This window comes from Solanum stenotomum, chromosome 4 (assembly GCF_019186545.1).
Source record: "Solanum stenotomum isolate F172 chromosome 4, ASM1918654v1, whole genome shotgun sequence".
Classification (NCBI taxonomy): domain Eukaryota; kingdom Viridiplantae; phylum Streptophyta; class Magnoliopsida; order Solanales; family Solanaceae; genus Solanum; species Solanum stenotomum.
This window is the reverse complement of record NC_064285.1, coordinates 14,124,441-14,196,529: the sequence shown is the minus strand read 5'-3', so window position 1 is coordinate 14,196,529 and position 72,089 is coordinate 14,124,441. Positions and strand designations below refer to the sequence as shown.

Here is a 72,089-nt window from a genome sequence, read left to right as displayed (position 1 = left end):
TATGTGGATCCACTAACATGAGCCTCAATGGGCTAAAAGTCAACCATCAAATCGATTAAACATAACCCTACATTGGCGCGTAGTTATGAAATTGGAAGTTTCTAGATCTGCGTACTCTCAATACTAAATATTCCTTTCAAAATAATTAATATATATATATATTCATATAATGCTCATGGATATATAAACCTCTTATCATTTATATCACATGTGAGATTAAGCTCAAAAGCCATATCTTAAAAATAACTTGTATTTAGGTTGTAAATCATAGAATGACTGGTTTTATCTTTAAACATCATAAATGCATAAGAGACCATAGAAATCATGCCAAACCAATGCAATAAGGTTTTTAAAACCAAAATAACACATTGAAAATAGAAATTTATAGTGTAAGATCATAATTTCATAAAAAAGTCCTAACTTGCTTCTAACAATTTTAAAATTCTGGAAAGGGAAGTGCTTTAGGCATGAGAGTGAAAGGAATAGTACTTCATAGAAACCTTACATACATAGGAGAAGAAAACTTATGAGGAACAATTTACTATGGTGCCTTTAGTGCCCTAACTTTTGCCTTACTTATGATAGTTTAAGAATTTCGGAAGCTGCGAGCATGAAGACTTTTTTTTAACATGAAAACCCCTTGTTTGAAAGCCAAAATGTTGTGTCTTAGTCTTAGGAATTGTAACATCTCGGAAATCATAAATCGAGTTTGGGTTGAAAAGATCAGAAAAAGTTGCAGAAATTCAGTTCTATGAATCGACCGACAAGTTGTAGTTATTTCTACGGAGCGTAGGATGCCTCTCATAGACACTAGATATGAATTTTGGAAAAATGTCAAGTCTCTGATGATAAGCTACGATTTGACAGGATGCGATGTCGAATAGACTATATATGGATCGTAGGTGGTATCCGTAAGATGGTTCCATGCTTAGAGATTTTGGAGGACAAATGGTCTATGATACGATTCATAGTTTTGGTTACGAGTCATACAAGGGTCTCGTTAAATGATGATTGGACTTAGGTGATTTTGACAATTTAAGGTCTACGGGTGAGGCCTACAGACCATAGACCAGACGACATGCCGTAGAAATGTCTCATAGAATTTGTATAGATTTTTGGGTTTCTAAAATTGGTTCTACGGTTGATCAGTACATGCCATAGAAAGTCCTACGGACCGTAGGTCTGTCCGATAATTATTTCTTAAGGGTGTTTGGGTCTTTTCCTATGCAATTAATACCTATACTATGCCATTTTGACCTTAATTCAAGTCATATAACTACCTTTCAATTTCTAAAACTACCCAAACCCTCTCATTCTCTCAAATTCCCAAAATCCATCTAAGTTCATCCCCTTTAGTTCTCTCTCAAACTCAAGGAAGAAAGGTAGAGTTTCAAGATTCAAGTTCTTCAATCTCCATTGCTTTTAAAAGATTTGATTATCAAGGTATGTGAGAATTCACCAATGGATTTCATTCATCCATTGGGTCCCAAAAGATCTTCAATCTCTAATTCAATTAGGGTTTATGTCAATCTTCATGGGTCCTTTTTTATTATGATTCAATTGATTATTTTCAATCTTATTATGCATGATTTTATTCAAATACACATTTTCAACTGATTTCATATGAAAGCACGCATTATACTTGATTATGATGATGAATTTATAAAGAAAACTTATGAACTTATGAATATGATTTATGAAAGCTATGCATGTTTTATGAAACGAATGTTTTATGAATTAAAGATGCTTTCGAGATAGTATCAATGAATTGTGAAAGATTTTCTCACATATTATGAAATCATGCTTGTGAAAGGTATTCTCACATATATATGAATCATGATTTAAAGGAGCTAATCTATGATGACTTATGATTGAATTGGTGGTTTAATTGTGCAATTCCAAGTAGGATGGTATGAATATGTTTTTGACTAATTTCATTAGGATTTTATTTGGCACCGAGAGGATTTTGGGATGGAGGTCTTCCCGTTAGTAGGGACAGAGTCTCTAGTAGAAATCTCCTTGTCCCTAATATGTGCTCTCGTAGGATTGTCTTAAGTGATCAAGCTAGCAGATCCACCTAAGTTAAAAGTTTATGGTCCTTACCTTTGGCAAGTAGGACATCTCTCTTTGGTGTGGGAGTAAAACAATGAATTCCATGTTATGTCTCACATGGTTTATGTCGATTAATGGTAAATATCCCACAAAAAGAATTAAGTTACTTTCAAAGGTTCTTATGAAATCTTTCATTATGTTTTAAATATGCATTGACCTTGTTCATGATTTCTGATTTCTCTTTAAAGGAGTTTTACTATGTTTTGGCTTGGTCACGCATATCATGTTATAGTCCTCATATGATCATGTTTCTGTTTTTATGTATTTCCTTATACTTAATACATTTCATATACTAATGCATACTTGTTCCTATATTATTTTAAAATATAGGGTTCGACGCTTCTTTTCCTCCCGCTTGTGAATAGCTTGGATCGCTCTGTTACTATTGGATTGGTGAGTTCTCATACTTAGAGGGCAAGGCCATGAAGACTTCTATGACTTCTATTGATTTTATTGTTTTCTTTGAGACTTTGTATGTGATGTATGGGTGACGTCGCAACCACTCTTATGTTGGTTTAGATTTGCTTGTCAACACAAAGTTTAGTATTATTTACTTATGTTTAGACTTCTTATATGATATGAGACTTTTATTGTCTACTCTCTCTTATGCTATATTCTATTGTGTTGTATACATGTCAAGTGGTTTGTGTTGTGCCTCTTGGGGTCATATATGCCATGTCATGGGTAGCATATACTTTGGACCATGCCAAACTTGATCTTCACAGCACAAAGTTTTAGAAAAGATCCTAAGATGTCTAAAAAGCCACGTTGAGTAGAATCTTGTTCATAAATGTGAAGCTCATGAACTTATATTGTACACCACATTTAAGAATAGGAGAATACAAAACATTTAGGAAACTTCACTTCTTTCACTACTCTAAATTCGTGTCATATAGTTCATCTCTGTTAAGGTCTCTCTCCTAACTATTATCCTATGTTTTTCAGGATATGGCTCTTCAAAGAGCTTATATGAGAAGGAACAGAGCTCAAGGTTCCTCAAGCCCCAATCGATCCTTTGGTCAAGCAAGTGACTCATGCTAAATTTTGAGCCGATTTTCAAGTCTCGACTCAAGCTCTGACAACCCAAGCTAATAGAGAAGTCGTTGCTCCCGTGAACCCAAATAGGAGTATGACGACGACAAGGGTAAGAGACTTCACTATGATAATCCCCCGGAGTTTCATGGGTCAAAAGTTGATGAGGATCCTCAAGAATAAAGAGTAAGATAGTACAAGCGCGCAGTGTAATGTCACATATAATTTAAGCATGCACAATGATACTTCTTTATTTTGTGAAATTTTTTAGTTTTATCACTAATATTTGACTTGCAGGAAAATTTAAAAAAAATAGATAATTTTTCATACCAATTTCATATAGTATTAGTTGCAGTGAAAATTTTTTCATCATCAACAACAATAATATATCTAACATAGTCCTGGAAGTAAATTTTGATATCAAAATCAATTAACTCATAATATAAAGACTTTATCTCAAAACGATCTGACAATGCAAAGATAGATGCTCATCATCTTCATTTGATTCTCCATACATAAAATATCAACTAACCTAAATGATGTTAAGTCTTTTTCAGACTATTTACGTAATACCTAAATTTACTAAGGTATGTATGCTTGTCCTTCTAGTCGATCTACATATTTGAAAGATATGTTGAAACTATGATTTTATTCATGTTACTTGATTGAAATATTCACGATCTAATGAAAAATTATAAGTATTGCAAATCCTAAGGATCTAATGAAGTAATAAGTATCTTCGTATCTCTTAGATAGAAATAGAAATTGGCTACAACTACGAGTACAAAGTTAGTTATTTTGAAATTATTTTTTTCATTTTAAAATAAATTATATAATAGGGAAGGGAAAATAGAAGACGACAAGACGGGTAATTGAGGCGAAAAAAAAGTAGAACAAAAATTATGCAAAATAAACTTGGTGAATGAAAAAGATATTAAAACAAAAATTATGCAAAATAAACTTGTTTGAATGAAAAACAAACAAATAGCGCCGTCTGTGGGGATCGAACCCACGACCACGTGGTTAAAAGCCACGCGCTCTACCACTGAGCTAAGACGGCTTTTTATTTATGTTTTACACATAAAGGTTTTACTAACATCCAAACTTAATCAAAACACAAGTAAATAGTTTAGTATCACCCGTTACCATTTGAGAGTAGAAGAGAATGATTTCTCCCAACATTTCTTATTTGTTACTATTCATATTTCTTACATGTAAAAAAGTTCTTATAGTAAAGACACAAAATTTAAAATAGATTTATAAATAACTATAACTTCTATTGACATGTAGATGTGATTGTTAAGACAAACACTTGATTAATGATTGAAAGTAATATCAATTAATATATCGAAACAGATTCCAAACTATAGTTGATATAATTATTTCCTCACACGTATTGCCCTCTTTAATCACATTTCATATAACCAAATAACTTTTATCGTTTAAAGTAAATCATAACGTCACTGTAAATTAGCTAGTGTACAATAGTTAGTTACTATCCTAATTCCTACCATATTGTTATTTAGGTTTAGGATCATTAATATAAGCAAATTCACACATATAGTTTTTTAAGCTTTTCATAGATCTCATACGTGTAATAATAAGATTATAGAGAATTTGTAATAGATATAAATTTTTACCATTACATATGCAAACATTATATATTTTATTTATATAAGGAGTGGATTATTAATTGGTATAAAGATGATACCGAAGAAAAATATTGTCAATCATATAACGAGTAAGTATGTTAAATGTTGAAACGTAGTTAAGATTATTCTTACTATTTTTACTAACCTTCTTAACAATTAACACAAGTGTAGTAGCTTGTGTTTTCACATTTTCAAAACAAAGAGAATTTGATGATACTTAAGTATTTATCGAGGCAAATGGCAATGTATCATTAGACTAAATCACCAAAAAAAAAAAAAAGGTTGAATCGCCAAACCTCTTATAAGATGAGTAATACATAGGGGTTTAATGGGAAAGAAAATTTGTTGCTAGCATTAAGTTTTAAAATTTGAAGCTCAAAGGAATATCAATGAAGACTAGAATTCAACAAAAACAATAAAAGTCTTGATATCATTCCTAGATGAAGACATTAAAGTAGAAGCACTCAAGCCCATATTTCAGTAAAAAAAAAAAAAAAAAATCCGCCATCACCAAAATCGACTGAAATCACCTTCAGGACATTAAACCAGGGCGTATCTAGAGGGGGTGCCATGGGTTCACGTGAACCCATGCTCCCCTCTCTAGATCATATATATTAGTGTTATATTTTAAGAAAAATATTTAAATATAGATGTGTGAACCCACATTTAAAGTATCAAATAATAATACGATGATGATTGGGTGCACCTCTCTAAGTGAGGATATAAATTAAAATCTTATATCTATCTTGTCTTTTTGAGTAGCACTTCTCCAAGTGGTTATCGGTTACACTTTTGGCGTTTCAACTAATTTTTCTTTTGTTTTTTTCCTTAAATTTTTCAAAAATTTTGAGTGTGTTACATTGAAAATTCCTAAAAAATTTAGCACTGTAAATTTTTTATATAATTAAATCAAATGTGTGCATTAAAATTTAAAACTAGTAGTATTATATATTTTGCACCTATAATTTTTAAAGTTCAATGGTTCATATTAAGAACTTTAAAGTCAAATTTATATTTAAGATGCATTTTTTCATAATAGTGCACCCATCTTGCCAAAATCCTGAATACACCACTGCATTAAACCTCATAATTTTGAATAAATTTATGTAAAGTACAAAATATTATCACATACAATAGCAACAAATGATGAAAAGTTACTATAGATAAATCAAAATAAGGTCCGAACATGCACTATCCAATAATAACATGATCTCCTCCTTTCACACGAGAGCAGGGGCGGCTCTCCCTGCTCTCCCTTATAAAAATTAAGGCATATGCTTTAGGCCCTCAATTTTGAAAGGCCTTAAATTTTTACCAAGAACAAATTATATGTTATTTTTTTATTTAAAAAAATAATTATTTATAATAAAAAGTATATAGTATATATTTTTTATTACATTTCTTTGCTAACATTCACATTACTTATTTTTTAAAACTCATTTTTGCTTAAAGTTTATCAAGTTATTATTTATAGAATTGTGTTAACAATTCATATAATGATTGCTTCAATAAAATAATATTTTTCAACGTTGTATTGATAAAATCTTACCTAAAACTAATAATTATAAATAAAAAGAAGTACTCGAAAAAATCATCTATAAAAAAAACTAAGTAATAATTTGCATCTAAATAGTTAAAAGAATAAATTTTAAAATAAATATGTATGAAATTTATTAGGCGTTAATTGAAACTTCATTTTAGGCCCCCAATTACGTTAAGCCGCACCTGAGCATGGTGATATGTAAGATAAAATATTGGAGTGTCTCTTCTCGTATCTGAAATAACTTAGATGTTAATACTAAACCAAAAAAAATAAAGCGCATGTAACATAGTATAAGTGACAAGCTCTTTCCTCTAGTACTTCTTGACATAATGTAGGTAATTGTGACATGTACTAGCAAGGATTCGACCTCGGATCAAAACATTGTCAGTGAATGAACATTTCTTGTCAATGTATGTACCTAAATTCAAAGAGACCGAATCATTAGTTAGATCATAGAACAAAAGTGAAACGGAAAATATAATTGGCAAGACAGATTTTTGGCACGAAATGACATGAGCAACAAAAATAAGGTATTTTCGTAATTTTGGTGAAAAGTTAAGGGCGTTTTGGTAAATTCATTTATTTCGTGTACCTAAATTACCCTCAAAAGTAAAACCACTTTTAATACTTTTAAAACCACAACTATTTAAAACTTAAACTACTTCTGAAAAAGTCCAAGTTGTAATTATTATTTTTTCACACTGCCCAAGAATTTTTATTTAATTTCATACTGTATTGAGCTTTTTTTTTTTTTTTGGTAAGGTTTACTTCTATTTCTACCAAGTTTGGGTCTCCATATGTTGTCATTTTAAATAGTGTTTTTTTGTTTCCTTTTCGTTCATAATTTTAATTCGGAATAATAAATCAACGAAAAATCCCAGTTGATTAAACTACCTTTGTTCAAATATATTTGTGTTTTGTCAATTTTTTTCTTCATTCACAAGAACCCTATATTTAAATATATCAATCTTCTATATATTGTAGTTGGCAAGAATGTGCAAATTTGACCATTTGACTTAGTGGTAGTTTATACCGTAAATACAAATGGTTGAACATTGAAATATTCCAATGAAGAGTGAAATTAAGCTACAAAAGTATTGTGGAATCGTATTATTTAAAGAAGGCCAAACACATATACAACCCCTCAAACTTGTCCTCATTTTTCATTTTGGCACTTCCACTTAGCTTTGTTCCATTTTAACCCTTAAACTCTATTTTTTCTGTACCATTTAAACACTTATACTAATTTTTATGATTTGTTTTTATTTATGTTCTTCAATGCAATTTCTTATTTTAAAAAAATAGACGTGTGCCTGTTAATTTTCGTAAAAAAATTAAACATTTGCAAACGAATATAAAAAAATTCAAACAATAATATTATTTTTTGATATTTCTCTGTATTTTTGCATGAATATAAATTGACAAAAGTTCTTTGATTTTCTTTCTTAAACATTCAATTAAATTAAATAACACTACTTATTTATTTTTTCTTATCATCTAGGCTATCTAAATTTAACGCAAGTACTCACTTTTAATTTTTAATATAAATCAATACGAATAAAAAAACCCATCTTCAAAAAGACTCGACTAACTTTGTTAATAACACTACTAAAAAAAGACTCTTGTTCAATGCTAATAACACTATTAAACAATGTTAAAACTCGACTGACTTTGTTAGGTTGTCGGTGATTTTAAAGAAAGAAAATCTACACAATTTCGTCGGTTATTTTTCACACAAAAATACATAACACTCTTAAAAAGAAATTATTACTTTTTTAAAAGAATTATTTTTTGTTAATTTTTAATTTTTTAACTAAAATTAACTGAGACATGTCGATTTAAAATAAGAATTTACAATTGAAGAATATATATAAAAATAAAGAAATCATAAAAATAGTATTTCGTGTTAAATGGTACATAAAAAAATGAGTTTAAGGGTTAAAATGGAACAAGACTAAGATAAAGTATCAAAATGAAAAATGTGGACAAGTTAGAGGGGTTGTATATGTGTTTGGCCTTTAAAGAACTATATATACTTATGTTAGCAATGTTTTTTGTTGGTTTTGTGATGTTATTCTCATTTATCATTCTATGTGTTTTGGGATTGGGCTGTTTTATGCATTTATCTTTTGGCTTGGGCTTTACTTTCGATCTGTTTCGATATTGTGGATTGGGCCTGTAAATTTATTGTGATTATAAACAAATGCTATCGAACCAAGAAAGGTTAAAGCTCAAACGACTAGTCCATATGTCACGATTTTGAGGCTACGTTATAAGATCCCCCATTTTAGTTATCTATTTTAAAACAACTTTTAGGTTATGTGTATTAAATAACTTTAATTTTCTTATGTTTTATCTAAAGAAGATTGTAAAAGTATTTGTTAGATTCCTTTATACAATAATTAGTATAAGGCGAATCCTTATGATGATAATAAACATAAATGATTTAGTATTATATGAGTTAAGCTCCATCACAAATACAAGTCAATTGAATGTGATTATATATGAGTTATGCTCCTTCACAAATACAAGTAAATTGAATGTGATGATATCTGCATAATCAACTTATGGTTGGTACAAGTCAACTGTTGATCTATTTACTCTGTTAATTAAAGGATAGATTAGACCAAATTTATTGATAATAGCTCATTTTAAAATTTCTTGTGATATTAATTAAACAACTGATGTGAAAGAGAGAGTAAATACATTTTCTTTCGTAAATATAAACGAATGTTATTGCAGTGCGAACGGTTAAAGGTTACACGATTAGTCTATAGGTCACGAGTTCGAATCCAGGTTAGCTCCCCACATTTTAGTTTTTTTTTTTTTGAAATTATTTTTTTAGGATTTTAGGATTTAAATAATTTTATATTTTATATTTTATTGTTAAATAACATTGTAGAAGTTTATATTTGTTTTTTTTTCGCAAAAATTGTAGATTTTTCATTAGTATAAGTCGAATCATTAGATTAAATAAAGTTAAAGGTTATAGTATTATATGACTTATGCTCTCTCACAAATACATGTCAAGTGACTGTAATTATAATTGGGTAATACAATTGGTTATGGTACAAGTCAATCATTGATTTTTTATTTTTTTTTGCTAAGTATAGTATTGATTATACCAAATTTATTGATAACATCTCATTTTAAATTTCCTAGTGATATTAATTAAACAACTGATGTGAAACAGAGTAAATATATTTCCTTCCATAAATATGAACGAATGTTATTGCAACGCGAATGGTTAAAGCTTACACGATTAGTCTATAGGTCAAGAGTTCGAATCTAGGTTACGTATCCACGTTTTAGTAATATTTTAAATTTTTTTTTTTTGAGGCTTTTAGGATGTAAATAATTATCTGCGTCTTTTTTATTGGTAAATAAAATTGTAAAAGTTTATGGAACAACTTCCTAAGCACTCTCAATACCATTCTTGTTTATTAATTGTGTAGAGTATAACGTACTAGCTAAATTGATTCAGTTTAAGAAATGAAAAGTCACAACTCTTCAAACTTGAAACTATTCATTACAATATTATTGTCATTTAAAAATCCAAAGACTTCTTTCTTTTGATCAAATACTAATGCAATAGAACACCAAGCGTTTGGTAGTTTATTAATAGCACACATATAAGCCACAATTAATGAACATGATTGAGTTCATTGCCATGGACCTTCCTTCTAATCTAGGTTAGGTCACAATTTTTTTAAAAACTATTTTTTGAAGCTTTTAGGATGTAAATAATTTTTAATTTCATATTTTATTGGTAAATAAGATTGTAGAAGTTTACATTTGGGCAGTTTTCACAAAAAATGTTGATCTATTTATTTTGCTAATTATATTATTGATTACACCAAATTTAATAGTGATATTAATTAAACAACTGATGTGAAAGAGAGTATATACATTTCGTTTCGTGAATATGAACGAACGTTATTGCAGCGCGAATGGTTCAAGCTTACACGTATAGTCAATATGAGTATTATATGAGTAATGCTCCTTCACAAATACATTTCAATTGCATGTGATTATAATTTGGTAATACAATTTGTTATGGTACAAGTCAACCGTTTATCTATTTATTTTGCTAATTATAGTATTGATTATACCTAATTTATTGATAACATCTCATTTTAAAATTCCTAGTGATGTGAAAGAGAGTAAATATATTTGTTTTCGTGAATATGAACAAATGCTATTGCAGCGCGGATGGTTAAAGCTTACATGATTAGTCTATAGGTCACGAGTTCGAATCTAGGTTAGGTCGTCGCCACGTTTTAGTATTTTTTTTAAAAATAAATTCTTTATAGATGAATTTATTATTTCAGATATTAAATGAACAATGATACATTCATGATTTTCCGTTGATAAATGTAGGGTATTTATTACATTCTCTAAGCTATCAACCCCAATTTGGCCTTTGAACTCATTGATGTTCATTAAAACGTGTCAAAATATATTTATTATACATTTATTAATGTCATTCAAAATGCATTTATATATTTTACCCATAGCTTAAATATTGGAACTCAATGATTATCATTATTTGAAAATGGATGTTCATTGCATGTTGATTGTGGAGTTGTTACAAACTATACTTATATGTTGATTTTATATTTTGAAAATTAGATTCAAACAACTCTTTATATGATATATATAAATAACATAAAATCTAAACTATACTAATATAATAAACTAAAACTTCACACATAATATATTGTTCGAACTATATTATTGTTAGTATTTTTTTGTCATTAAATTAGCTTAGAAGATAAATCTTTCATTATAAAATCGGATGAAGTAATGAAAAGAGGAGACAATGAGGCTCTTCTCAAGTAGTAGCTTTTGGAACGAATGCCTAGACAATTACACAATCCGCTTCATTAAATGATCTGATTTTTGGAACAACTTCCAATGCACTGTCAGTACCATTCATTTCCATTCATTGTTACACAGTGTAATCTGCCCGCAAAATAGTACATCACTATACGAAACAAAAAGTCACAATTTGTCACTACTTAAAAGGGTTTCAAACTCTTCATTTCACTATTACTGCCAAACACCGAAAAAATCATTTTGAATTTAAACGTTTTTGAATCCAAAAATCTGCCTTCAATAAAAAAAATGAAGAGAGCGAAGATTTCAATGATGTGTGTTACATTTAATTTTGTTTCCGTTTGTATTCGACTGCTTAATTCGTTTTAATTTATAGATGTGTTTTTAATTTAATTATTTTTTTTAGGAGAACTATTTAAAAAATATAAATTCAGATGCTGCCCTAGAACTAATTCACAAAGCTTCGAAAGGAGGACAAGGCACTGCAAAATATGCTTTTGGCATAATATCTATCTTCATAGGCGGTGTATATGAAGATCAAGGGTAAAGACAATTGGTAAATAAGATTGTAAAAGTTTATATTTAGATCTTTTTGACAAAAAATGAAGATATTTGAGTATTACATGTTGAATCCTTGTGATGAAAATAAACCTAAAGGATATAGTATTAAATGAGTTATATGTAATGATAAAAGTATAAAATAAAAAACGATACATTCATGATTATATGAATTAAAAAATGTAGGGATTTTATTACATTAAGTTATCTAACCGAATTATTCCTCTGAATTCAATGATTTTCATTAAATGTGGCAAACTGTATTTATTTTGCATTTATTAATGTGATAAAAAAAAAATCTCTTTTTTTAATTCTTCCCACAGATCAGACATTGGAACTTAATGATCAATAAGAATTTCGTATCATTAATTGAAAATGGATGTTTATTCCATGTGGATTGTGATTTTGTGATAACACATCCTATAAAATAATTTGTAGGTTTAAAAGAGATATGTTTATTTTGTATTTTAGATACAAACAACTTCACACATAATATTTATCATTGAATTAACTTAGAAGATAAATCTTTCAATAAAAGAGTCGGTCGATAAAAATATGAAGTAATGGAAATAGAAGAGAGTAGCTTTTTGAAACGAATACCTAGACAACTATTTCTCACAATCCCCTTCATTAAATGATCTGATTTATGGAACAACTTTCGAAGCACTCTCAATACCATTCATCTCAAATGTTAAGTCACAACTCTTCAAACTTGAAACTCTTTGAATCCGAAAATCTAACTTGAGTGTTTGTCTTCCCCAACTTAATAGCTTGTACATAAAGTTTCCACACACTTCCCAAAGACAGCTAGCTACTCCTTCTACGAGAGAGTTGATATTCATTAAGAAGCGTAAATACAGTTCCTTTTGTAATTATAAACGAATGCTATTGCAGCGCGAATGGTTAAAGCAAATATTAAACGTTTAGTCAATAGGTCACGAGTTCAAGTCTAGGTTAGGTCCCCACATTTATGTTATTATTTTGCGTCGCTTCCAGTTCATTATATTTTAATTTTCGACTCAAAGTTTTTGATTAAATTTATTATTCATGAAATTAATAATTAAAGGTCTGAAATAACTTATATCATAATAAATTTTGATAATGCATTAATTTAATTATATTTTAAATTCTTATCTTCCAATAAAATTGATCTTAAAAAAGAAGAGCGTAAGAGATTCAACTTATCAAATCAAATCTTGTCAAAATTCTAGGTGTACTCAAGAACTTATCTTAGACTTGAAAAAATAATCAAACTCTTCCGTCGGTTCGCCTTTGTTATATTTATTACTACAAAATTTTGATATAAGAATAAATTTATTTTCAATAATATTAATAACGAAAGGTCTGAAATTTTTTATAGCATAGAATATTTTGATGATTAAATTAGTTAATTAAATTTATATTCTTACCTTCCGATAAAAGATCTTAATTAATGGATTTGACTTACAAAGGAAGAGTGCAAGAAAATTCAACTAATCAATTCAAATCTTGTCAACTTTCTAGTGGTCTCAGGCATTCCAACTGCATGAACTCCAATCTTATCTATGTCACAGGTTTGATGATCGCTAACGCACACAAAACCAATCTCATAACTCTTTTTGTAGGCAGAAGGAAAGAGAAAACGAGCGAAACGAAGTGGAGCGAGGGGGAGGGAGGATCTACTTGGAATAAGACTGCCAGCCTATTCACTTTCCGCCGAAGCAGACTCTGCCCATGGAGAGCCTTTTCCTTTGTGAACATGCCCATAAGACATGACAAAAAAGCCAAAAATTGGGCTTCTAGACGCCTTACAATAAAGAAGCCCCGGCCCCTCGGTGTCTTACACGTCTTCTTCGACCCTGCCGAAACAACTTTCTTTCTTCAGGTAGTGAAGTCACTCCGGTTTGTGTATGACTTGACGCTCTAAAGTCTGTATCTTACCCCTAGTTACTTAATCGTATTCGACTTCTATTGCAGATCTGTTATTTCTTACGCATTTCTTTCCATTAGCTCTCCAAGCTTCCTATCTTTCCATTCCTTCCTAAGCTTCAGTTGGTGTAATAGTCCCACCCCTAGTAAGGGGAAGCCTCTAGGTGTACTCAAGTACTTCTCTTAAGCTTGAACAACTAATTCATTCCGTCATTTCACGTTATTTACATTTTGATATAAGAATAAAATTTATTTTTCATGAAATTAGTATTTTAAAAGCCTCGAATAATTATTACGTAACATTAAAAATATTAATGATTAAATTAATTAACCGAACTATATTTTCTTACCTTATAAAAGTTGGTCATTTATATTGGTATGAAAATGTTATTTTTTACTTTCCTACCTTCTAAAAAACTTTTTCAATAAATGGATTAAAAAAGAAGAGTGAAAGAAAATATAACTCATCAAATCATGTCTTTTCAACAAGTTGTAGGAATACTCAAGTAGTTTTAATTGGAGTGAACAACTACATTAATCTCGTCCATTCACAGATTTTATTTCTTTTTCTTTTATTTTCCTACTAACAATTGTTGGAGACCAATTATCTAGTGACAAATTTACTCGTATCAAATAATCATTTTTGAGCACACGTAACATTTTATATTCTTACCTTCTAAAAAACTTGTTTAATAAATGGATTAAAAAACAAGAGTGAATAATCCCATCCATTCTCACATTTTGGTTCTTTATTATCTAGTGACAAATTTAATATTAATTTTTTTAATTTTGTAGTAAAAAATAGATAAATAATAAAGAAATTTCGTAGTAGTAAAATTGTCATTTTTACTCCTATGAAAAGATATTTTGAACACACATAACATTTTATTTTCTTACATCATAATAAACTTGATTAACAATTCATTTATCATATATAAAAAGGAAGGGTGACATAAAATTCAACTCATCAAATCAACAGTTTTCAAGGAGTGGCAAATATACTCAAATAGTTTTAATTAGATGAAGAGAAAGATCTCAGTCACACATTATCGTTCCTTCTCTTTTATTTTCGATAAACAAATTTTTGGGAGCCAAACACGTCACTTTTGGCTCCAATCTTTTCACTATAAATTGAGACTCCCGGTAAATGTATTCCTCACACCAGAACCATTTCAAAATATAAATTTATACTTACTTGAAAAAGGATGAGTTTTGAGAACTACACAACTCCTTATAACAAAAAAAGGACAATGTCATTCCCAACCTCTCCGGAGGTTGTGGAAAGGTTATATTACATAAAACGGGAGTCATACCAGAAAATGGAGGAGGAAATAACAGAGTTCCTGAAGCGGTTGATCGAATGGAAGGGTAAGAGGTGGGTCGAAATGATGCTTTTAATGGATGAACCACCCCTCATCCAAAATTTTGAGATATACGAGAAGGTGGTTGCTAAATCACCAAATGGTTTTGTTGTTGGCGCCGATGGAGTTTCTGAAATTACTCCACGAGCAGGAGAGGAAACTTCACTTAATGGTTTGTCTGAGGAAAAGAGGGCTTGCCAAAGGAGCCTGGAGTTGTAGGTTTCTTGGCACAACATAAGGACGCTGGATGAGGTCCTTTTTGCTGTATTTTATTTTAGTTTTTTTTTGTTGTTGTTATGTTTACTCCCATTGCATAATGCATGGGGTTAGTATGTAAATTTTTTTTGTTTTCTATCTATGATTATGAAAATAACCATTATCTACTTCTAGTGTTAGGTGTGTTTGCTAAATTTACTAATAAAATTTAACATAGATCCATGTGAAAGTAAACAATGACGAACCAAAATGCATTAAAAAACTAAGCTACAAAACAGATAAAAAAAGACGTAATTAAATCATAAGCACTGCTAGCTACCATAAAACAATGTAATTTCTTCATTAGAACTACAACCGTAATAATGACTAGGTTTTTCCATAAATAAACGATTCAAAACCCATGATACACTTAACATTTGACGAAGACGATCTAGACAATACATTGTTAATCTTTTTTGATGTTCGGCGCGTCAATATCTTAAGGGGAACATCGTGCACAGAAAGTTTCTTGTAAAGCCACAGTTCACTTCCTATTTGGTTAAATAACTTGCAACTGGAAAAAAATACATAGGCTATCAAACATGAATGTAAACAACTAATTTAGATTAAAAATTTACATAACTCAATCTTAAATTTAATAAATCGTTGAATGAGTTGGAAGCAACCCTTTCTACAATTTCACCAAGAAGACCATTATCAAAGGATTCAATAGAAGAATGTAGCCTCTTCATTTCGTTAATTTCAGGATGATTTCCGTGTTATAAGATGTTACAATGCATAGTGCTGATGTTTGACAAAGTTAACTTTTATAAAGGCCACAAAATAATATACTCAAGAAAAATTTAAAAAAAACTTATATTTGAACTTGACTGTTTTGTCCAAGACTTCGAAATATTGAGTATTACCACTATCAAAGTATTAGAGGATAGCCAACCTGTTAGGCCTGTCACGATACCACAAATAGGCCCAACAATTAGACTGCCCAAGAATATTGAATGAATTGATTTGGAACTGGGTTGAGTAGAGTTTAAATGACCAAGTTCCGTAAATGATTTTCGTCTGCTGTTATGGAGGATTATGTGTATTACTTTCTCAATTTGATCTTAATAATAAAAATTTCAAATATACTTATCCCTAATGATTAATTTTTTTTAAAAAATAATGTATGATTACAAATTACATGAATAATCTATGCCTTTATACCACCGCCTCGACCACCTCTACCTGCCCTTCGACCTACACCCCGTCTCCCACCACCCCTCCGACCTTGACTAGTCTCACACACTTGATCTGCATGATAATATATTCTATTCCACCTTCCACCACCTTTCCTACATCTATTAGTCGGAGGCCTTCCACGTGTTCGAACTTCCCTTGGGTTCCTAATGAATGTTACATCTTCTTCTGAGTCTAGATCACCAACGTTAGGGACTGCCATTTCGTCATTCCAATTACAATATGCATTGAAACGTCCTTTAATTTTTTTAAAAAAATTCGCATATTTAGTGTTGTTGTCCAACACAACATCACAATTCCTATCAAACCATTTCTTCAAGGAATTGTACTTCTTGTACTCGTCCGTCATTGATGGATAGCCTCCTTGAAAGAATTTACCTATGTGTGGTCGAATTACATCCCTTCTCCACCAGCGTAAAATATATCTGTCATGGAACATTTTAATTCTACAATGAGACATAGTCTTTAAAATGTGGCAGCAAACAACACCTTCACTTTGGAAATTCTTGCATTGCAATCCAGATATCGATTCTGTGGCCGATATTCCACAATGTAAACAAATCGATTTCCATGAAAATCATTAGATATGGAATAATCTGTTACACTGTACTTCTCAACTCCCTCCACGACATTGAAATCATGGTGTCTTTCAATTTCACAGTGGTACAACCACTTCAAATGCTCTGCTGCAAAGGCATCGTAAATAGGTCGAGTATAATGGGTTTGAAGCTGCAAATCCCAATCAAAACCACTACAAGGTGTTGCATGCTTTTTTCGTGAGTCAGCTTCTGCTTGAAGTTCCTTCTCATATTTAAATCACAAGGCTAACTCATATTGCTCGATGAACTTCTTTAGAGAGCTTCGACCGAATATATAACCATAAAAAAATGCATGCATTGACTCACTTCTTTGGGTGGACATCATGCCAGCCCAAAAATAGTGTTTCAGGAAGACAGAGATCAATTTTTCCTTCTCCAAGTATAGATTATGAAATCATAGTCTATGCTGAAGCTCGTATTTTTGAACAAAATCAGTCTATTTTTTCTCAAATTCATTGATAGTGATGCTGTTATAGATTATTGATTTAAATTCAGACTTGGCAATCTTAAAGTCCCACACACCCTTAAGCTTTGTAGGCAGCTTTGTCATGATGTGCCAAATACAATACCTATGGATGGTGTCTGGAAGTACCTCTGCAATTACTGCCTTGATACTCTCACATTGATCAGTGAGGATAGCCGTTGGAGGTTCATTGCCCATTGCTGTCAGCCAAGTAGAGAAAACAAATTTGCATGTCTTAATATCCTCACTTGTAAGCAAAGCACAGCCCAAAAGAATAGACTGTTTGTGTTTATTCACACCAACAAAAGATGCAAACGGCATGCGCCATTGATTCACCAAGTACGTTGAATCGAAACAAACAACATCACTAAACTCCCGATAGGTATACTTGCAATGTGTGTGAACCCACACTACGTTGCGAAGTCTACCAACATTATATGTGTCAATTACATAAAAAAAATTCATCGTCCTTCATCTGCATTGAAGCGAAGAATTTTTGTATTGCTGCAGATCGCATGACAATGTCCTCATCCTGCGTTGTTGAAGAATGTAGTTTCGACAGTCTTTGGATGTGCATCCCATTATATCTGGACCACCTGCTTGTACTTCCAAAAGTCTAATGCTTTTGGCAGGTCTAATTCCTGCGATGTCATGGGCTTCAAGGTTTCGTTTTAATGCCTTACTTATTTTCCTATGGCAACCAAAAAAAGTGCCAAAGATGGTTGCAACCCATGGTTGTGCTCCGTCGTAAATGTTGTTACACGACATGAACCATCAGGTAGCACAACACAATTAACTTTGCATTTGCAATCAACCCTTTTACTATAATTCTTAGCAGTTGATTTTCTACTCTTATCACAAGCGAATGAGACATACCTAGCGTATTCACAACCTCTCTTTTTTGAAGTATTTTTAAGAACTCCAAATCCATTTAAACGACTATGTTCTTTATAAAAATCAAAAAGAGATTCTACACTACAATAGACCATATCTACAAGAGGGCCTTCCATATATTGTTGGTTTGAAAAATTATCATCATTAGCTGAATTTGTCTGTTCATCACATTCTTCTTTAGCTTCATATTTCTCTCTGTCACTAACACTTATTGATTCCTCTTGCTCCGGTTGATTTATTTCTTCAAAGAGCTTGTTAATAACATCTTCATCATCACTATGCAAATAATGTTCTGGCCCATCGTATGCATCATCGGAATCTTCATGATGTTCATCATTTTGGGACAACAAACTATCATCCTCATCTAACCCCAAAACATTATTCAATACATTGTTTAATTGGCTATTTTGACTAGTCGATTCTATCTTGTTAAAATTATATAAATCCAACAACAAAATAAATTTTTGATCAACAAATTAAAATAAAAACGGATGAGAGTGAATAGTGAAGTTGAAAGAGATAAAAAGAGTAAAGTAAGAGAGAGAGAGTAAAGTTGAAGGAGATAAAAAAAGATAAGTAAGAGAGAGAGTAAATAATAATTAAAATGTCAAAGGTGGTTTTCCTTTTTGGAGGGAAATACAAGTGGTTTTGAAGCTAAAGGGGCATTTTCCTCATTTACCCATGTCTTGACAATTCGTGCCAAAATTCTGTCTTGCCAATTAGCAGTGCTCAAAGTGAAATTAAGCAATCATAGCAATTTTACAATGCAGAAAAAAATTGCTTGCAATGTCATTGTCAATATGTGAGCCAAAACTACTATACTAATTTTATGTAACTTGTTGTTAGAGGTGTACATAACCGGGTTGGTTCGAATTTTTCAAATATCAAACCAAACCATTTGTGTAATAATTTTAAATTTATAAACCAAACCACACTAATAAAATTTGGATTTTTTTGGGTTTTTCAACCTCGGGTTGGTTCGGGTTTTTCAAATACCAAATCAAACCATTGTGTCGAATTTTTAAATTTATAAATCAAACCAAACTAATAAACCTCGATTTTTTTCATATTTTTGGATTTTTTCGGTAAAGTTTGCATACAAACATATAATTAACTTGTGCTCCAAATATTTCTTTAGTCCAACCAAAATACAATTATCTAAGGTGTTTCTTAAAAAAATAACACAAAATATGAGATGAGTACTGATGACACAAAAATATTCAATAAAAAATAATAATGAAATCATCATATAAAATAAATATTGCAAAGTTATAATGAAAATGATCATAATTTAAAAGTACTAAATCATGCTAAAATAAGTTTAATAAGTATTAGTTACATTACTAAATATTTAAGGAAAATTAAAATTAGATTATGTATTTTAATTGTCTAANTCTAAACCAATGTAAAACTAAAGAACAAATATTCAATATTATTGTCATTCTTAGTGTTGAATTGATTTTTTTTTTTTGCATTAGTATTAATTTGATTTTGATCTAAGTTTTATTATAATTATCAACATTTATGAACTATAATATTTATTGGACCATTCCAAATTCCAAGTTTTAAACTTGAAATAATATATTAAAAGATAAAAACTATGAAATAGTATAAGAAATATTTTAAAATTATATCAAAGTAACCATTGTTATGTATAAAATAAAATTTTAAAATCACATATATAATGTCGGGTTGGTTTGGTCTCGGGTTGGTTTTTTTTAGTTAAAACCAAACCAACTCAAATATAGTCGGGTTTTTTTTCCAATACCAAACCAAGTCAAACCAAACCACTAGTCAGGTTTTTTTTTTATTTGACTCTATTTACGATTTGGTTCTGTTTTCGATTTGATTTTGTACACCCCTACTTGTTACAAGGCTCTAAAAAGCACATAAATCTAAAAGTTATTTTGTAAGCTTCTACAATTTCAACCAAATAACAAGTGAAAGAATCAAAAACAATCTTTCTACCTCGCGAGGTATGGAGAGTCTTAAACAAAGAGAAATGCATAACTTCTCCTCGCATGTCATCTTAATAACTCGAGTCTCTGCCTAATAAGAAGATTTACAACAAATGTATTTTAATGTTCTATAACTACAAATTATTAACGGAATCAGCTAAGTGAGATTTAGTACATCAATCCTTAATTTCTTACTAGTTTGCATTTTCAATATGAATCCTCTACACCGAGAGAAAATAGCCTACTTCACAACACTCGAGATTGATAAATAATCTTACAGAATTTCTATTCTGGATATATTTTCTTTTGAAGCTATAGTACAAATGCATTGTATATGTCTGTCTTACTAATAATATTCCTTAGCGCTACACTATAAACCTTTCCTCTGCACGTGCACCCGGTAACTTCCGAAAAAATCATATGTATATATGTATACCTATTCTAAAAAATTGGTAGAAATTAGGATATACTTAACAGTGCACGCATGATAAGCATAGAAGTGTCCTTGTGCTACTGATACAAGCTAGAGATACCACCCTTGAGACCAGGGTTTGAATCCAACTAAAGACCTTTTTTTTTACTGTTTTTATTTTAAGTTTAGATTAGAGCTCATATTTGAGCTATGTGTATATTGGTGCACCCAAAATCTTCAAATCCTAGGTTCACCTGTACTCTGAAAGGTGTTTTCAAGGGAAGACGGACTCCACAACTGCAGACATAGCACTATTACTATATTATGCGATGCTTTTAACTAAAACAAAATGTCTTAGTGTTGTTCCAAGGTTGGGGGTCGCGGGGCAAGCCTTCAAGACACGATTTCAAGTGGTTAGTACACTACCAGTCTCAGTCATGGTTGAAGGTTACGAAGGAGACTGGACTGAATGAGAAGAAATGCCAAAATCCTAATTTGCAGCAAAGAGTGAAGGATGCATGGGCTTAGAGAAACTTATATAAGTACTCGAGACGGATTGGGTTAGATTCTATAACTAGACTTGCGAAATGGGCTCAAAATCCTACCAAGCAAAATTGTAAAAATTCACAAATACTTTATCTGGACACCAAAATACATGCATCTAGACAAATCTGAACGCATTATAATTTAGCAAGATTCGTAATATTGAAAACTAGAATATATTTAAGTAATTAGTTCCTAAACCACTGAAATTTATGTAGGTTTCTCTTTCAATTTTGATATCACTATATAAGTTATATATCCACAACGCGTACAAATCTATAAATTTAGGGACAATTAAAAACATTTGGTGTCTAAAATTTATATGGCTAGAATCTAGTAATATTTGTCTAAACTCCAACAATATATAACTTTAAACACATATTTGTGATTGTATTAATTCCGAAATGTATAACGTGATGACATTGAATACATATTAAATGACGAAATCTATGCACTTCAGACACTTAAATTGACATTAAATTTTGTTGCATAGTATAATTATAGTCAAAACTACCTTTCAATTACCTTTGATTCAAATGATCGACTATTTTTTGTAAAATAACATTTCAGAAAATAGGTACGTTGATTCATTGAATTAGCTTCAACTTGTAGACTAATCAGTTAAACACGACTTCTGTAATTATTTAATATCGTGTTTATTTGTTACTTAGCAATCCTGTTAATAAAACTGCAAAGCAGCTGGCTATTTTAATCACCAAACATCCTTTCTGTATAAGATTCAGTAAAACAACATTTTATAAGCTAGTTCAGAGGCTTAATAAAACAAACTTACTAAGCATTAAGTTTCAAAATTTGAAGATAACAACCCAGTAAAGGCAGAAAAGTTTTGACATAATATTCCTACAAGAAACAAAATTTGAAATGGAGGCACAAATATTACATCCCGGTGAAAGCTTTTTTCCCGCCACCACCAGAACCAGCTGGAATCACCTTTAAGACATTGAACCTCACGGTTTTGGATAAAGGCCTGTGAATCAGAAAATGTAATCAACTACCATAACAGAAAATAATGAAAAAATACTATAGAAAAATCAAAATGAGATGGTCCTAACCTGCACTGTCCAATAGTAACATGATCTCCCTCTTTCACACGGAAGCACGGTGATATGTGAGCTGGAATATTGGAGTGCCTCTTCTCGTATCTGAAATAACTTATGTGTTAAAACTAACAAAAGAAGAAGTGAAGTAGCCAACATAGTACAAGTGACATGCTCTTGCCTCTGATACTTCTTGACATAATGTAGGTAATTACGTCGAACGATGATGGTTCTGTTCATCTTAGCACTGTGGCATGTACCAGCAAGGATACGACCTCGGATAGAAACATTGCCAGTGAATGGGCATTTCTTGTCAATATATGTACCTATATTTATATAGACCAAACATAAGGTTAGACCACAGAACAAGATGAAATTAAGGAAATCCATGACATAATCAAACGATATTTGGTGCAACATATATAAGACATGACTTGAAATCTGAGGAAATCTTTGTTTTTAAAGTCATTCTCAACCATCCAACGTCTAGAAAACATTATAGCTAGCAAGCAACATGTCCACATAAAGGTCACATAAATAGCTATTTAGGAAGTGTCTTTTATTTACAAGTTTTACTTAAATGTAAGTAAATGAAGTCTCTTTGGAATGCCCACATAAGAAATATACCGTGTGCTATTGATCTTAGTCTTGTCAGGTTGAAGTAGGAAACAAAAAGGAATAAATAAGCTAAAATTCAATCCCCTGCTGTTCACCTCCGAAATTATACCACCACTTATTCAGCACTTTTTTGATATATTAAGGTCATCCACATCATAAACATCACACTGCTGAGATCCATACCCACCACTAAATGACAGTAATGTGAAGGTTTTTATTCACAGTATCATACCCTATGTAAGCTCCATAAATGTAAACAAACGCTAGCAACGTGAAGGTCTTTATTATATTTGACAAATGGAACAAAAAATCCAAGTAATTGAGTTAAAAGTTGCAACTTGGCCCGTAATCCCAGAAGCCTAGTTCTGTCAAAGGTTTAATAGTTAGAGAACCGGTATCCAGTTTATGTGAAGCAAAGGCAGAATCAAGAGCTTCAAGAGAAGAAGCTATGGAGAAGAACAGAATTGCTTCAATCCTAAATGCTTTGGTTTTATCGGAAATTCTGTAGAATATTTAAAAGAAAATCAAGAGAAGGCCACATGACTGGTTAAACACATGGATAACTTGCACCCCACATCGTCTTAATAACCTGAGTCCCCAGCTAATAAGAAGTTGTAGAACAAGTATATAGTGTTTCCCCTAATGTACTCAAATTGCATTAAACCATATTTCATGCATTTCAGACGCATGGCAAATAACTTCATAATAGAAAGATTTACCAAATGGCAACAAACTATAACTTAAAAGAAAGATTTACCAAGTGCAAACCACATCGCAAAAACTTATTAACTTCATACTAGAAAGATTTACCAAATGCCAACTAAGTTGCAGTGACATAATACAAGTGACTTTTTGGCCATTTAAAGCAAGTAGGTCCATTACTTAAGGTATGAACAATCCGTACATGAACCTTAATCCTAAACTAGTTGGCACTCAACACATCAAGACAATATAGAAAAAAAATCCAAGTGGAAATCAAAAACTAGTCTTACAGATTTTATGTTTGGCTCCATTCAGACCATAATAACATATTCTCCAGCCAGAACTTCTTAATCACTGATTGAGATCGTAACTCAATCTAATTACACTAAATTCAGGACGTCTAAGTCAGAAGTAGTAGATCAAGTTCTTAAAGCCTTTAGTACGAAGTAGGTTCATCAAGACTATCTTATCCCGGAGCGACTGTCAACTGAGCCTTCAACATAGGCAGGAAAGACTGATAATTTCTCGACTGCATATATCTAATATGGCATTTGGAGTTCCATCAACACGACTGACGCACAACGATATTCACTACATGCTCATATCTAAAATATAAATCAACAATGCAGAGAAATAGAGTAATTGAACAATATAATTAGAGCAAAATGAATACGAACCTTCAGTAGCCTCACGAGGAGTCTTGAATCCTAAGCCGATACTCTTGAAGTATCGATTGCCTCCCTTTCCTGGCCTCTTTCCCTTCCCGGTCTTCTTAGAGCTGCCGAAATAGATCAGAAAAACGCAAAGCTTAGGCTAAAACCCCTCCCAAGTTACGGAATTTAACAGATTGCTCAGGATACTCACCTTAGAAACACACCTGGCTGCTTCAAAAACGCCTTCTCCGTCTGCTCCGCCATGATTGATCGTTACTAAGGAAAATCAACTGACGGCGAGAGATGCCAAACCCTAATTTGCAGTGGAGTGTGAGGGAAACTTGTCTGCTTTACTAGGCAGGTCGGGCTAGATACTATGGACTGGATTTGCAAACAAATGGGCCGACTAATATCTGGGCCCAAAGTTTGACTAACTAACTAAAATTGTAAAAAATTGAGAGTTATCTTCCATGTTGAAAGTACTAGATAAATTGAAATCGTATGATATATCATTTAGTACTACTAGTTTTAATATGCACATTTGATTTAATTTCAATTGCAATGCTATAAATTTTCAATGTGACTTAAATTTTTGAAAGATTAAAGCAATACATATATATATAATATATATATTAAAACGTCAAAAGTGCTACCAATACCATTTTGGAGGTGTTACCCAATTTTAGAAAGAAAAAAAATAAGGCAGATATAAGATTAAAATTTCTAACCTCACTTAGAAAGGTGCATCCAATTATCATCACATTATATGATACTTCGAGCATTAATTCATACATCTATATTTAAGTACTTTTATATATATAACATTACTATATATGAGATCGCTCGGGGGAGAGATAAGTGGGTGATCTACCTACTTATCTTGTCTCTAAGCTTACATTATTGTACATTTTCAAATAGAGAATGGTGATAGTTATGATATTTTAGCCCCAAAAGACAAGTTTTGATCATTTATAGGTGTATGAGGTGAAACAAAGTAAAAAGGTGCAAAAAGGAGCTGGAAATAAACAAACAGATCGTTGTTAGAAATTGATGTTGATGAGCAGAAAGTAATGTGATTGCATTCCCACATGCAGCGCCAAATCGCTACTTCATAGACCGCAACTACAGGTAGAATGGTTGCTGAAAAAGTCAGTTATGCGATGGTCAGGGGCGGCTCAAGCATATTAGTGGCCTAAAGCAAAAATCAAATTGGGCCTTAAACTTAAATTGTTAATAACTTTTATATAATTGATTTGTTCTATTTCAATTGATAATATAACCATTCTTATTTTAAATTATTTATCATGAGATATAGTGCTCCGAATATGTCAAATTTCTTCTAATAATTCCTTCAGTTTTCATGAAAATTTACTTTTTCTACAAATAGTATTCAATATTTGTTAAAAATAATAATAACTTATAACCTATTATTATTAAAAATGAGGCCCCTTAAATTTCGAGGCCTAAGGCACATGTCTTTTTTTTAACACTATCGAGCCGCCCCTGGCGATGGTAGTACTGATGCAGCCGCAACTCCTGATGCGGGGCCGCATTTCACCTACTACTCAGCGTAAGTTTGCCGGAAAAAAATCGTCATGTTATGTGATGTGGCAAAGCTATTGCGACTGCAACAGGAGAATGTGACGCCGCAGCGTATGCACAAAGCCTATTTTTATTCCGAATTTTATTTGATATTTTTAGTAATTATGAATACCTAATTTTAGGAATTTTTTTAGGAGTTTCAGAACATTGAGTTTTCTATTTTTTTTCGTTCAAGTCTTGGAGCATTTTGTGCAAAAACAATACGTTTTGGGATTGAGACAATTGTTGATTATTAAAGTTGATCTTTTAGTTCTTGATTCTTCCTCTCACTCATCGTAAGCATGTCTTCTTTTATTTACAATTCAGTTTCTGCACTTTCTATGAGTAACTAACTCTATTGCTAGAGTTGTGGAGCCCTAAAAGGGAAGTAACAATGAAATAGTTGTGTAGATAGAAATTCTAGACGGTAATTTTTAGTGTATGATTAGTTATTTTGTTTTGTATGAATTCTTGCATTAGAATCAAGCTTTATTCTTTACTTGCTTGAAAAACAAGTTAAGATTAGAAAAAAAAGAACTAAGCACAAGGATTTGAGACTTGTGTTCAATCTAATTGTAGACATTGAAATTTTGTGGGATTCTACTTCAATTCGAATTGAAGAGGTGTGTTCAATTACAATTAGAATTCTTGGAGGCTACTCAACTCACGCCTATATAAAAGGGTATTATATTCCCTTGAAAAGGCATCTCGAATATTCCGTAAAGAGATCAAAATCTCGAATATTTCGCAAATTCATGAAATATTCATAAAGAGGTCAAATCTAAATCATCCTAGTTCGGGAAATATGCCACTAACGACCCTCGAATCATGGATAATCTTATGAGAGAAAAATAAGGGGAGGAGCAGAATTGTACCTGCAATATTTATCAATAAAATTAGTTTCTTCATATTTTATTAGTGATTGCAATTTATTTTTCTGTCACTTTAAAATTTGCTACAAACAAATTGGCACGTCCAGTGGGACCGAATTTGCCCTTCATCTCTTCTCTCATAAATCAAATTTGAAAATCTGAAGCTGCAAAGGTGGAAGAATGAGTACTTCAAGCCTCGTCTTTGAGTTGCATCAAGTCTACACTCCGACAATCCTTGAAGCAGGGGCATTTGTAGACATTAAATTTTTGTGGGACTTTACAAGACGTATTCAATTCGAGTTGAGACTCTACAAGGTGTGTTCAATTCCAATTAGAATTATTGGAGGCTNATTCATCAAAGATTCAAGATCAAGCTTTAAAGCCCTTGAATCATATTTGAAAAGGTGAATCCAGAGGAATCATAGAGATTGTAACACTCGCACTTTGAAATAATAAATACGATTGTTGCTATAATTTTTCGTTCTTGATTATTGTTTTCTCGACCCGAATTTTATTGTCTACAAATTCTGGCAGGCCCAGTGGGACCAAATCTGCCCTTCATCTCTTCTCTCTTAAATCAAATCTGAAAATTTGAAGTTGCAAAGGTGGAAGAATGAGTACTTCAAGCCTCGTCTTTGAGTTTCATCAAGTCTACACTCCGACAAGCCTTGAAGCAGGGGGCATTTGTAGATATTGAAATTTTGTGAGACTCTACAAGATGTGTCCATCTCTTCTCTCATAAATCAAATTTGAAAATCTGAAGCTGCAAAGGTGGAAGAATGAGTACTTCAAGCCTAGTCTTTGAGTTGCATCAAGTCTACACTCCGACAATCCTTGAAGCAGGGGCATTTGTAGACATTAAATTTTTGTGGGACTTTACAAGACGTATTCAATTCGAGTTGAGACTCTACAAGGTGTGTTCAATTCCAATTAGAATTATTGGAGGCTACTCAACCCTAAATCATGTTCACGCCATGCCTATATAAAGGGTACTATATTCCCTTGAAAAGGCATCTCAAATATTCTTGTAAAGAGATCAAAATTCCGAATATTTTGCAAATTCATGGAATATTCATAAAGATGTCAAATTTAAATCATTCTAGTTCGGGAAATACGCCACTAACAACCCTTGAATCATGGATAATCTAATGAGAGAAGAATCAAGGAAAGAACATAATTGTACCTGCAATATTTATTAATAAAATTAGATTTCTTCATATTTTATTAAAATCTAATTTTATTACTGATTGCAATTTATTTTTCTGTTACTTTAAAATTTATTTAAAATTTGTTACAAACACTAATGATTTGAGACTTGACTGTGACAATCTACTTCAAACTTAATAACAATTGTTAAAGTAACACCCAAGTGTCGCGAGTACTTAAAGTGATATCTTCTAGAAGGACTCTAGTTATACTTAAGCAAGCTGACCGTTTTATACATAGGGTTACTTAACTAGAATTTCGTAAAAGCAACTAGATCAACATTATGACCTAAAATGGTGGTCCTCAAATTAATGAATGCCCTTTTCACAAGAGAATTCATTTAAATTCCTCGAGGCTTTATCTTTCAAACAATGTAATCAAAATTAACCTTCATTAAATCTCAAAAGCAACCTTCAAGAGATAGAGAAGAAATAAATTCTTTTAAATTTTACTTTCCACAATTGTTTTACAAAAAATAAAGACCATTTATTCTTACAACTAAGAGTAATATTCACACCATATTGTATGTGAGATTCAACTCTAACCTTACTAGGTTCTATATTTGAACAACGAAAATACAATTTGAGCGTACCAAAAAACATGAATTTATATGAACCCAAATAATTCCCCTTAATACACCCCTGAGTTATTATTCAGCAACTAATTGTTAGTATTTCGTGGGACTGCGACTCCTTCAAATGTTTAATGGCTATAAGACTTTTGCAACTTACAGTGTTATACATGTCACAATACTTTTTTATCTGGGGCTATAAAAAACTATCATTAATAGGTAAAATTAATATGAACGGAATCAAATCAAACTGTTTCTATATTTAGAAAGCTGCCCTTTTTTATCTGTTTTTTTTAATTAAAAAAATGTTGTCACGTAAAATTAAAATTTAGAGAATAGTAGTTTATATTTAGTTATTTACAATTCTTATTGCAATACAAATACTTTTCAATACAAGAAAGCTATATATATTGCCTACTGGTGATAAACATTCTTTCATACTACTCTAAAATGAAACCATAATAAATAGCCTCATTCATCATGTCTCACCAATTTCTTCAGCTTCATCACTGAGCCAATTTCCCACCTAAATATAGTTCTACTTAGCTTATTCTGTTTCACAGTCAATTCAAAATACATGTACAACTGCTCCACTGCCTACTTCAACATCTGCACAACTTGGATGACAAAATAAACCAAAGGGGAAAAAGAATTAATAATGAAAAACACAACAGAAGTAGCATAATGCATCGCACTAGAAATTACTGCATTTCGTAGAAATGACATGCATGAGGCCATGTTGTACTTGATATATAATTCCTAACCTCTGAGATCCGCGGAGAAAAAGCACCACTTCTCTGGATCTTTCATTTCAAAAGCCTTATCAGAATTTCTGCTGGCAGAATGAAGCTAAGGATTGAGCAAGCTTTAGCACTTCCGTATAACTCCAAACTTCATTCTTGAAGATAAAATATTCTTACTGGGATGCAATATTAAGTTGTCTACCTCAGTTTGATCTTTGTTGTGGTGCTATCCTATTGCAACTTTCAGCAGGGCAATGATCTCCACATCATCGAGAGCTGATTCCTGGACAAGGTGGAAAGGAGTCTTGCCTTCCTTATCAACAGCTTGTGGATCGGCCCCCCTATTTGCAAGAAATCATATTTGGTTAAACAACATAGACAGAAGTTATACAACTTATTACAAAAGCATGCTCTCAATTTCAGCAGCATTATGAAAATGATTAAAATTGTCTCTTCTCAATTTCAGTGGCATTACTAATCTTCAACATTACTTCATTGATTAATATAAGAACTAACTATGTTATCATTTCAAAACGTCAATTCTCCTCTAAATCTGAGGCCACAAAAAGTTGAAAGAGTGCAGGAGTACCAATCAGTAGAATGTTTTGATTCAAGAAATACAACTCGAATGTCATTCATCTTTACAAAGAGCATAATCCTCTAGCCAAGTCAAGGGATAGAGCTTGTCTGTTAAGTCGGCTCCTGTTCTGCTATCTGATGAAGTAAAACAGTATTCAACTACCATTTCTTGGGCCTTAATCAGATTCATTGGAGCAGTTTTGAAATTTGAGAGCAGATTTGTCATATTCTAGCTTGGTATGAAAATTTNNATTTGAATGTACCCAAAGTGAAGCTTTGTCTTCAATTTCTTGTTCTGAGAGATTATCATTAATTTGAAGAGGAAGAGGTTCTGCAAATAATGTAATTTGCTCAATAATTCCTGGAGGATAGGTTTAAGTTCCTCATCTTGTACTACACTGAACACAAACCTTTAAGTTTATCCTTTGTAAAACTAAATATAACAAAACATTAACATCAATAAACAGTTCTTTGGTTTTACACAGTGAAAGGCAAATTCTAATAGAATAGTTCTGAGACCATCAGTGTTATACAGATGTTAACATGGATGCATGGTCTACGAGTTTAGACAAGATTAGAAATGGTCACATACAACAGAAGGTGCAAGGTAAGAAATGTAGATGAAAAAATGAAAGAAGGTAGCTTAAGATTGTCAGGTCATATTCTTAGTAGACCTCCAAATGCATTAGTATGTAGGTGGAACACCATAATGATTGAAGGTGTTAAAAGAAACTAAGGTAGATCTAATATCAGGAGGATGAAATTTGTCTCAAAAGACCTATAATTTCTCGAGATCAATGCAGATTTAGCAAGAGAAGAATACAATGGAAGCAAGTATCATATATAGGTGATGTCAACCAACATGGATCAAGGTCAATCCTTATTGACACACTTACATTAACCTGGTATTCCACACGAGTCTTTTAAGTTGGCTTAGAGATATATGACAGTGTAAGGATACACTTAGAGAAGCCTAACTTAATTTGTCTAATCATATACATATATTGAATAGTGGAATTGAACATGTGCAAATGGGGTAGGAAGTGGACTCATATAGCCGACCCCAATTAGTTAGGATTGAGGCACAGTTGCTGTTTGTTTGCTTGTTTATAAAGTCTTTCCCAGGTGGGGCTGGAATCATTACAGTTGAGTGATTGATCTAAGGAACATTCAATAATTCCAAACTCCTTTGAGACATATGAATGTTAAGCATTAAACACCTTTATAGAAAGTCAATAATTTCCCTCTGATTCTGGAAAGCATGAACGTCATTGTTGTCCCTGGAAATTCAGCTGGAGATTGATGATCATGCACTGATACAGCTTTGATCCAACTAGTTCTCTGTCCTAAAACCAATTAAAAGTGCAGAAGCTACCCATACTGCTTTATAGGATTCCCTTTAATATGCTTGTATTTAAATTTCAATTACTACTTGGCTTCAATTTCTGTAGTTATTTTATTATCTTCTGCTATTCTATTATTTAGCATCAATTTGCAAATGTGGCTTTTGTATGTCTCTCTCACACACAACTGCATGTTGCCAATAATTACTAGTTTACTACGACCAATAAGATATGTGGCATTACTCAGTAAAAGCACCTCTTCCTCTGCTAGATCTGAATGGAAGCACAATAACTGTGGACCTCCCAATGGTTTAAACTATATAAATATACATGACATGTTAACCTATATTGTGAAGCTCCTTAGAAACTTTTATCCAAATGCACATGCTGGGCATCAGCCTTACTGAGAGAACTATATTACCGGACTGGATACAATTAAGAAACTAAGGAACTAGCACTGTTCTTACAATCAAACCATTACCTTGAAAGTAATAGTTTGGCAATTTCAGTTCTTCCTCTTAAGAAACTATGATGCAGTGGGATCTGACCACGCAAATCACAAGCATTTATGTTAGCGCCATGCTGCAGAAGCAGCTCCACCATGCCAATATCAGCAGTTTGGCAGGCTAGGTGAAGCAGGGAACAGCCATCAAAAAATCCATCAGAGGAAAGGTCTGCACTTCCACTTTGTGGGTTCAAAGAGTTCGTACAATCACTGCCTAAGAAACCAAAGTGATAATCAGGGTTTGCATGTCAATGCAATCTCAATAATTCACTAGATAAAGACGTACCAAGTGATGCTTGCCCGTGAACTGCATTAACATCTGCTTGATAAACAACAATGAGACGGTATACAGTTTTCTTGTCATTTTTACGCACACCTTCCCACAACTGTTGTGCCACAGAAAGCAGATGCCTACTGTCTTCCACTTTGTGAACAAATTTTTTTTCTGCATACTGCAGCCATAAGAAGACTTAGCAAGCAAAGAAGAACGGTAAGGAGTTAAACCAGGTGAAGTATATTAAAGATGATTCTCATTAAGTATTGACAGAAGATGATGAAATCAAGGAGAGGCGAAGAGAATATTTTGATCAATTGTTCAACTCGAACCAAGAGAATAGCATTTTGGACCCCCACACATCTGTGAACAATAGAAACTTTAGCAGACTCATAAAATTACGCCGACAGTGGTAAAAGATGCCATGAAAGATATGAGGATGAGAAAAGCTTGTGGTCCAGATAGTATCCTATATAGGTTTGGAAGTGTCTTGAAGAGGTCGAGTAGAATGACTCACAAAGCTACTCAATGCTATACTAAGAAGTAGTAGGATGCCCGATGAGTGGAGGAAGAGTAACCCCAATTCCGATTTATAAGAAGATATTCAAGTTGTTTAAATTATCATGACATTAAACTCATGAGTCTATGCTCTATCACTCTTTCCCAGAGTTCCATCGTATGACTCATGAGTTTGCATTTATGCCCGGTAGATCTATAATAAGGCTATATATTCTTGCAAAGATTTATGAAAATCTAAATCGCCAAAGAATGAAATATCTACCCATTATGTTTATTGACATGAAGAAAGCATATGATAGAGTACCACAAAAAGTTCTTGGTGGATGATGGAGGAAAAAGGAATTCATATTAAATATATAAATGTCATAAAGGACAAGTATGAAGGATCCATCACTCACGAGAAAACAATAATAGGTGATACAAAAGTGTTTCCCATAATAGTAGGTTTACACCCAAGAATCACGTTGAGCCTCTACTTGTTTACCCTAGTTATGGAAGAACTAACCAACACAAAACAATTATACTACTGTGAAATTTGACAGTTCAATCTAATAAACTTAAAGGCCATATAGCCTAGATTTTAAGAATTGTCTTACTTACTTGTATCACACTATCATCTTCTTCTTTTTTTTATAATATATTATTGCTTAAATATTTTGGAATTAATAAAATCTTCTTTGAAAAACTAGTCATTGCCAACTTTAAAAAACTTTAAAAAGTTTGAAGTTTTAAAATTTCTGTCCATTTACTATATTTATGTATCACACTATCATCTTTTTTCTAATTGCGTATTGACAGACTCATAGTCAATACGACAACGAAGTATCAACAAATCCAGTTAGACAAAGGATAGAGATTCAACACCCAAGCTAAGCTTGGAAGGGCGAAACACGGATTTCAGACTGTGGAGAAACAACCTATGATTACAACTTAATACGTACCAGACTTTCATCAATCATAACTCAATTCCCATCTTCTCTAATGGGAATTCTAATCCCGAATAACTAAATAGCACCAGTGAGGATGCTCATGCCCTGTCCCTTCTACTTATCTTTCACTACTTCCCTAGGACACATGACTTATCACGATACCTATGGATCAACTCATGATGTCACTGTCGCTGATGTTCGTCAAGCAGGCCACAAACCCATCACAGCACATGGAGTTTAAGACCTATGCACGGTTGCTCACATGGGCAGAATGTGCAGTGCCAGTTCACTGATCAGGTGCGGCAGCCGTACAGCAGAAGGCTCATGAGTTACGGTATGATGTAGAAGTGGGAGAGAATAAGTATTGATAGAATGCCTACATAATTAGTGAGTCAACAGGAGGAGCATAATGTGCAATATCCACCAATCTGGTGACATTAACGGCTAATCAAATGACTGAACTGGAGGGATAAACTAAAATATCAACTAAAGTTTAAACAAATACTTCTTCCATTTTAATATAAGAGGCAAAGTTTGAATAACACAGAGTTCAACAAAGAAATGAACACTTTTGAGACTAGTGGTAAAGAACATTCCGTAACATTTGTGTGGCTATAAGACTTTGGAACTTGTCGTAAGCACTCCACAACATTTGTGGCTATAAAAGCTTGTTGTTAGAGATAAATGAGAAGTTAAGGTTAATGTTTCTAAATCTAGAAAGCTGTCATTCTTTCTGGAACGGACAAGAAAGAAATATTGCCATGGAACAGAAGTATTATATAAGATGTGAAGCTATTCCTTTAAGGCAGAGAAGCGGCTTACAGAACATGTTAGCTATTTTTAGTGGTACCTTTCCATGGATGAACTTCTCCTTCACTGAAATATGATCATCCTCACTCGGTTTGCAAGAAAACTGCTTGTGTTTATGGGACTCCAAAAACCTAGACCAATCAGTTGACACTTTTCAATAAAGAACAATAACGAAAATAATTCACATTGTAATGATTTTTTCAAAGTTACCGCATCGGTATTTCATCTGCCTGAAAATTTCTTCTTGGATGCAACAAACCCTCCCAAATAGAATTCACGAACACATTACCAAGTGCTTGGAATAAGATTATGACAGAAGGCTCCCACACTTTAACATCAAGTGCCAAGGATCTTACCTAAATACAAAGTTGCAGTGGAGCTGTAAGAAACACTTCAACTTTTGTGGAATCATACAAAAAAGCAATGTTCTGAGCAAGTCCAGTGCAAAATGAAGCAGTGTAACTGTGTAAGTATAGTCCATCCAAACTAGAAAAGGGGAATGGATAAAGGACTTTGCAATCCAACTTACTTTAGGTTTTTTCCTTTAGATACTCCAAAATTTACAGAATATGACTAAGCTCTTTCTTTTTTTCCACTTTCAATTACCTGTCTCAATCTTTCCAATAATCACCATTTATATTAAAATTAAAGGCCATGTAGATCTGGACTTTTTATGAAGCTAAGGGTAACTGGTCGGAACATTATTCCTTGGAAACGTATAAAGTTTTGGAGAATAGAGAAAGAAACAATATATAGAAAAAATCACAAATATGTTAGACTAGGAAACAGTAGAACAATGACCATTAACCTAGGAATGATCAAGTGGACAACCCCTTCCATAAGTTGAAACATAATGAGATTGAATATAATTGTATAAACTATAGTATCTTAACAATCATATCCCACTCTCACCTAACCTTTAGCCTGTCTAGGTAGTTCAAAAATTTAAGTAGCAATAGGAGTTCCTAACATGTGGCTGGAGCTAGAACTTCCGGCGGCATGGGAGGCGCATGACAAGGTCTTTAATGGAGCTGCTGACTGGGGTTTAGTCGTCCGAGGTAGAGGAAGCTTGTGGCAGAGTTGTTATTTCAGAAAACTAACTAAAAGGGTCTCTGAGTAATGGAACAACCACGAGGAGGGAGAAAAAAATTGATCTCTTTGATATGAACAGGACCCTAGAGTTGCAAAGGGAGATAAGTCAGCTCAAAAAGGCAGCAACGGCTATGATATATGAAGATTTCAAGAAGAAGAAAAAGCTTCTATATATTTCTTGATGAATTTACATCCCAATAGAATGAGTACTTATACAATGAGTCTTTCAACTAAATAAGAAAATACAATACTTCTTGACAAGGAGGAAAGGCAATATAACACAATCAATACTTATAATTACAATACCAATCTACTCCTATAATTAAGTTAGGAAATTGCTAATCAATCAATCAACAATTATTGAATAGAAACACTACACAAACACATAATCTGATAATGCATATCAGGAAACATGAGGGGTTTAACTTGAAGGCGGGTACTCTCACTAGGGAGAAGTTTAGTAAGGCTTCCTGCCTCAAACATAAGACGAAGTAGAGAAAAATTAAAAGTATGATTAAACTACAAAAGTAAGAAGCTTAGTTGTACAAGGAAGAAAGTTGACTTGCCTTTGATATATGTACACCAAATTTACGGTGAATGCCAGAACATTCAATGCATATAAGAATACCAAGATTCAAAGAAGCCCAGTCTGGATCAGGAGCACCACAATCAGCACATTTATCATTCCCAGGTATCCTCTTCAGTGCATCTGTTGGTTTCTCTACTTTCATGCTCGGGAGGTGTGATGCACTTTTGGATTGGCGTATGGAACTCTTAGCAATGAAATCCCTCCCAGATGAGCACTCTTCAATTGTTCTTTGATCCTGACTCATGGGACTTCCTATGGACCTACTTTTGGTAGAGTGACTCATAGAGAAATGCTGCCAACATGAACCAGTATCATTAGGAAGCAACAAAATCGGAACTGGAGTAACAATATCAATGTTAATATTTTACCCTTTCAGGTATCTGGGAACTCAGTAACGAGGTAATAACTCCTGTTATTTTTTCTATCCACACCAGTTGTTCTGCTGTGCTCTCTGCCTAAATGCCAAAAGATAAAACTTTACTGAGAACTGTTGACGACATATTATGTTGAAAACAAGTTCTCTCAATACAGCTCTTGCTTAGTTCACCTGCAAAGTATAACTCTTTGTTGGTGAAATTATTCTGAAGCAGAATCTCAAATCTGATTGCTCTGCATCCGCTTTTATTGTTGATGTCAGTAGGTTCACTGTGCGACGTGCAACAGGTTTTTCATCATGTACACCTCCATGATAATGTGAAGAGAGTGGATTGGAAGATCCCTGAAACTGCATCATCCACATTTGAGCAAGCATAAATAGTGACCAGAAGAACTTGCCAAATAAACATGGCATAATACAAAAATGTGTCATTTAACTTGGATTCGGCTGATATTTATGTCCTTCTAACTTTGGGTGTGCACAAGTAGGAACTTAAAGTTGAACAAGTAGACACATTCATCCTATGTGGCAATTTGCGTCCTACTTGTTCAACTTTATACAACTTTAAGTGTCTACTTATGCACACGCAAAGTTGGAGGGCATAGATGATAGCCGAGGTCAAGTTAAAGGGCACATTTATGTAGTATACCAATAAACATTTTATTTATAACTTACAGAGGACCTGCTCCTTAGCGTTCGATAATAGTACAACATTCCTCTGCTATCTAGAACAAAGAATCTTCTCTTCCAGTCACCTCTTAAATTGGAGGAACGCTTTGAGAGATACCCTTGTTTTATAGTTTCTACCTACACTATTGAAATCTTAGCTGTAGAAATAGTAATCAGAAGAGCTCTTGGAAGAAATAACAAGAATCTCAAAAACAGCACAGAATGGTACTCCCTCTGTCCCAATTAATATGACTTACTTTCCTTTTTAGTCGGTCCCAAAATGAATGACACATTTCTATATTTAGTAACAATTTAACTTTAAAATGCATGTTTTACCTTTAATGAGATGATTTATAGCCACACGTATATCTATGACTTATTTTAGACCACAAGTTTCAAAAGTTCGTCTTTATTTCTTAAATTTCGTGTCAAGTCAAACTACCTCATATAAATTGGGACGAAGGGAGTATTTGCTAATAGGGGTGAAGCCTCAAAGCATGTACCTTTCCTTCTGCAGCAGACTGCATTACTGCCTCTATCACTTTCTGGGAACTTCTAGAAGAATGTTGTGTGATTTCAGCAGTTGAAGAATTGTGAGGACTGTTTAATGACCGCCTGCTTTCTTGATCAACTTCCTTCTTATACTCTTGCATTTTTTCATTGAGAACTACCTGCTCATGTGTCGAACTTTCTCTAGCCCTTCGTGCAAAGGCCAGGACCTAGTATAACCACAGACCTCAAAACACATTAAAATAGGGACAAGTATTTGAAAGAAGTTATGTGGTTGCAAAATCAATTTAACAAAGATCAATTCATGCGATTTTAGTGTATGTGTTGGACCCTGTTGAGTATTTAAAGAATCAAAGAAGTTATTTTTATATCTTTTTAATTTTTTGGAGAGAAAATAATAACATCCCTAGGTTTACAACAACAACAACATACCCGGTGAAATCCCACAAGTGAGGTCTAGAGAGGGTAGAATGTATGCAGACCTTACCATTACCTCATGGAGGTAGATAGACTATTTCCGAAAGACCCTCGGCTCAAGTGCAACAAATCCCAGTATAAAGAAGAAGATAATGAAAAGAAAAGAATATAGCAAATGACAAGGAAACAGTGCAAAAGTTTACCAAAGAGGAGCCAAAACAATAAAATCATGTGATAATTGAAACACCATAGACAAATAATCAACAATGATAAAAATAAAGAAACAAGAACTACAATAATACAACTAGTACCATCGCAAACCCTAGCCACCCTAAGCAAGACAACACTACACTACCTTCTAACCTTATACCCTAATACGTGTCCTCCACACCCTCCTATCTAGGATCATATCCTCGATAACCTCAGGTTGTGTCATATTATGTCTTATCACCTCTCCCCAATACTTCTTTGGCCTACCTCTGCCTCTCCTCGTACCCTCTAGAATCAACCTCTCGCACCTCCTCACTAGTGCGTCTATGCATCCTTAGGTTTACTTAATTGGAATATATTAACCCTCAAACTTCTACAAGACCACATGAGATTCCCTGCACTACCAAATAGAGGAAATGCAAAAGAGGAAATGGTTTGATCAATTTGACTTTTTCACTTCAATATTTTTTGCAAATCCTCATCCTTGTTGAGGATGGTAAGAGAGTATAGGAAGAGCTTCAACCCTATAAGAAAAAAATATTTATTTCCTAGGACATCCATAACTTATTCTAAACCTTTCATAAACTCTTGTTTACACCAAAAATGAAACAAAACTATGCAATTCATCTTCATCTTCTGAGTAGTGTTGCACCTGTTTTCAAAGCATCTAAGATTTCTTTCTTTCCACATGGACCACCAAATGCATGTTGGTATAGTTTTCCATCTTTCATTTTGACTATTTAGGTTATGATAGCTACTCCAGACTTTAAGAGTCTATATAATCATCCTTGGCAAGTTGGCATCACCCAATTCAATCCTTTCATATTGATGATGGTTCTCCATAATTGGCTAGTAATCCTACAGTGAAAAAAGAGGCGACTAACTCTGCCTCCTCTCCACATAGAAAACATCTTGAACACAAATGGAAGCCCCTTTTCATGAGATTTTCCAGAGTCAACACCCCTTGTTTAGCAAGTAGCCAAGTAAAACATGAAACTTTATAAGGGATTTTTTGTTTCCACATTAGCTTCCATGGCTGACAATCAATTCGATTGTTGAAAATATCGAATTTCTTATAAGCCTCCTTTACATTGAATCTGCCTTGCTTGTGATATGCCATACAAGACACTCTTCTAACACAGATGACCCTTTGAGTTGTCCAGAAATTTTGAAGAAATCTACTAATCTCTAGATCTCCCAGACATTCAGGAGCTCTCCATAGGTGTTTGTGCCATTCTGGTTGTCCAATTACCATTCATTTCATACTTTAACTTGATCATCTCTTTCCATAAAGTCTGCTCATCGGATGCAAGTCTCCAAAGTCATTTCATCATGAGGCATTGATTATGGTTTTTTAGGTTCCTTATTCCCAGATCCCGTGCCTGTTCTATTAGTGCATCCCATATGACTAGGTGGATTTTTTTAGAGTCACTCTTGCCTTGCCAGAGAAAATTCCTTCTCAAAACATCAAGCCTCTCAATAACACTATCAAGTAGAGGAAAGAGGGACATCATGAAAGTATACATGACATCCAAAACACTATTAATGAGAGCTAATCTTCCCCCTAATGAAAGGTAATGGATCTTCCAATTCACTAGTCTTCTTTCACATTTTCTCTCCCAGCCCATTCCATATACCTATGGATCAGCTTTATGCTCCCAGGGGGGCAGGGGCATGCCCAAGTATACAACTGGTGTTCACCAACCCTCCCCACAAGAATCCTGGCCAATGAAGTTATATCAGTAGCCTCATTAACCGGATTCAGTGAAATCCCACAAAGTGGGGTCTGAGTAGCGTAGAGTGTATGCAGACCTTACCACTGTCTCTCCTAGGTAGAGAGGTTGTTTCTGAAAGACCTTCGGCTCAAGCAAATCAAAGCAAATTGAGCCAATGTAGGAAGCTTTTATTCCAGTTAATGTGTAACCCAGAGATTGCTTCAAAGAGAACAAAGAGAACCCTGAGTATCTTAAGTTGTTCTCTATTGTCATCACAAAAGACCAGCGTATTATCGGCATACTGAAAGTGTGTAATCTCTATATCAGCCCCAACTCTATTTGATACGTTGAAGCCCTTAATCCAGAGTTTTTCTTGAGCAGTTTTCAGCATATCATCTAAGCCTTCTATTGCAATGATAAACAAGAAAGGAGACAAGATCTCTATGTGATGATAAGAACCCAATAGGGAATCCATTGATGAGAATAGAGAATTCCACAGTGCTTATGCAAAACTCATCCACCTTATCCATCTGCCACCAAAACATTTTTTTAGATGGGATCTCTAATAGGAAATTCCAATTAGGGTGATTGTATGCGCTTTGTATGCCCAATTTGCATAGAATACTTGGTACACTGCTCCTGATTCTGGAGTCAACACACTCATTTTCCATGGGAATGACATCCATTATCTGTCTTCCTTTGCTGAAAGCCAGTCTCGGGGTGTCCTCCAATTTGTACATTACCTTTTTAAATCTTTCGATCAACACATTGGAGATAATTTTTTACATATTACCAATTAGGCTGATGGACCAAAAATCTGTCAACACCCTGGCCCCACCTTTTTTGGAATCAAAGCCACATAGATAGCACTGAAACTTTTCTAAAAAACCCACTAGCAATCACATCCTCCCCTACTACCTCCCAGCAATGAACATAAAAGTCCATGGTATAACCATCAGGGCCACAAGCTTCATCTCCAACACATAATTTTGCACAACTCCATATCTCCTGGTTTTTAAAGTCCCCCGGTAACATTAGGTATTCTTCCTGAAAGATTATGTGACCTTTCCTACATCCACCAGATGGTTTCCATGGTTCAGTTTTTGTATACAATCTCTGATAGAATTCAACCACTTCCTTTTTATACCTTCAGGATTCTTGACAGCTTCTCCTTCCACATTTAGATCATCAATATTATTGTGTATTCTGTGTGAATTAGCAGTTTTGAGGAAGAACTTAGTGTTATCATCCCCTCTCTTCAGCCAGGTAACCCTTGATATTTGCCTCCAGACCATCTCCTCATATTCTTCAATATTCTCAAACTATACTAATAATGCAACTTTTGAATGAATCTCTTCTTCGCTAAGAGACCTCTAGTCTTGAGTTTCTTCTAATTCTGCAAGTTTGTTGAGTATGTATCAATTTGTATTGGTAGATTTCCTTGAGAGGTTTTGCTCCATTCTCTCAGTTTGTCTTTAGAGCTCTCAACTTAAAAGCTAGGATGAAATTTCATCTTCCTTCACAAGTCATGGAGTTCCACTATTCTTTGATTCTCTCTATAAATCCCTCAGTATGAAACCACCAGTTTTCAGTTTTGAAATAAGACTCTAGTCACTCTACAGGTTCTTAGTTCCTACTTTGGACTATTAGGTGTGCCAGAAGTGTACGTAGTACTGATTGTTTGATGTTCCTGCAGAGGCAGATTACTAAGGCTCTAGGGGTGTCACGTTTCACCGGAAAAATTTACTAAATATGTATATATAATTAAAGGCAAAAGGAAACATATATCTTTAAAAAGTGACACTACATGACACTAAGGTTCTCGCAGCTTAGTTGGTTTGGCTCTTCAATTTCACTCCCTAGGTAGGGGGTTCAAATCTTTCTGGCGTTATTTGATATATTTTTGGTTCTCTATATTTTGAATACATTTAAAAAAAAAAAGTTAACTCATGGAGAGCGTTATTTTGATTTTGAAAAAAGAGAACTCATGGAGAACATGGTATACTATTTTTAATTTTTTTTTAGAAGAGGTATAATAGTGTGCGTAAATTATCTTTTGTTTATATTTTGTTCTTTTTTTTAATATGGTGTTACATTATTTTATTTATTGTTTCTCATTTTTATAGGTGACACCGCTATCTGGAATGGCACTGGCTACAATGTCATGTCTATCTCCTTTCCTCCAAGTAAAACTGCCCCTATTAAGTGAGGGTCCAACAAACCCAGATCTTCTGTGAAATCAGAAAATTCAGTCATTGCTCTTGCGATTATAGTGCACTTCTTCTTCTCAGAGGGACATCAAATAGTATTGAAATCTCCAGAGACTACCCAGGGACCAGTGAAGAGTCCTCTACCTGACCCAACTTCCCACCATACTTCTTTTCTTTCCCCACTATCATTTGGTGCATAAATGCTTGTAACGAACCAAGTGAGTTCTTGGTTCTTTCTGGTGAACTTGCAAGATAAAGAATGGCTCCCACGCTACTTCTTCTCATGTCCATACTTTCCCATCCCATAATATTAGGATGTCACCTCTAGTTCCACTGGCTTTAAGTTGGCAGAATTTAGCCCATCTGTTGGCCCACAAGTCTTTAACAATGTTCTTGATGTCTCCTTCAATTTTGTTTTTTTGAAAGTAATATATATCAACTTTTCAAAAGTGAATTAGATCTTTATTAAACACCTCTTACTAGCTTGTTTTAGGCTCCTCACATTCCATGACACAATATTAACAATCATTGATCACTTGATAGAGTGTATCCCCTTTGCTCCTTGTGCCATTACTTCTGAAAATTCTTCCACACTCCAGACTCTTCAGTTCTTTGGATCCCTTGACTGGTGGAGTTGTTTTCATTTTTGCCTCTTCCTTTTTCAAATTAGTTTTTCTCATACAGTCAATCTTCATGAATAATGACATTGCTTCCTCCTTGCACCCCTTGATGTCTACACCAAACTCCTTGCCAAATTTAATGATATTCTGGTTTGTTCCTTCCTCTGGCTATGTTGACCTAGTGGCACAGTATCTTCAATTGTTGTCAAACTTGAGTTACCTTTTTCACTTCTCTGTAAGGTGAGTTCTTGCATGTGAGTATTTTCCAAAGATAGGGAGATTTCGGAGATTTCTAGGTTCTTTTCTACCACCTTTGACTCTTCTTTTGCATCCCACTCTTCTTCTTCATTTATCTTTTGCTCTGCTCAACTTCTTTTCCTACTTCATAGTTAACTGGCATAATGGTTTGGACAGGGATGGTGTTATTTGCCTCTAATTAAGCTTCAAAAGGATCAGTCGTGTTACAGAAACTAAACTATTAATTAGGCCAGTAAATCTGGGCCTAATTTTTTCCTTCTACAAACTGACCTAGGCCTTTCTTGTGGGATACTAAACAAACCTCAGGCTCACGAACAGAAGCACGTGTTAGCATAGTTGGCATTTTTTTAAAATAGCCTGGTCATTTGTAAATTAGTTTGTTTTTCTTGTGGTCTAATATGAAATCATTATGCATGTGTGCAATGTATTCCATGGTTATTATACCTGTTTATTTTATGGAATTAAAAACTCACAATGAGTGTCTCTAATAGATTGAAGAACACATAATTTAAAAAGTTTGAAGGAGGAGATCTATAAGAGATGTCACTCATGATTTCATGAAACTGAACACAACAATTTAGTTTAATGAAGGTGCACCAGTTACCGTCATTGAAAAAGGAGAGTACACATTATGTTCTTCAATCTAAAAAGGTGGAATGCCCTCATTGAAAAAGGAGAGTACACAAACATATATCACAACTAGTATTAAAACTAGATAATAACCTGATTGATATAAGGCTCCATCTGATGCAACAGTTCATACCCCTGTAAACGACATAGTATCTCAGATTCAGACATGATGCACTCCATAATATGAACAAGACCTGTTTGACACTCGAAAGAAAACAGAACATGACCTGTTTGAAATACTGAAGATGAGCATCCATTGTCAAGCTAACTGATTCCAAGAATTCATACTTCTTCTTGGCCTCAACGGAAGAAAGAGCTCCAACCTGATCTTATGTTTGATGTATTGCAAATATTATATCATTGCTATTTGTCATTGAATCACTATTTAATTACTGAGTCCCTAAAAACATATATAGATATTTGTATATGTGTGTGTTTGGTTTGTGGGGGGAGGGAGGGAATTGAATGATTGCAAATTAACTTAGTTTACCAGATTAAAGCGGGTATGCTCAAAAGTCGACCTAGCACAATGCAGTTCCTATAGCAGATCTCCACCAAATTAAAAATTTGACAAACTTTTAACAATATAACTACCTGATCAATCAACAACACAAATAGGGAAACTGATCTTCAATTATAAGAACGAATATGTGTGTACCTCTTCAATGGCTACAACTATATCCAGTTTAGTATTTTTCTTCAACGATAGAAACTTCTCGCGGACCTGAACAAAGGGAATTCTTACACAGTACAGGATGATTTTCATTTTTCAGTAGGTTGTAAACAAATATTAAGATATTTCTAAATGTTTAGACATGGAAGCAAGAAGTGGAAAAGCGATCCTCTTGTGCTGTATCCTGTAACCAAGGATATTAGGATCTTGAACATCATTGCAGAAAGCAAATATCCAAAGATCCATTTTCTTGAAAACCTCCATTATGAAAGGATAATTTACTAGATCAAATTCTCTAAATGTCTGATAATGAGGACAAAATGTCAACGTTAAAAAGGAAATCTTTTCTAACAAACAGCAAAACCAACTCTATTACTTTACACCCACTATCCTTTTAACAATGGTATTTTTGGGTGCTAGTTAAGTCCGTCATTTCAAAGGAAAAGATCATGTATCAAATTAGGCAACAATTACATCTCAAAAGTGTTGACTGAGAGGCTGAAAAAAGTTGTTTCAAAACTGGTAGATACACATCAGATGGCATTTATTAAGGGCAGGCAGATCATGGATGCTATTGTGATTGCCAACGAATGTGTAGATGTGAGGCTAATTAGCAAGGTCCCAGGCATTCTTTGTAAGCTGGATATAGAGAAAGCCTATGACCACTTAAATTGGGGTTTCCTATGGACGACTTTGGAAAACATGGGTTTTGGGGAAAGATGGATAAACTGGATCAAATTTTGCACCACTACAGTGAAATTTTCAGTTTTGATTAATGGCTCTCCCACAGGTTTCTTCTCATCTGAGAGAGGCTTGAGACAAGGGGATCCATTATCTCCTTTTCTCTTTATCTTGGCAATGGAGGGTCTCAATGATATGCTAAGAACAGCCCAGACAAACAGCTGGATAAGGGGTTTCAATGCAAACATGGGGGATAGACAGAGTCTAGCTATCTCACATCTCCATTATGCAGATGACACGCTAATATTTTGTGATGCAGACATCAGTCAACTGAAGTTTTTAAGAATAATATTGATATTGTTTGAGGCAACTTCAGGTCTACACATTAATTGGGGCAAAAGTTACATCTATCCAGTCAATGAGGTACCTAGAATTGACAGTCTGGCAAATATTCTGGGAGGAAAGATAGGGGAGCTGCCCACAATATATTTGGGAATGCCTCTAGGAGATAAGAGCAAATCAAAAGGCATATGGAACAATGTACTGGAGAAAAGCGAGAAGAAGCTTGCCAATTGGAAAAGTCAGTATTTATCCCTGGGTGGCAGAGCTACTCTCATCAACAGTGTTCTTGATGCTTTGCCTACCTACATGATGTCGGTGTACCCTATGCCAACAAGTGTAAGAGACAGATTAGATGCCATTAGAAGAAATTTTCTTTGGCAAGGAAACTGCGATCCAAATAAGCACAAGTTTCACTTGGTCAAGTGGAATGAAGTTTTAGTCAGCAAGAAAGAAGGGGGACTAGGAACAAGGAATCTGAAAATACAAAACCACAGCCTGCTAATGAAATGGCTGTGGAGATTTGCATCACAAGAACAGTCGCTGTGGAAAGACACCATTAAGGCTAGATATGGAATGGAGACAAGGTGGATCAGCAACATAGCAACACAACCATATGGCACCGGAGTGTGGAGGACAATCAGGAATCTATGGCCAAAACTTATAAACAAGTGCACAATTAAGATAGGAGATGGTGGAAAAACTCTATTTTGGGAGGAAGTTTGGGCGGGACAAGCTTCACTTAAAGCTAGTTTCCCTGACCTATTCAGCTTGAGTCTACAGAAAGTGGCCACTGTCAAAGAAATGAGAGATGCTCAAGGTTGGAATTTAAAGTTCAGAAGACCTTTAAATGATTGGGAGGTGAATAGAATGGTTGAATTTCTAAATATCCTGGAACGATACAAGGAACTCAGTAACAGAGAAGACAAACTGTTATGGGCTCCAGATACACAGGGGAGATTCTCAGTTGGAACAGCTTACAGAAACTCACAGAGGACACACACTCAATCAAGCTACTGGCCATGGAAAATGATCTGGAAAGTTAAGGTGCCCTTCAAGGTGGCCTGTTTTACTTGGCTCTTAGCAAAACAGGTTGTTCTCACGCAGGATAACCGTATGAAGAAGGGCCTCGATTTGTGCTCCAGATGTTTTTTTTGTGAATGTGAGACAGAGACAATAAATCATCTCTTTTTACACTGTAAGGAGACAGTGAAACTTTGGCAAATTTTCATCAATAAAAGGGGCATCAGTTGGTCTATGCCAGGAAACATAAAGGAAGCTTTGGCATGTTGGAATCAGGATGGAAATCAGTCGGGGCACAGGGAGAGATGGGAGATTGTCCCAGCCTGCATTTGGTGGACTATTTGGCTGGAAAGGAATCAAAGATGTTTTGAGAACAAGAGTTGCTCTATGGAGAAGATGAAGCTGAAATGTTTAGCTCTTTTCTATTTTTGGTGTAAACATGAATATCCTCATGAAGATGAGGATATCACTAGTATGTTAGAGTCCTTAAGGAGTTCATAGGAAAACAGCAACACTTTTGTATTTCTGATTGTAAGTATTACTGGAATACATCATGAGTATTCTGTGTTTATAATACAAGTTACCTTTTCAAAAAAAATAAATTGAATGGGTTATTATCACAAAAACACGCAAGTCGAGACAAGACAAATATACAATGTGACTTAAGGAATGTTATATTCACCTGATCATAAGCTACATCAGCTTTGTCAAAACGCTTCCGAGCTTCCTGAAAGTTTTGGAAATCTATGCAACATCAAGCTAAAGATGCATGTATATATGTATTGTGCAAGCGCGGGAGAAATGCAAAAGAAGATGTATAAAAATACTGGGGATTTACAGTTGATATGGGGAAAATTTATGATTAGATCGGAATTGTAAAATATAGATTGAGTAAGAAACTAACTCGTTAAATGTTGTAGGTGGGTCAAATGGATTCAATTCAACCCACTGATAATGAACTTCCATTCTAAATGCACTGTTCTAAATCACTTTTAAGCCATTATGTCGTTCAGTAAATAAAGAGATCTATTAACCAAGAAAAAGTATGCAATAGCTCTGAAAAATGAAAATAATTTGTCTGTTAAAATTAGTATTCATTCAAAAAATAAACCTAATCATATATTGAGAAGTAACCTGATGAAACTCCTTAAGGGACCCAAGAAGAAAATATATTCTAGAGTGACATCTAGTTATTGAGAAGGAATAATGCGCATCAAATTTTTAAAAAATAAAAGGTTGATATTTTACTTCTTTTTATATAACGGGACATTTTACATGCTCTATTCTAGATGATTCAGGTTTTCATCAAAAAAAAATTAAAAAAAATGTATGTATTTTTTAATTAAATTCACTTTTATGCCAAAGTGCACCAGTAAATAAATAAGAAAACCTATTAACCAAGAAAATGCAATGCCTCTGGAAAATGGAAATGATTTGTCTGTTGAGACTAGTTGCTTGTTATTCATTTAAAACAAATCAGGAAAGCAAAAACTCAAAAGTAGCCTAATGAAACTCCTTAAGAGACCCATTAGGCTAAAATCTTCTAGAGACAGCTAGTTATCGAGAATGAAAAAATGTCCTTCAAATTTAAGAAAATAAAGGTTGACTTCTTTACTTTTATTATAATGGGACTTTTTACACTCTATTCTAGATAACAAGTTTTCATTAAAATCCTTTTCTAAAATTGTATGTGTTTTCTGATTATATCAGGTAAAATGATTCAAAACAAGTAGGCCCCAACAAAAGATCTCTAGTGAGAGTAAAGAAAATTTCAATGGACTCAATTTTCTTGTCAATGCCCTACTAGCCGTAGATAGAAGATTTGAAGCAATCATTATGAGTGGTACCTTTACTTGATGATCAATGCTAGCCATATGTAGTAATCGATCATTTAATATTTGCTCTACCTAAGAAAAATATTGACGATGTCAGTAGAAGATCGCAAGCAGACAATGATATTTCAGAAGTCACACAATAGTAACTTAGACCGTGTCACAAGAAAATGTAAGCTATACTTCAAAATTCTAAAATAGATAAATACACTTCTAAAGTCAGATTGACATACGAAAGTCAAAATAATTCAAGTAATGCAGCATATTAACCAAAAATTCATGCATAGAAATTTGGGAATTGAACATGACCTTGCAGGAAAGAGACTCTAAACTACCACTAACATTTCGGTAAATAGCATAATAACTGCTACCTGTGATCGAAGAACTTCTTTGTATGTTCCAATTTCTCTCAGAGCGATAGCAAATTGTACCATATCAGGGCCTAAGAAGGCAAATTATGTGTATCAATATACAATGGCTGAGGAATCTGACACTAAATTCTTTATTAGGTAGAAGTACAGCTTTCTGAGGGAAATGAATACTATGTTTGTAAGAAAAGTTAATTGAGCTTGATAAGGGTAGCAGAAGATGTAAATCTGCTCCATTCACCTTTTTATTTTTAGCCAATAACAGAGACGCCAGAACTTGATTAAGATAGATTCATGACTTAGAATTTGAAAATCCATTTACACTTTTTGTGGATAAGTAGTCCTAACAAAATACGTTTGATGAAAAATGTTGTTTCTGTTGGTCATAAGTGTACTCTAGATGATGCTTGTAATGATGTCTCCACAACTTCAAGCTCTGTAAGTATAAGATTAAACTTTCTCATAAAGCTTGTGTTTATTTGTTCATGCTTAATGATGACCTCCCATGAATGTATTCAAAAGAACATATCAATTATATGACAAGTTGTCTGAAAAGATCAAGCGAAAACAGAACCTCCAAATGAAACAGCAACAGGATCATTGTGCCCTCCTCCAAAGGTTTCAAGAGAACTGGCAAAAGCTATGTTTTTATCATATGCTTCCCCAAGCCCTTCTCTATAAATTGAAAAAAGGAATGAATGAGTATTACAAACAGCACAATACTTGTCCAAGAGTTAAATAATTATTTGTGGAATAAAACTATACATCCTTGAAAGAAGATTGTATAACTATTTACACTAAGCATAGCAAATAATGGCACAACTTATCTTTTCTGCTCGTTAAGTGGAACACACTGCAATATTCATCCATAAGCATAAATAGTTAAAAGAGCCAAATGTAGAGAGATAGACACTTAGAAAAGGAAGTAAAAGATCACTTGCCAAAAAAAACAAGGAAAACCGTGACAATGAGGAACAGCATAGCATAAGTGAGGAAAGGATATAGAAGATAGAGGAAAAGCACTGTCAAATGAATACAGGCAGGATACGACCATAATATGCTTTGCAGGATAAATAGAAAAAAACATATGACAGTTATGCAATAGCTATTCACCTCATGTTATCAAAAATTATTTATAGAATGCAACATTGATATTACTAGATAGTGTAACTGCATGAGACTTAACATTAACTAAATTTATTATGGTGAATATTTCAAAACTGTTAAAAGAAGATGGCTAACATACAGATTGATAAACATCAAACACAATGGGAATTGTAGGAGATGATGAAGTGTGGCTTTGGGATCAGACCTTCTCTGTTGCACTTCACGACTATCCATTTTTTTTAAAAAAAATTATGGTCGTGGTGTCAGGATCAGTTTTTGCGCACCTCAATTAATTTCACGAGATATCTACCACCTCCCACAAGCAACAAGTACAAGGTAACTTTGTCCACCAAGGGTAGGACAGATGGGAAGAATCACCTAGTAATTTGTGTTTGCTGAAATTCGAACCTGAGACCTCATGACTCTCAACCACTTCATTGATCACTAGGTGACACCCTTGGGTGACATGATTATCCATTTTCTTTTACTATATAATTGACCTATTTATTCTCCTCATCAATACCTAATCACAACAAAATCATCCACTCAGAAGAAGCTCCATTCAGGTCATGTCCAGATATGGAAAATCCTTCCATTTTTTATTTTTTTTTAATGTAGTCCCTCAAGGTCTATGATCTTAAAATCTAAAGATTAAGAATGTGTTGTCAACAAAAAGCCATAAAATATGTGCGAAAAAGTAATAATATTTTTATGTGCGAAAAAGTTATAATATTTTTATTTGCTAGAGCTTTGATATCTAGTTTCTTGTTTTCATATACATGTCCTCCTCTTTCTCTGCTGATCCCTCTTTACATGGAATGACTTAATAATGAAGCGTTCCATGCAACATAAAATATGAAGACAATAGAGCAAGATGAAGAGACTTACGTGTACTTTCGGCATCCTTTATAAAACTTTAGACATTTATCCCTCAATGTTTCAGCATCTTCCTCAAAAGCTTGGATCTGTTCAACCAAGTACAAAACTAAGGACCCACACTTGTGGTCAGAGAAAAGTAAGTAAAGATTAGCATATTTCTTAGCCATGGAAAAGGCTTCCAAACTTCTGTTGCAGAAGACACATCAAACAGCTACTATTACTATTATAGTATGCACGACTTATTTTACATAAAGGTGCTCACATGCTATTTTTCACATAGAATACCAATCCAATCTATCCCATGTATGTGTAAGTTTCTATTGCAGAGAATGTTAATATATATACTTACAACGATTCATGAGAAATAGCTGTTATTAGTTATATGTTAATTAATTAGTCTAGAATTCATCTAGAAGATCTTTCACACTGGACTAAGTGCACCCTAGTTGGCATCTAATCATAGACTATATAAGCATAATACATTGCATTTGAACCTCGGACGATATGTTTTCATGCTGGTAACAAGGAAAACAAGTGTGCCAATCCGTCAAGATTTCTCAGTTATAAAGAAGAATATCCACTAATGCGAAGATCATCCTCACAAACTTCTTGTTCTATACACTACAAATTCTTGAACCTTGGTTCCCCCTTCAAAAACACTTTAATTGTGATATATAACTTCTTATCACATCAGAAAAAACAGTGTCAGCAAATGCACTCCAACAAAGACAAGGCTCTCAATAGTATACACTGCATCAGTTTTTGGAAAAGGTAAATCAATTTGTTTGATTAGCATCCAGTGATGCTCATTTATATGTACAGAGGGAGAGAAAAAAACGTCCATTACATTGCCCAATCATAATTACATAACTTTCTCAACATACTATCCCTTAACTCGTAAACAGTTTAAACTAAAAAGGAAACAGAGAAGTGTCTACATAATTTAAGAACCAAACTATTTGTATTGATATTGACAAGCATAAACCTCAAAATGTCAAAAGTTTCCCCTAATAAAATAAGGCATAATACATAATTGTGCCCTTTAACTTGGTCTTATTTTATATTTATGTCATCCAACTTTGAGTGTGTACAAGTTGATAAAGTTGAACAAGTAGACACATAAATATTAAGTGGCATAATACACGTAGAAATCCACGTAGGACTCAAATTATCATGTAGGACGTGCGTACCTATTTGTTCAATTTTATACAAGTTTCAGTGTACATAAATATGAGTTGAGGCCAAGTTAAAAGACACATTTATGTAATATGCGAGTACTCACCCTTCACCTAAAAAAGGCGTTCAATCAATCATTGATTACTGGATCATGAATTCATTAAGCACACTAAATCATCACTACCAAAGACAGCAAACTGGCTGTATAAGTAGCAGTTTGGTACACACAATACGCTAAACTTTAAAAATTGAATCTTTTTTTAACCTGCTGACGAAACATGGGCGAATCATCAAGCCTGGCAAACATCATTCCACCCTGCATCTTAGCCAAACCAATATCACTTTATCTAACCACTGAAAAACTATACCCACTGTTAATTTCTTGACCAACATTCGAACTACAAATCAATCAAATACATGATTTTCCCAAAAAAAAAAATAAAAATTAGACCCCTTGTATGATGATGTTGAATTCAAAAAAATAGGAAGAGAGAGAAGGAAAGATTGAAAATAGAAAGTGAGATTAGTGTTTTGAGGAATGTTAACGAAAATGGAGGCAAATTTTGGTGAGCAATTGGGGACCAATGTGCGATATTTCATGGTTGTCACCCACATCTCCATCTATATCTTTCGGTCATCATTTGGGGGTTGGTTTTGATTTTTAATGCATTCAACTTCACAATATGAAACCCAATGCGCGCCATGCGCATGCTTCGCTTTATTCAGTGTATTGGCTTCTCTACCATTTTCTTCTTTCCATCTACACATATTTTCAAACATTGGAATTTGGAAATCATTTACCCCGAATTTTGGTTTAAAAATTAAACTCCGTATCCTATACAAAATCTATTTTATTTTTTAACCTTTATATTTATAGATTTTATTCAACTTCATTAGTTTTATGAGTTATTGCAAATTAAAATGTTATATTTCTATTATTGCTATTTTAATATTGATACATTATGTACGTATGTATGAATGTATTATGTGCATACATTTTTAAGTTTTATTTTATCTCTTAAGCATAATATATTAATGGACTTAAGTCATCAGCGGCCCCTTAAAGTTGTTCGCATAATTCACTTAGGTATCTCAACTAAGGCTAGTACCTATTGAACACCTCTACTATCTTGAATTGATACCACTCGAACATTTTTTGCTTATGTGGCATTTTGGGTGTCATTCACTAACAAGAAGCGCGTGAAAACATCAAATTTAACATTTTTTAAATTAAAAAATTTCTTTCTTCTCCATTGTAGCATCTGCCATGGAGCCATATACACCTCTCTTCTTCTTCCTCATTTTTTTTTTTGTTCTTTTAATTTCTCATTATTATCATCTTATATTTTTAGATCTGTTAGTATCATCATCATCACATCTATTTTTTTCTCTTCTTTTGAGCAACCACCACCGTCCACCGCCTCTACCATTATCCACTTGGTTATTTTTGTTTTTTCAAATCTAGAATTGAATCTTGTCATATCGTTGATTTATGAAAGTAAGCAAGTTTATTAATTTACAATTTAACTCTTTGCCATATTAATGTTCTTCTTCCTTGTCTCTTCGCCACCATTTCCTTCGCCACATCACTAATATGTCTTTGCCATTGCTATACCCATTTTCTTTTTCTTATTTCTATAGTCACTTTACCTCCTCTATCACCATTGAATCTAAATTTGCCATTATTGATTTATTATGAAGAAGAAAAAAAAAGAAGAAATGGTTGTTTCGATGGGTAGCAAGGGAAGAATTTGGGTGGGTTGGGTAACAATGTAATTATTAAAGTTTTTTTAAAAATTTTGAATCTAAAAAATCTACCATTGTTAATTTATGATAAAGAAGAAAAGAAGTAAGAAGACGTCGAGGGCCTAAAATTCAATGGGTAGCATGGAAAGATTTGGTGTGGGTTGGTGGATTGTTTGGGGTACAAAATATTTTTTTTATTTAAAATATATTTTAAAATAATTTTTGGATCTAATGACACATGTCATAATTTAATTCGTCATTGTGCCATGTCATCGCAAGTGTATCTCACACACTTAATATTTTTGGCTGATTGTCAAATAGATGTCAATTTGAAGTAGTAGAGGTGTTCAATAGGTACCAACCTTAATTGAGGTGTCTAAATGAAATATAAGGACAACTTTAAGTGGTTGTAGATGACTTAAGTCTATATTAATGTGATATTTAACTTAGCATTACTAGGCATTTGCGCCCACCAACTTATGGGTGAGCATAGATAGGCATTTAAATTTATATAAAATTGAACAAATAGACACATGTGTCCTACACGGGCATAATATATTTCTACATGGCATAATACAATCAGTTCGAGTGAATTTCACGCGAATTGTCATGTAAAATGCATGTGTCTACTTGTTCAACTTTATAAAAGTTTAAATATCTACTTGTGTACAGTCAAAGTTGGAGGGCGTAGATGACAACTGAAGCCAAGTTAAAGAGACATGTTTATATAATTATGCATATCTCCAAAGGCGGACATGCATGTTTATATGAGGATGCACGTGCACCTAGGGGTGTGTAAAAACCGAACCGACCAATAAACAGAACCGAAAAAATCTTATTGGGTTATTGTTATTGAATTTTTAATGGGTTTATAAAAAAAGTTATTGGGTTATTGGTTCGGTTTCGGTTTTTACTATTGGGTAATTGGGTAAATCGATAACCCAATAAGACGGTAGTAATTTATTACTTTACCCTTCCTAAATATTAAATATTAATAATTTAATATATAACTAGACACTATAACTATATAAAATTATTAGTACTTTACCATTTCACACTAGGCCGTTTTACTAGTCTTTACTGTTTACTCAAAACCTAAAGACTAAAGTAAGAGTTCACAATTTTAGTTATTTGATTTTAGTTTTAGTTTGTAATTGTAGGTTGTAGCTTTTGCAAGTTTGTAAAGGTCTGTAATTTGATTAACATAAGAAATTTCATACTATGTTTTGGCGGTGACATGTAATTATAGTCTTCGTACTATATTTTCTCTTATTGATGCAATTTCTCATTATATTTCTTGTTTCACTATATCAAAGCATTTAGAGAAGTGAGAATTCATATATTTTACGGATATTTTCTTATTGGGTAAACCGAAAACCGATAAAAATATCTTATAGATTTGTTATCAGATTAGCATATTTAAAAATCGATAAATCGAACCGATAATACATAAAATCGATCCGAACCAATCGATGTACACCCCTACGTGCACCTGTTAACTTTGAGAAAAATTATGTATATTGATACGCTCAAATTACACCTCCCTAAAGAAGCATACGCGATCGTTATCAAGTAAAGAACCCAACTTGTAGGTTGGGGTCGATCCCACGAGGAAAAATGGTCTAGACTTAACTTTAACCAACAATTATATTCGTTTAGTCAAATTACTTTCAGAAACAAGTAATTAAAGGGGGGGAGGGGATTTTGTGAAACAAATTGTAAGAATTCAGTAAGTAATCAGTAAACAAAAGTCAATTTTGGTTGTTATCAAGATGACAGAATCAACTAGGGTATATGTGTTTCCCATAAGCTCATAACGTAGTAATCATAGTAATAACAATCCTTTCCTAGTATACTACATGCAAAGTGATAAGTTGGGTATCTCTAAATCCTTGGTCCGGCATCTAGAGAATTTCACCCCGCACCTTGGTCCAGCTACGTGCGTATAATTTACTAACCCTTACCTTTACCTCATATTAGACATCGCATCGATGTTTAGCTTAGTTATTACTTCGCACCAATCGACACTAAACTATTAGATAGTATCATGCTAAATCTATATTGATAATTCTTTTCTTGTTGATTACCTCCTTGGTCCGGCAAGTAGCAACAAGGCGAGTTCTAACGTTGCCCACCGTTAAAAAGACTTTTAAACGAAAGAATTATCAATGCATGCAAAACACTATTCAAGAATTGCTTATTTACTATTCATATTTTGTTATTCGCTCATGGTTCCCACAACCCTAGTTGTGGAGTTTAGTTACCCATAATCATATGAACACAATTCATTGTTTTAGATGAAAGAATTATGAACTTACGTAAGAAGAATAATAAACCCAGAAATTCAACTTGAATTGCAACACCAAAATCTTCAAAATGAACTTAGGAAATTAAGAATTACTAAAGTTGCAAGTTAATCTCCCAAGTCAAGAACTAGAACAAAACTAATAAAGTCTAACCCCCAAAAATGGGGTTTACATGCCCTATTTATAGAAAACAAGTCCTAAATTAAAAGAGAAACAAAATAAGGAAAGTTTGTTCAGGCACGCGTCTTCATTCCACGAGACTGACTCACGGACCATCAATGGATCTATGGTCCGTGAGTCCCTTCCGTCAGCCAAGACTTAGAAAATATTTCAGCTTCCCAAAAACCAGCTTCTATGAAGCAAACGACGGAACTCCAGTATGGACCGTAGATCGATTTACGGTCCATTAATCCCTCTCCGTAGCTCCACACTTAGAATCTTCAAACATCAGGTACTGGAACCCTCGTAGTATCATTCTACGGATCAGTAGTACGGTCCGTAGATCAATCTACGAACCGTCAATGACCACCATGGTTCCACACTTGGTCAGATTTCCTTGAGTTGATTTCCAAGCCTTGCTTGCTGATCTACGGTCACCATCTACGGAGCGTCTACGGTCCATAGATGCCTTGTTCTGCATTTCTTTCAGCTGTCTCTTTACTTCCGCGCCTAAACATCTTTTCTGCAAAACATGATAAAAACACATAAAAACCAATACAAAAAGGCCCTAGACACACACAACTCCTAAGTGAAATGTATTAAAAATACCGTAAACTCACGATATATCATATACATATGTAAATATAACTAGAAATATGAGATATATTTTATTAGGCAGTATAAGACACTAAAACTAATTTGGTGCCCTAGTTTAAACTTTGTATATCTTTTTATTTTGAGGTGATGGGACTAGGTTTGAATCTCACTTACTACTTTTCATTTTTGTTGTTTTTTTGTATTTAGAGAATAGTAAAAACATTAGATAAAATAAGGGGATGGTAGTTTCAAACTTGCGACCCTATGGAGCAAAGTAAAGTTAAAAACCAGCACTTTACAAAACAAATTTTATCTACTATAGTCATTTAATTCAAATTTATACGTTATACATTAGTTTTATATTTCTATGTTTGATAAAAATAACACACAAATCGATATTGGGAGACATGCTTTAACTAACTACATTAGTTGTTGATGGTTCACACATCGTCTTCCAATCTTGGGTTTGCCTCTGTCTATCTCTTATTATATACGTTACAAAAACGTAGGGGATTCAATTCCAACCTTAGCTATTGATGGTTTAATAACCAATTTTTCTTGAGAACAATCGGCACAAGAGAAATCATTTGATTGAAGAATTTCCTTATTCTTCAAAGTATGCACATGTGTATTCTCAATAATTTTGCGCATCATATTATAATCGGGATGTCCCAACCGGTCATGTCAAATGATAAAATCATTAGGATTAGTAAGTCATTTGTTTACTATTGTAATGACATGGTTGGTCATTTTTGGAAATATTCATAAAATTACTGTTCTACCCATCCCGACATTGATCCCGAGTCATTTCTGAATGAGTTTTGAAAGTGATTTTTGGTATCTTTTGGAGTTTCGAGTGTCGGAATGGAATTTTGTCGATTTCATCAGTTTCAAAATGTGAAAATTGGTCTAAGAAAGTTCTCAGTTGCAGATTCGGAGTCTTTTTGAGAATTTGAGATCCTAAGTTGGAAAATTATGGAATTTTAGCCTTTGAGTTGACTTTAGTCAACATTTGGGGTTCGGATGCTCAGATTTGATTTCCAATAGTTTCGTTGGATTTCAGTGGATTTTTTTTAGGCCTAGATGAGGTCTTGGTTGAATTTTTAGAGGTTCCGTGCTTGATTTGACCTTTTAGGTGTTATGTTCATTTCTTGTGACTTACACGAGATTCGGGTCAAAAAGACCTCAGATTCGTATTTCGGTAGTTTCATTGTGTTTGAAATGTCGATCATAGACAATTTGCATATATGATTTGTGTGTGGGGGATTTCGAACGAATCTCGAGGGTCAATTCGGAGAATTTTGTGTTGGCTGATGTTTCTGGTGCTGCATGCCTCGCGTTCGTGAAGGGGCTTCGCTTTAGCGAAGGCCGGCTTAGAAAAGTAAGATTTGCCATTTTAGCGGGGTTCGCTTAAGCGAATCAGGGAGCGCTTTAACAAAGCCTTGTTCGCGAAAATGAGACTCTCACTTTAAGCGAGGTTCACTTAAGCAAAAATGTGTTCACTTAAGCGACATCTGAGAGGGTTTTTGGCGTGCCATTTCAGGGTTTTACCCCATTTTCTTCATTTTGAGTTTTGGAAATCCCTTGGAGGCGGTTTTAAAGAGATTTTTCGAGGTGAATCATTTGTGTAAGCCTTTGTGACCCTAAAACTTCAAATACCTTATTATTTACGGATTTTAACATCAAAACTTGAGATTTTAATTGGCAAATGACAAGGTTTTTCAAGAACTTGAGTTCTAAGGTAAAAGGGTGATTGTGAATTGATTTTAATGCATTTTTCGAAATATTTTTCACCAATGAGTTCCAAATGCCTTAGGTAATATTTTCAAGTAAAGATTTTCAGATTCGAACCTCATTTTCTGAATTAGGTTTTTAGTTAAGCTGACCCATTTTTCAAAATGTATGATTTGGGTGTTGTTATTTCTAGAATCTTATTGTGATTACTTGATTGGACTAGATTGTGTTGCTTTGGACATTGTTAGGCAAGGGAAGATTCAAGTTTTGGATTGATTTTTGATTGAATTGAAGTGTGTGATCTTTTAAACCTTTGTAAAACTTGTAGAATCTTGTATTTTCATTCACTGTGTGTTGGGGTGTAATGAGAATGAGATGATGAGTTCACTTATTCCACTTGATTGATCTTTATGAATAAAAAATGAATTAATGAAAACAACAACGTGTTGTTAATTGTGCTTTGTGAATTGTCTTGTTGTGGACCCTAATTTGTTGATTGATGAAATGCTTTGATGGCATCATTATGGACTTGAATTGCTTGAGTTTATCGTCTCGTCCTTATGGTGTAAAATTGCTTATTTGTATTGATTTTTGTGCATCGTGATGAGATAATGTAATTATGCCAAAGGGAAATGGTTCGCTACAAGTGATATTATATAAAGCCGAAGGAAAAGGTTCCCACTAGTAATATTGTGCATAAGGAAAATGATTCCGGCAAGTGATACTATATATAGCCTAAGGAAAATGGTTCTGGCTAGTGATATTGTGCCGAAGAAAAATGGTTTCGGCAAGTGATACTATATAAAGCCGAAGAGAAATGGTTCTAACTAGTGATATTGTGTCAAAGGAAAATGGTTCCGATAAGTGATACTTTATAAAGTCGAAGGAAAATGATCCCGGCTAGTGATATTGTGTCGATGAGAAATGATTCTGGTAAGTGTTTGACTATTGTGACGTATGGATAGATATAGCCCAATCCAAGCCCAACAATAATAATAAGTACATAATAGAAGCCCAATTCTTGACATAAACCCCTTTCGATTGTCATGTTTCCCGTGCATCCTTCGCAATCGGCACGGAATTTGCGAGTGCGATATGCTCAACAATTCTCCTACAATGGAGGATCTCGACGGAGGAATGGCAAGTGATGTATAGAGAGAAGAGGAAGAAGCTATGACTGACTTACTCCAAGATCGATTCCGATTATGCACCATCTCCATTGTCGAAGATGAGGGTAGGTTTTCTAATTCTTACTTCAAATGGATGTATTTCAAATTGTTTATTTTTCTATGCGGTATTTAACTTGTATATTATTGGTGTAAAAACAACCAAACAATGCGGTATGGAGGTTTCTCAACCGATCATCACATGTATATCTGATTTAGCCTTCAAGTTTGCAGGTACCATTCCATTTTTTGTGAATGCAGAATTCGAAGGCTTTTTCTTTTTCCAATTAGACACTATTAGCAACAAAAACTTAAAATTCCATACCAAGATGGAACATATAGCTGTGGATTTTAATAAAGTGAATCTAATTAACTCATTGTGAAAGATACCTCTTTGTCTGAGCAAGTAATGAATGCACTGACGAAGTCACTGTCCTAACTAACTTTTCTTCACTGTTGCACCACACCTAACTTGTGTGGGCGTTTTAAGATGGCTTCAAGTTTGTTTGTTTGTTAGGATTAGTTTTATTTAATCTTATCAAATACATTTAGTTTTTTATAGTTTGATTTTATTTTTTTGAATTATTTTGAACAGTTTATCTGATCTTATTTAGAAGATTGTTGTTGTTAGAGAATTAGATTTGATTGTTAGATTAGTACTTAGAATTTCTCAAGTTAGTTACAATTTCATGTGTTTAAAGGAAATTCACTCAATCGCTCCACTTGTCAAACACTCTAGTTTTGAGTATAGAATTGTTTTTACTAGTAATGAGGTTCTATTCCATCTTGCTTTCTTCCTATTCTTACTAGAGGTTTGAGGAATCAGGAAAATACGTATGGACTTTAAGTGGATGTGATGTTATTTAGGCATAGAAAAACCTATTTTGAAAACAAAAACGCCTTGAGATATAGAGATATCGGTGGTGGTTTCATAGGATATTCAACATTCACTTTCTTTTGATTGAGGATGTCACTTCCAATCTGTCCAATAAAGTGATATGTCGATCCTGCAAATGACACTATCTGCATTCTGCATGATAAAATGGACAATATATTTGAACATTCATTTGCGACTTACATGAAAGTTGTTTCATTTTCAATGTCTACAGTTAGTCACTAACAATACAAACACTGAAGAGCCACCAAAAAGTGTCCCCACTTTTTGTTGAAATTGGTAACTTTGTAACTTGTATTGAACCTTATATACAAGTGCACTCCTCACTTCACTTCTCTATGGTTAAATTGTGTCTAGAACATCAATAATAAAGATGATGTCATTTGAGTATAACTGATTGCACCAAAAAACTAAAAAAAGAATGTAGTTATATTTAACTTTCTGCACATTGTTCACTATGCTCTCAAAACATCTTGAATTCCTCTTTTTCCAGATAGCTCACCATATAGCACTAGGGATAATTCTCCATCTACTTCTGTCCTTTGCATGGACCCCTTCTTCCTCCCAACTCATTAAGGTTTCAGTTACTCTTCTAGGCATGGTCTAGGAAATGCCTTTAAGGCTGAGAAATATTCTCCATAGTTGTTGGGTGTACTTGCAATGTAAAAATAGATGGTTGACAGTCTCAGGTGTTTCACCACATAGGAAATACCTAGAACAGAAGGTTATCCCTCTCTTCATGACATTGTCCGATGTAAGGACTGCTTCCTTAGCCATTAACCGTACAAAACATGAGACTTTATGAGGTATCTTGCTCTTCCATATTTGTTTCTAGGGCCATTTTGTACCGTTTGTTTGATCCATCATCTTGTAGGCTTTGTTAACTTTGAACACTCTATTGTCATCTCATGTCCACCACAAAACATCCCTCACATGTCTGCAATCATTGAAAATGTCCACTGTGTTGAAAAAATCAGCAACTCTCATGATCTCCGAGTCATTCAACTGTCTTCTGAAAATGAAATTCCACCCTTTTGGGGACCATAATTCCGTTATGGTTCTTTGTTGGAACAAAAGTAGGTTGTAAATGTCTGGTAAAAGAGCTTCTAAGGTACCTTTATCATGCCATAAGATCCTTCAAAAATCTGGTCTTTCTTACATCCAACACTTCTATCTTTGAGTTGATTTTTACTTCATTCCACAGGCTCCTGATGGATCTCCACAGGCTAACCCCATAAGGAGTGGTCACTTCTTTAGTTATCATGTTGTTCTCTTCCTCATATTCTGCTCTAATCACCTTCATGCATAACATTTGGTTATTATTTGCATAATTCCATAACCACTTCATACTTAGAGCCTTGCTTTGGATCGTTAGTTCTTTAACCCCATTCCTCCATTTTTCTTACTAGTCATCACTGCCTTCCATTTCACCAAGTGAAAACTTTTCTTTTCCTTGTTACCCTGCCACAAGAATTTCCTCCCGATGTTATCCAACCTCTTAATGACCCCTCTTGGAATAGGAAAAAGGGATATCATATAGGTTGGTAAAGAATCAAGTATTGTGTTGATAAGGGTTGGTATACCTCCCCTGGATAAGTACCGAGTCTTCCACTTGGCTAATTTATTCTTGCACTTCTCAATCACATTGTTCCATATTTCTATGGACTTGGAGTTGGCTCCCAAGGGAATTCCCAAGTAAGTAGTTGGTAGTGCTCATATTTCATCACCCATGATTGAATCTAACCAACTCATATTGTTCACCTCATTAATAGGACAAATCACATTTTTTTCTCCAATTAGTACGTATCCCAAATACACCTTTGAACATGATTAAAATCACTCTTAAGTACTTAATTTGCTCCTCGTCAGCATCACAAAATATCAAGGTGTTATTTGCAAGTATGTAACTTCTAGTACCTTCTCTAGACACCTCAAAACCCCTTAACCATCTTCTCAGGTTAGTTGTCTTTATCATGTTATTTAAGCCCTCCATAGTGATTAGGAACAAAAAGGCGGGGCAAGGGGTCGCCTTGTCAAAGTCCTCTCTGAGCTTGGAAGAAACCCTCAGGATTACCATTGATGAGAATTGAGAAGCTCACTGTTGAGATACAAAATTTTACTCAATTCAATCACTTTTGCCCAAAACTCATTATTTACATCTTCATTAGGTACTTCCAGTTGACATGATCATACGCCTTTTCTACATCTAGCTTATAGTTTACACCAGGTTTCTTTTGTTTGTTTCTTGAGTCTATAGCTTCATTTGCAATCAGAACTGCATCCATTATTTGTCCCCTTTACAAAAAGCCATTTGTTGTGAGTCTATCAACTTGTCAATCACCATTTTCAACCTCTAAGTCAAAACTTTGGAGATAAGTTTGTATACACTACCAATCAGGCTAATTGTCCTAAAATCTCTCAACTCCCTAGCACCTTTCTTTTTGGAAATAAGTGTTTATGAATGTTGCATTGAAGCTCTTCTCAAATACTTCTTTCTCATAAAAGTTTTGAAAAGTGTCCATAATGTCTTGCTTTACCACCTCCCAACAAGTAATGAAGAACCCCATAGTAAAGCCTTTTGGACCTGCTGCTTTATCAATTGCACAGAACTTTAAGCACCTCAGGGCCTCACTTTCCTCAAAGTTACTTTGGAGAGTCTACCTTTCTTCTTCTGTCAAAACAAGGCATTGTACATTTTGATACTAAGGTCTCCACTGAGTAGTTTCCTTATACAATGTAAGTTTTGGTACCAAAGTTGTACAATCTTATTCATCCATAGAGATACAAATTTATATTATAGAAAACTAAACTATCTAGCAATCAAATCCCTTGATTCTGGCAGATTTGAGAATCAACGGATGATTTTATTGATCTAATATCCTAACTTATTCAATAACATATCAGATATGATTTTATAAGATCAGTTTAAATCCTACAAAATCATATCTGGTGAGACTTAGTTACAAATCAACATTCCCCCTCAAGTTGGCATGTAAATATTTGTCACGCCTAACTTTCTTACAAAAAATTCAAACTTTGGTTTAAACAAGCCTTTTGTGAAAATATCCGCAATTTGCTGATTTGTTGTGACTTAAGGCATGCACACGTTTCCTTCTTTGATCTTCTCTTTTATGAAGTGCATGTCTACTTCAACATGCTTTGTTCTGTCATGTTGAACTAGATTGTGAGCAATACTTATGGCAACTTTGTTGTCACAATACAACTTCATTGGTAACACAAACAACTTTTTTAGTTATTCCATTATCTTCTTGAGCCAAATCATTTCACAGATCCCATGGGCCATAGATCGATATTCATCTTCAGCACTACTACGGGCTACAGCATTCTACTTTTTACTCTTTCAAGTCACTAGATTTCCCAATATAAAAGTACAATATCGTGATGTAGACCTCCTATCAATAGTAGAACCTGCCGAATTTGCATTTGTAAAGCTTTTAATACCCATATCTTGTCCATTTTTGAAAAACAAACCTTTCCCTGGTGAACTTTTCAAATAGCTTAGAATCTAGTAGACCGCTTCTTAGTGCTTTTTCTTTAGAGAGTGCATAAATTGACTCACTAAGCTTACAACAAAAGCTATATCAGGTTGAGTGTGAGATAAGTAGATCAATATTCCCACTAGTCTCTAATATTGACTTTGGTCAACTGAATTTCCTTCTTTGTTTCTGAATTTCATATTTAGATCAATAGGTGTTTCAGTTGGACGACAACCACTCATGCATGTCTCTTTTAGAAGATCTACTACATACTTCCTTTGTGACACCATAATGCCTTCTTTTGATCTTGCTACTTCTATGCCAAGAAAATATTTCAATAGACCGAAATCTTTGATCTCGAACTTTGAGGCCAACTGTTTTTAAAAAAAAAATTATTTCGGACAAGTCATCTCCTGTAAGTATGATATCATAGGCATACACTATCAGGATAAATGTCTTTCCATCAAGAGATGTCAAATGAACATGGTATGATTTGCTTTCCCTTGAGTGTACCCTTGTTTTTTTACAAACTTAGTAAACCTCTCAAACCAAGCTCTTGGAGATTGTTTGAGCCTATAGAGAGACTTCTTTAGCTTGCACACTCTAGTTTCATACCTTTCTTCAAAACCCGGAGGAGGATCCATGCAGACTTCTTCTTCAAGTATTCCATTCAAGAATGCATTCTTGACGTCTAGTTGTTGAAGGGGCCAATCAAGATTGGCAGCAATGGTCAGAAGAACCCTAATTGAATTCAAATTCGTAACTAAACCGAATGTCTCAAGATAGTCAATCCCATAGGTTTGAGTGAACCCTTTTGCTACCAAACGTGCCTTATACCTCTCCAGGGATCCATCTGATTTAAATTTGATAGTGAACACCCATTTGCAATCCACTGCTTTCTTTCCACATGGCAGTTCCACCATTTCCCAATTTTCATTTCTATCAAGAGCATTCATCTCCTTTAGAATTACATTTTCCACTTAGAAACATTCAAAGCATCCTTCACATTTCTCGGTATCTCCATTCCAGATAATTGAGAAAAGAAAGCTATATAGGAAGGGGACAAGTTTCTATATGACACAAAATTTGACATGGGATGGTTGGTGACTTTTCTTACCCTTTTACGTTTAGCAATGGAAAGATCAAGGTTTAAAGTAACAAGGGGCAAATCATAATTAGGTTCTATAGAATTACCTTGTGTATCGGTGAGATCTTACGGGGTGGACATTTTGTTCTGATGAGAGTTCTTGATCTTTTTTTCTTGGTTCCGATTTCTTCTCATGTAAACCTGCAATTCCATTGTTTGTTCCATGTTCTTGTCATTCATTGTATCATGAAGAAGTTGTATTGTCTCAGTTTCCTTATTTTCAATATTTAAGTTGGGATCTCTTACCTTATCTAGGTTATTACCAAAAATACTATTTCCCGATTCTATCATAAAACCTGGATTATTTTTTTCCTTACATGTGAGGTCAAGAGGATCCTTATTATCCCTCAAATCTTCTCTATGTTTCGCCCCCTGAAAATGAGTTCCAAAAAACAATTGAGATTCAAAAAATGTGGCATTGATTGTGACAATAACCTTCCTAATATTTGGGTCGTAGCACTTGTATCCCTTTTGACTAGGGGCATAGCCAACAAAAACACATTTCTTAGCACATGGGTCAAGTTTACTCCTATTATGATCATGAATATGAACTAATTCACTCCACCCAAAGACTCTTAAGGATAGGTCAGCGATCAATCTAGATTTAGGGAAATATGTCTTAAATATACTAAAAAGGGTTTTAAAACCTAGAACACGAGAAGGCATCCTATTAATAAGATAGATGGATGTTAAAAGAGCTTCTCCCCAAAGAAATTTAGGGACTTCACTTGTGAACATTAAGGCCCTAGTTACTTCCATAAGATGCCTATTTTTTCTCTCAGCTACTCTATTTTGTTAGGGTGTATTAGGACATGAACTTTGGTGTACTATTACCTTGGAAATGAAAAAACTGCCTAGCTGGTCATTGAAAAACTCTCTCCCATTATCACTCTGAAAAATTTGAATCTTCTCGTGAAATTGTGTCTCAACCATAACATAAAAAGCCTCAAACATATGTTTTACTTCCCCTTTGTCTTTCAATAGGTACACCCAAGTTAGTCTAGTGTGATCATCTATGAAACTCACAAACCATCTTTTCCCATTTATAGTTGCTACCCTAGAAGGTCCCCAAACATCACTATGGATCAACTTAAAAGGTTTTGTTGCATGATATTTTTGGGGAAAAAAAAGATGAATGTCTATGTTTAGCCATTTCACAAATTTCACACTCAAAGGAGGATGCACTTTTATTCATAAACAACTGAGGTAACAAGAGCTTCAAATAATGAAAACTACGATGACTAAGTCTATAGTGCCATAACATGAATTTATTATCAACTAGAACAAAGTTCAAGCAAGTTGAACTTAGATTTATTGAATTGTCACCATCTTCAAGAAAATAGAGACCTTCAGACTCTCTAGCATTGCCAATCATCCTCCCCGAGACTTTGTCCTGAAATACACATGAAATAGAGTCAAAGATAGCACGACAATTAAGGTTTTGAGTCAATTTATTGATGGACAAAAGATTATGAGACAATTTTGGAACATGAAGGACATCAACAAGAGTCAAAAAAGGGTTAGTTTGACTGTCCCTTTTCCAGCAACGGCTGAGAAGGAACCATCAACAACTTTTACTTTTTTATTTCCTGCGAATGGAATGTACGTCGAGAAAAAATGGAAATTCCATATCATGTGATCACTTGCCCATGAATCTATGATCCAAGAACTAATACCAGTAGAATCTGTACTAAAAAAAAACAGAAGGTACATTACCTGCTTGGGAAAAAGAACAAGTAGGAGTAGGAGGATCAAGTTTACTGATTTGGAGTTGATATTGGAGAAGTTTGTGCAGTAGCTCCAATTGTTACTTGGTGAATGGTGGCATTTCTGGAGAAGATTTCACCCCTAACTCTTCGCTGGTACATTGAAAGACTTGGCTACCATGGTTGTCTGGCCTTTTTTTAATTCCAATTAGACGGTTTCCCATGGATTTTTCAACAAGGCTCACGAGTGTGCCAGTATTTTTTGCAAAAATCACACCTGGCTTCTTTTTCTTGTCATTTTCATTTTTCGTAGCAACTAGAGAAGAAGAATCTATATTTTTTGTTTCCAGATTGGGATCTATTTTTAGCATAACATTCCTCCTTGTTTCTTCTTGCCTAATCTCATAAAAAGTTTCCCCCAAAGTGGGTAGTGGGTTTTTTCCAAGAATTCGAGAACGAAGCTCATCGAATTCTTGGTTCAACCCTGCTAAAAATAGAAAAACCCTCTCATTTTCTTCCTTTTTCATTGCTTTCACGCTATCCTTAGGACACTCCTATTCATTATTATAGCATTGATCTAATTCTTGCCATAGGGAAACCATCTCATTATACTCCCTCTGTTTCACAAAGAATGGTCTAGTTTGACTTAGCACGAAGTTTAAGAAAATATAGAAGACTTTTAAAACTTGTGGTCCTAAATTAAAGTTATGTCAAATGTACAAAATTGCCCTTTAATCTTTTTGCCTTAAACATGTCACGTGGAAAGTTGAAATTAAAATGTTACCAAAAAAAGAAAGAGGTCACTCTTTCTAAAACAGACTAAAAAGGAAAGGAAATCATTCTTTTTTAAACGGAGGGAGTAATAAATAGTAACACCTCTCTCCCCCTGCCTAGCTTTCCACAATTTAATTTTTAATTCAAAAATCTGAGAGGCATTCTCTAAATTAGAATTAGTCTCTCTAATAGCCTCCCAAACATCCCTAGTAGTAGGAAGAAACAAATATGGCTTACCTATGGCAGGATCCATGGAGTTTAGTAGCCATGAGATTACCATCGAGTTTTCTGATCTCCAAGCGCTCATTTTCGGGTCTCCTGGTTCAGGCTTTCTCATTTCTCCAGCTAGGTGTCAAAGTTTTCCTCGGCTATCAATTGCCAAATGGACAGATTGCCCCCATTCCAAATAATTCTTTCCATTCAGCTTGTGAGAAGTAAGCTGAAAAGAAAAATGAGAAGAATCACTGCCTTGGTCCATTGGAGCTTTGTTAATAGAACTCTCAGCTTCTATCGATGCCGCTGGGTAACGTAACCCAGTAAATGTTATTTTAGTCATAAGCAACACAAGAATGAAGTTGCTTTGATACCATATAAGTTTTGGTACCAAAGTTGTACAATTGTATTCATCCATAGAGATACAAATTTATAGTATAGAAAACCAAACTATCTAGCAATCAAATCCCTTGATTCTGGCAGATTTGAGAATCAAGGGATGATTTTATTGATCTAATATCCTAGCATATTCAATAGCATATCAGATATGATTTTATAAGATCAATTTAAATCCTACAAAACCATACATGATCACACTTAGATATTTACAAAACAACACACATCCTAATGTAGTAATCAATGATTTCTCTTTCAATTATGTTCGGCTCTTGAATCAATTATCCTTGTACAACAAGATAGTCAATGTTGTTGTATATTCTGTGTGCATTTGCAGTCTTGTGAAAGTATTTAGTATTCTTATCACCTTTCTTCGGCCATAGAGCCCTTGATTTTTGTCTCCAGGATATTTTCTCCTTCTTGATCAACTTCTCATACTTCAGCAGCAGCTCAGATTTTAGTGCACATTCCTCATTAGTAAGGGTTCTGTCTTCCATGTCAGCATCTAGTTCAGCCATCTGTTCCAACAGTTTCTTCCTCTGTATGCTCAAGTTTCCTTTTTCCCCATTTCTCCATTCTTTGAGTTTTTTCTTCAAAGCTTTTTGTTTGCATGCAAATCTATAGTCAGGTTTCCTGTGAAGTTGAAGGAAGACCACCAATCCCGGACTCTATCAATGAAACCCTAGGATCTCAACCACCAATTTTCAAAGTTGAAATAACTTTTGTTCCTTTCCCAGGATCCCCCAAGTAAGGCTATAAGTATGTGATCAGAGCTCAGATTCAGTAGGCAACTTCAAGGTTGTTCTATGTGTGTATATGTGTTTGCACCAGATGTTATTGATCTCACATTTTACTGCCTCATCTGTTTTGTACAAAATGCCATACCCTACAATCTCAATACAATTGTTAAAATTGTCAGCTGACCCACTGTATCTGCTAGTATGAGTCATGCAAATATTGTCAGTTTGTTAAAAGCAGACCGAAGAATTGATTACTCAGTAAATGAATAACATTGAAGGTAAGAATGGAATTCCATTTCATCCAAGGAATAAGAAAATAATTGTAACAGAAAAATAACAACCTGCTTGGGGCTCTTGAGGTTTGAGAAGGCCGCATCAAGGAGCAGTAGTGGCTGACGGTAAAGGTAATAGTGGTGGTTGTGCGTTGGGAGGCTGGTAGTAATAGTAAAATTTGAAATCTAGTGGAATATGTGAATAAACATCTTCATTATGATTTAAGACTTTGTACAAGATTTGAAATAGACATAATGCGCTGAGATGTTAATGATACAGTTTCCCCTAACTGAATTTCATATTCAGCATGCTTCAAACAGTATATCTAGATTGTTGAACCAATTAACTTATGGAGTACCTTTTTTTTAGAGCAGAGCATCTATCAAAAGACTTAGAATTATTTGCACAATATGTTGGTCGTAAGTCCGTAAACATTAAAGACAATATTCTTTCTGGTGAGTTCATGCTAATCAATTGTAATGACCCTCCAGGTCATTTTTAAATTAAAGAATTCATTTCATCGTTTAGAGCGTTCCTGTAGCGACCCCAAGTCATTTATGACTTGCTGGCACTGACTGTTCGGTCGCCTGGTCGTTCGTTTGGGTTTTAGGCCCGTTTCCCTGTCTTGGAGTTTTTTTATAACTTGAAAAGTTGACTTTGGTCAACCTTCTTGGAAGACGTGCACAGATGAAAATTCTGACAGCTAGGTTAGCTTCGAAAGATCGATTTTGGTCTAGAACGACCCTTTGTTCACTTCTCGAGACTTTAGATAGCAGTTGTGGAATCTGGCTCAAAACGATACTGGGTGTGGGACCCACTTTTCATCGAAGCGAGCTCCAAATGGAAATTCCGTCTTCACCGTTGAGTCCGAAATATCATTTCCAATCAGATTCCATATAAGGTTTGTATTTTTCCGACTCTGAACGAGTTCGAAACATCGAAATTTAAGTTTGAAGGGTTGTAGAATTTTGACGCGGTGGTGACGTGGCAGAGCCACGTGACGCCACGTGGCAGAGGAGTGAAATCTGGAAATTTCCAGAATTTAGGACGAAATTCGTCCATATTTTTTCCTTCAACTTCAACTTGAGATTGCTCCTTCATTTTGAATCCAAATTAAGTGATTCAAAAGGCAAACTTCAAGAGAATTTCAAGGGGAATCTAGCGATGGTCTCAGAAANTCAGATTCCATATAAGGTTTGTATTTTTCCGACTCCGAACGAGTCCGAAACATCCAAATTTAAGTTTGAAGGGTTGTAGAATTTTGACGCGGTGGTGACGTGGCAGAGCCACGTGACGCCACGTGGCAGAGGAGTGAAATCTGGAAATTTCCAGAATTTAGGACGAAATTCGTCCATATTTTTTCCTTCAACTTCAACTTGAGATTGCTCCTTCATTTTGAATCCAAATTAAGTGATTCAAAAGGCAAACTTCAAGAGAATTTCAAGGGGAATCTAGCGATGGTCTCAGAAATGCGAGGGGAGGCTTCATTTGAGGTAAGAAATCGATTTTTAGCCACTGCCAGGGTGATTTCCGGATGGTTTTTTTTGTTGAATTTTGAAATGTGAGATCTTGATCATCATAAGTCCGTTTTGAGTCATTCTTGAGGCTAACTTGTAGAGTTTTTCGCAAGGATCGTCGTGGTATAATCTGTTTGGGTTGAAAGGGTCTCGTTTTTCCGAAAATTGGTGATCAAGGGGCTGTCCATTTTAATTGTTGTGGCTGATTTACGGTGTTTTAGGCATCTGTTTGTGCTAAAATTTTGGGGTATTAGTTTAGTAAGGTATTTGGGACGTTTCCACGGATTCGATTTTGAGATTCTAATTGTGGGCCCCACAATCCCGTTTTAGACCCGATTTTGGGTCCGTCTCCGAAAAATATAATTTTAGTGTCAATATATTCGTAAATGACGAGGTGATTAACCTTTTGTTAGTGGGGAAGCATTTGGAGACCGTTCGGAGAGGAAAAGATCCGGTACCGTGAGTTGGAGCACGCGTGATCGGCTTTCAGGTAGGCTATGGCTTTCTCTCGTGAGATTGAGCATGTTTAGACATTTGTTTATTGATTTGCTTGAGTATGGAGGGGTTCGGGTGTCGAGCATGCTAAATTTCTATAATTCCTGCCTTAGACCTTATTTCTGGAAAGTGTTGGATTATGACAGCATGTCTCTTGATATTATTGAATATCCATATCTGGTGGTGTATATGATAATATTGAATTGAAGTATGTTTGGCCTTAGTCTAGGCTTAGACTAGTGTTGCCATAGACTTGCGAGATTTCGGATGTCGTTGGGCAGTAGAACTTTTTCCGACGTCGTTTCGGACGGTCAGCTCCTTGTAGACTGATGTAGCAGACTTGAGTCTGATAGTCGGTAACTCAGCTTATGACCTTGTATCCATAATGCCCTGCTTTTCTATTATCTACAGTACCCGGTTAGAGTCCGTGGTCCAGCTTACTTATGTCCAGGCTTAGCTACAGTACCCGGTTAGAGTCCGTGGTCCAGCTTACCTGTGATCTGATTTTGGCTACAGCACCCGGTTCGAGTCCGTGGTCCAGCCCACCCGTGCCCGACCTTTGGCTACAGCACCCGGTTCGAGTCCGTGGTCCAGCCCATATAGGTTGACTCATTAGCTATAGTACCCGGTTCGAGTCCGTGGTCCAGCTTGCACGTGGTGTATTCCCAATTCCTCACTAAAGCTTCAGTTTAGTCTTGATTACTCTCATCTGCAGGTTGAGGTTTTGGAGGTTGGAGAGATTCCGGTTAAAGTCCGGGACGTAATGAGATCTTGGAATATGATTGGGAATGGTTCAGTTACAAGTCCGGAAATTGGTAATATTGTGATAGACCTTCTAGCTCCATTATTTTACTTCAACTGTCAGTCCATCTGCCGGGCTTATGGGGGTCCGTGCAGGTGGTTTCTTTTATTGTGCACGAGCGTACCCGTCGGGTTTATGGGAGCCCGGCGGAGTTAGTTAGATTGCTTGTCTTTGTTGCCTGTACGCTCGTGTACATACCCCCCATTTACTACTCTTTGCACTTGATGTGACCCTTTATTCGCATTTCAGTTTACTTTTGCTTA

General features: G+C 34.3%; 2 protein-coding genes, 1 long non-coding RNA gene and 1 other non-coding gene across 6 annotated transcripts in view; 1 reads left to right on the top strand and 3 right to left on the bottom strand.

The window, feature by feature from the left end:
* Positions 1 to 4,132: 4,132 nt before the first annotated feature.
* On the bottom strand, positions 4,133 to 4,204 carry TRNAK-UUU (transfer RNA lysine (anticodon UUU)). The gene has a single exon. It is a non-coding gene; the product is annotated as a tRNA-Lys (tRNA).
* Positions 4,205 to 22,064: 17,860 nt separating this feature from the next.
* LOC125862610 (40S ribosomal protein S11) lies at positions 22,065 to 24,710 on the bottom strand. Of its 2 annotated transcripts, none has more exons than XM_049542722.1 (5): positions 24,569 to 24,710; positions 24,382 to 24,482; positions 22,566 to 22,710; positions 22,400 to 22,489; positions 22,065 to 22,314 (listed from the first exon to the last, which is right to left on the bottom strand). In XM_049542722.1, the coding sequence occupies exons 1-5, from the start codon at positions 24,619 to 24,621 to the stop codon at positions 22,224 to 22,226; spliced, it is 480 nt and encodes a 159-aa protein (XP_049398679.1). In that variant the 5' UTR covers positions 24,622 to 24,710; the 3' UTR covers positions 22,065 to 22,223. The 2 variants fall into 2 exon arrangements, with proteins under 2 accessions (XP_049398679.1, XP_049398680.1); XM_049542723.1 differs by having other exon boundaries at positions 22,400 to 22,498; positions 22,575 to 22,710.
* Positions 24,711 to 29,381: 4,671 nt separating this feature from the next.
* On the bottom strand, positions 29,382 to 52,269 carry LOC125861951 (ADP-ribosylation factor GTPase-activating protein AGD3-like). 2 transcript variants are annotated; one of them, XM_049541876.1, is made up of 20 exons: positions 51,929 to 52,269; positions 50,497 to 50,573; positions 49,076 to 49,176; positions 48,505 to 48,575; positions 48,149 to 48,208; positions 46,984 to 47,028; positions 44,244 to 44,309; positions 44,076 to 44,123; positions 43,813 to 43,908; positions 43,679 to 43,720; positions 37,519 to 37,734; positions 37,022 to 37,153; positions 36,518 to 36,694; positions 36,339 to 36,425; positions 35,948 to 36,262; positions 34,500 to 34,645; positions 34,330 to 34,420; positions 32,044 to 32,209; positions 31,734 to 31,971; positions 29,382 to 29,671 (listed from the first exon to the last, which is right to left on the bottom strand). In XM_049541876.1, the coding sequence occupies exons 1-20, from the start codon at positions 51,983 to 51,985 to the stop codon at positions 29,557 to 29,559; spliced, it is 2,346 nt and encodes a 781-aa protein (XP_049397833.1). In that variant the 5' UTR covers positions 51,986 to 52,269; the 3' UTR covers positions 29,382 to 29,556. The 2 variants fall into 2 exon arrangements, with proteins under 2 accessions (XP_049397833.1, XP_049397834.1); XM_049541877.1 differs by lacking the exon at positions 29,382 to 29,671 and having other exon boundaries at positions 31,733 to 31,967.
* An 18,118-nt stretch (positions 52,270 to 70,387) lies between these two features.
* The window catches only part of LOC125863051 (uncharacterized), a 2,024-nt gene continuing 322 nt past the window's right edge, over positions 70,388 to 72,089 (top strand). The window contains exons 1-2 of the long non-coding RNA XR_007446091.1: positions 70,388 to 70,505; positions 70,943 to 71,019. This is a non-coding gene — a long non-coding RNA (uncharacterized LOC125863051). The remainder of the gene's footprint in view (positions 70,506 to 70,942; positions 71,020 to 72,089) is intronic.

Coding starts and splice junctions, on each gene's coding strand:
- LOC125861951 (XM_049541876.1), bottom strand. CDS start 51,985: ATGCAGGGTGGAATGATGTTTGCCAGGCTTGATGATTCGCCCATGTTT. Junction 37,154..37,518: donor AGTCTGCTGCAGAAGGAAAG/GTACATGCTTTG, acceptor TCAATAGTGTAG/GTAGAAACTATAAAACAAGG. Junction 36,263..36,338: donor GTTCCCAGATACCTGAAAGG/GTAAAATATTAA, acceptor TCATGTTGGCAG/CATTTCTCTATGAGTCACTC.
- LOC125862610 (XM_049542722.1), bottom strand. CDS start 24,621: ATGGCGGAGCAGACGGAGAAGGCGTTTTTGAAGCAGCCAGGTGTGTTT. Junction 22,711..24,381: donor TCCTCGTGAGGCTACTGAAG/GTTCGTATTCAT, acceptor ATATAAATATAG/GTACATATATTGACAAGAAA. Junction 22,490..22,565: donor TATGTCAAGAAGTATCAGAG/GCAAGAGCATGT, acceptor AAGTTATTTCAG/ATACGAGAAGAGGCACTCCA.